General features: G+C 46.7%; 1 protein-coding gene across 3 annotated transcripts; it reads left to right on the forward strand.

The window, feature by feature from the left end:
• Nucleotides 1-6,843: 6,843 nt before the first annotated feature.
• On the forward strand, nucleotides 6,844-32,141 carry TRIB2 (tribbles pseudokinase 2). Of its 3 annotated transcripts, none has more exons than XM_066386112.1 (4): nucleotides 6,844-6,859; nucleotides 7,239-8,404; nucleotides 13,456-13,748; nucleotides 29,684-32,141. In XM_066386112.1, the coding sequence occupies exons 2-4, from the start codon at nucleotides 8,135-8,137 to the stop codon at nucleotides 30,150-30,152; spliced, it is 1,032 nt and encodes a 343-aa protein (XP_066242209.1). In that variant the 5' UTR covers nucleotides 6,844-6,859; nucleotides 7,239-8,134; the 3' UTR covers nucleotides 30,153-32,141. The 3 variants fall into 3 exon arrangements, with proteins under 3 accessions (XP_066242209.1, XP_066242208.1, XP_066242207.1); XM_066386111.1 differs by lacking the exon at nucleotides 6,844-6,859 and adding an exon at nucleotides 6,870-7,057; XM_066386110.1 differs by lacking the exon at nucleotides 6,844-6,859 and having other exon boundaries at nucleotides 6,870-8,404.
• Nucleotides 32,142-71,515: the final 39,374 nt, after the last annotated feature.

Genomic DNA, 71,515 nt, shown 5'->3' on the forward strand with positions numbered 1-71,515 from the left:
GCTCCTTGGCCTCTGCCCCAGGCGCTAGAGTGGCTCTGGTCGCGACAGAGGGATGCCCCCTGGTGGGCGTGCCCGGTGGATCCCGGTCGGGCGCATGCGGGAGTCTGTCTGACTGCGTCCCCGTTTCTAGCTTCAGAAAAATACAAAAAAAAAAAAAAGAGACAGAGAAAAAAAAATGTTGGTCTTTATTTAGTTTATATTTTATAGCTGTAGTTTCCACAGTTGACTTTATGGTACATCTTGTGTGCTTCAGCTCAATAATAAAATCTCAGGACAGAGGTACGGCCTTAGCATGCTCTATAATCTCTGTAGTAATAAAATTTAAGAACACAGACTATCACGGACTAAATTGGGTGACCCCAAATTCATATGCGGAAGCCTCACCTCTAATGTGACCATATTTGGAGATGGAGCCTTTGAGGATGCAGTTTAAGGTTAAATGAGGTCATAAGGGTGGGGCCCTAATCCAGTGGGACTGGTGCCCTTATAACAGGGGTTGGGAACCTTTTTGGCTGAGAGAGCCATAAACATCACATATTTTAAAATGTAATTCCATGAGAGCCATACAATGACCTGAGTACGTTAGGCATAATCCAGTAAAAATTTGGTGTTGTCCCAGAGGACAGCTGTGATCAGCTCCAGCCACCCGCAACCATGAACATGAGTGGTAGGAAATGAATGGATTGTAATACATGAGAATGTTTTATATTTTTAATGTTATTTTTATTTTTATTAAAGGTTTGTCTGCGAGCCAGATGCAGCCATCAAAAGAGCCACATCTGGCTCGCGAGCCATAGGTTCCCGACCCCTGCTTTCTAAGAAGAAGAGACACCAGGAGGGAGCACACACTGAGAAAAGACCACATGAGGATGCAGTGAGAAGGTCATTACTTGCAAGGCAAAGAGAGGGCCTCAGGAGACAGCAAACACCTCTCAGTTTCCAACACTGTAAGGAAATAAATTTTTGTCATTTGTACTACCAGTAAGTGGTCTTTTGTTCTGGCTATAAGAACTCAGTCCGGTGGTCTGAGTTGATTTATAGTGGTGTGAAAAAGTCAGAGGCAGAGGGTACAGACTCAACTGAGTGTGAATACTTCCCTTCTCTGTATTGGCTGACAGAGCGGCTCACTGGTGCAGCGACTCAGTTTTTCTTCCCTGTAAATGAGGTTAATCTTTTACTACATTTACTGTGACCATGAAGAAGATGAGGGAGGTAGTGTTTGTGAAGTGCTTGTCACAAACTAAATGAAGAAAAATAATTACTTTTTTTTTTTCTTTTATCTCTTCCACTGTGGATAGAAAGGGTCATCAACAAGGCCAGGCTGGAGCCTGAGGCAGAAGAAAAAATCCAAAACACTGAGCTAACAAGCCTCAACCCTTTTGTATTGGGACCCAACCTGAGTGTATAAAATTTCATATTGTCCTGAGTGATCACAATTATATTTATATTATTAATTGCCTCGCTGGAAAAAGAAATCTTACGAGTTATATTTTATTAATCACAAAAGTGCATATGCCTATTTGAAAGTGAATTGCAGGGATACAGGAAAGACATATGAATATGGATGAGATACATCCTTGATTCTGTCTGTGGAGTACTGAGTGGCTGCCCCATGCACAGCTGAGTCTCCATGCTATCTACACAGGCTAAGCTTTGAGCCCACTGGGGCATCCCAGGGCTCACAAGTTGCAAACTACTTGGAGTTTTCACCTTTGTGCTCACACGTGCTTTTCTCATTTGCAGCTGATTGTTGTGAGCAGATGAAATTCTACGCAAGGAGACTCAGTACTTGCCACCCTCCAAATTGTTTCAAATTTAGAATGATGTGTGGACACAGAAGAAATTAGGGAGGAAAGGAGACAAAGAAGTTGAAACAGGGCCAAGGGGAAGGCAGTGGAGGGTGGAGAGCTGTGTCATGAGATGAACGCGGGGTTGGCTGTCAGCAGCACCATGTGTGTGCTTCTGAGCCAGTCACCGGAATTCCTTGAGACACATTATCTTCTACTGAGGTTCTAATAACGGAACCTCCTTATGGAGCCCTTGTGAGGGTTAAAGGGGACAAAATACGTAAGAGGGCTTTGTAAATCGGCAAGCCTGGTGCACCTATTAGTTCTTACAAGCCCTAATCTGAGCAATCAGGGCTGTCCAAGGTTGTGTTCCTAACTGGATGAACTGCGGCCCCAATGGACTGAAAACTCAATGCACCATTGTTCAGACATGGGTCTACCGGTGACAAGCTCATTTTTCCCATCCTGAAAGTTGGATTTTATAAGCTGGAAGGAGATGTAAGTGATCATTCCATTTAGCCTATTCCCTTTGTAAGGAAGGTATTATTTCCATTCCACAAAGGGCAGGAGACTCAAGTGCCATTCGTAGCCCTAACATTTGTGAAACTGAGGGGTATGAGATCTGGACCCAGTGCTGCTTTTTTGCTCGAGGTCTTTCTGTGTGCCAGGTATGGAAAACACACACTAGATTCACTACCACGCCCTTCAAACGGAATCTATTTTTATAGTAATATGTAAATGTGTAACACTTCCTGGATTGGCTGGTTCATTTTACCTGCTTTCACTTCCTACTAGCCGCTGGGCAGCATGTAACGGGATGGCAGACAACTTACAATACCCAGAAAGTTTCCGAATGCTGGGGTTTCCACCTTCCTTTAGTTTAAGAGCACCAACAAAACCCTCCCTGTATTCACTTCACTTGTAATCAAGCACTCCATAACTATGTTTCTGTGTGAGAAGTAGCGATACCAAACCAAGGCATGCACAAAAAGAAAATGGTTCCAACATGGCAATTTCTTCTGTATTTATATACTGGATTCTTCCCAGTGCAGGATTGATCCAGAGAGAAAAGCACATCTCCTGCAAAGCCACCTTAAAACAAACAAACAAGAACCTTTTAATAGATGACACTAGGAGTCACCTTGTAAATAAACAATGCCTTTCGAACATAAGCTGTTTAAACAACGAGAAAAGAAATCACTGTTATGGGAGAAGGGCAACTGGGTGTAGTGGTGGGACACTGGATTCCACAGGGGGTTGATCTGCTGCTGGACCTGTGACCGAGGAGAATGAGAGAAAAACTTGTTGGGTCGTTCTCGAACTCCAGCTCAGGCTGTCCATGCTCAGGGTTCCACGTGTGGCTAAGAAGACCATTCCGCACAACTCCAGGGCTTCCGTTCATAGAGACCTCAGTGGGAATGAAATGTTCTGGAGCTGTGCAGCCCACAGCCTGAACATCAGCATGAGGTAGCCATCTCTACAATTTGTCCTGGACGTTTGAGCCTAGGTATGGCTTTCTGTAAGCGTTGCATAGGAAAAATGAATGTCTTCGCTTGCGATACGCAACAGCCTTAATGTGAATGATATAGTAGTCTTAGAAGTCTTTCTCAAAAACCATTTATTTGAGCAACAACCCGTGGGTGGCTTAGGGCTTCACACTTAGCAGGTGCTAATGAGCAGTGAGGTGAATGAAGGAGTGGCTAATACATTTCAAGATAGAGAATGATCTGGAAAGCATTCACAGCAGGCAGGAACTGGATTTGACTGCGCTACCAACTGGACTGGTTCACATGTTTCCCTGCAGCTCTATATTTCTGGTTTGAATTTACACATATTTTATCATAGCTACTTACTGTATTTAACCATTTTTTTCAACTGTAGGTATAATAATTCCCATACATTTTGTTGATACTGTAGTATTTTACCTATTATTCTCATTCCTATTGCATGTTGAATTGCTTTTTGTGGCCGTATTCTAATAACAATTATAAGTATTTATAATGTGTAGGATATTGAACTAGTTGCCATACACACACACACACACACACATACACACATTTATATATATATATATACATCTTGTATAGTTTTTATATTAGGTAAAATTCAGATTATAATTCCACATTATAATTAAGAGATTCTAAATTCATTTAAGGTTATATAGCTAAAAAGTAAATGAATGAAGATCACCATTCAAATCTTCCTACTGCATGCTTTTTTTTTTTCCAACCTAAGAATTACTGTCAATACACGTAAATATGGAGGCACTTGGTATAAAATATCTAATTTATCTTGCACTACAATAGGTTCCAAAGGTCAGGAATTTGGCCGTTGAGAATGGGCAGGTCAATGGCCACTGTATAATTTCATCAGGAATAATAAGTACACTATCAATCATGTATAGCATCAGTCACACATCACTATAAAGTTTATAATTTTCTTGATCTCTCTAGGCGACGGTGCTCACTCTTTTTCCTTGGAAGTTCACTGATATTTATTCCATTTGACCTCCTGGGTGACCTTTCTAAAAACTGAATCCAACCATGTCATTTTCTGATTTAACATCAACCTTGACTATTTCTCCTCTAGTATAGAGACGCTGGTCTCCAACTGATCTATCAAACTCTCACCATTCTAATCGCAATACACTTTGCTAGCCACATGCCTGGCCCCTGTTCCCAAGCTGCCAATACTGGAGCCAGGGTAAGTTACTAGAAATTTCAGAACGTCCCACTGCTTTCCTTCTCCACATTCTTTCTCTCTGCCTGAAATGCCGGCAACAACATCTTATTCATCTTATTTTATGACTCATAGAACTTTCTCAAGATCCACAAAGACAAATATATATTTTTTTAAATCATTGTATCTTTATACCCAATGTCTGGTACATAATAAGTTTCAACAGATATCTGGATTAATTCAAGATAAAAAAATAACCAAAACATTTTCTGGGTAAACTCCCTAAAGTCCAAAAAAACGTTTTTTCCTCTCTGCTCTCTTGATGCCTTTAAATTCTAATTGCCACATTGTTACACAATGCGATTAAGTATTTCTTGTTTTCATCTGGGGCTAGACTCTGAGCTCTTGGGTGGCAGAAACTAAATCTTACTCATACTTGGGTCCTTAACACATGCTTAGGGTAAGCCTTTGTAGATTTCCTGGAATTAAAAATAGAATTTTAAGGCAATTGCAGGAGCTGAGCTGGGTAAATGCTTTACTTCTTAATTTACAGTTGAAGACATTGAGACCCAAGAGGCGGGGGGGGGGGGGGGGGGGGGGGGATGTGTTGATTCAATTTTCATTTGAAATCAGGAACAACACAGTCAGGGCTAGAACCAGGTCTCCCAACCCGTTATATAGTAGCATTGGTGGCCACTGAAGACAGCAGGGCTGGACCTTTCTAACCCATCAGCAGACGCTGACTTAGGTCTGCTCATGAGACAGGCATGAGCACACAAGCGTCTTCATGGAACATGACAGGATTAAGGGATCCTGCTCAGCAGACACAGGAATAGCCTGGGAGACAGATGACTGAGTCCTAGGCAGGTATGTCAGGAAAAGGATGATAAGATGTGCCAGGAAGCAGGGCTACCCTTGACCTTCTCTTCAAACTCTGGTCCTGCTGTCTTCTCTCTGGCCAACTTCCCAGGAACCCCTTATCACCAGTATAACTTGATTGTACATAATTAAGTTATAATACGCAGGAGTGGGCATAATTATAAACAGCTCTCCTTTTTAGTCAAAAGTGTCCTACGATGGGCAATAAGCTACATGGTACCCTTTCCCTCCCCCACTAGAAAATATGCATACATTCATGGAAAAGCTCAGAAGACTGGAAAGTCTTCCAAAGTCCTCTTTCCCAGCCCCTTGGCTGTTTTTATTTTACTTTAGTTTGTCCTCTAACCAGATTGCTTCTGATTGGCCAGGATACATTAGATTAGGGCCTGGAGCGTCAAGCTTGCATCTGAGTCAAGCCCTTTACCTGGTGGTGTGCCCAAACGAGAGAACTGGAACCACCTGAGACAGTTGAGAACAATTAGGGGGAAGAGGGGACCAAAAACAGCAGCCTTACCAGACTCTTAATGTTGAATGCATTTGAGGTGGATGTTTGTGTAGGGGTTGGGTGCCTTAAGAGAGGACAGGAGGACCGTGCAGCCCAGCACTCTGGCTGGGAGCCAGGGGTTCCAGCAATGAGGTGTGGGTGTGGGGGTCTGTTTCACCGTGGGTACTGCTGTGTAAGGGGAAGGATTAAATCTGATTATTACATTTGGTCTGAGTCAAAAGGTGCTGTCAGCTGGTGGGACTAGTTTGGGATGGCAGGAGAAGGGTGACACTGGCTAAAAAGCAAGCAATTTCTTTTTAAACGGGGAGAAAGGAGTTGGAAAAAGATAATGAAACTAATTTTTGCAAGCCCATGCAGCACCCCATGTAAATACATTCTTCACCAATAAAGAAAAGCTCCTGGCTCGGTGCAACATCTGAGCACCGGTGGCCAGGTGCTCAGAGGATGCCTGGCTTTCTGGGGAAAAGCGCCGGAAAGACGAACCAGGTATGTAGTACACTGAACTCAGCCGGAGCTGCTGGGGGGCGGGGGGGGGGGGGGGATGCAGTGGGGCGGGCACCGGCGGGCAGTCGCGGCGCCGTCCGGACCTTCTGCACCGCGGGAGTGCTCACTCCCTAGCTCTGGGCCGCGGAAGGATATTGCACTTTGACGAGCTGGGGCCGAGTCCCGGAGCCGCGAGGCCAGCGCCCGCGCCCCGGGCCGTAGCTGCAAAGGCAGCGGCAAGCAGCCCGCGCCGCCGGCGGGCGCCGGGAGCAGACCGAGGACTGGCCTCCGCCAGACTGATTGATGGGCGCCCAGCTCAATGAAGGGGGCCCGAGCGGGAGAGGGGCGGGGCCGGCTTCAGGCTGAGCCAGTGGCGGGTGCCTCGGGGGGGGGGGGGGGGCGGAGGCTCCGTGGAAAAGTGTCGGTGACATTGAATGGGGAGACTGAGCGCGAGCGAGGCGCGCGCGGGCGCGCGCGCGCACACGCGCACAGCCGTCCCCACTAGCTTAGAGATTTCCCCGGCCACGTAAGTAACTATTAATACCGCCTCGCGGGGAGAAGCGGGCGTGCTGAGCTCGGGGATTGGCCTCGGGCACCGTCGGCCATCCCCTTCACTTTTAAATACACGTTCCTCGTACCTTCGAGGGAGAGAAAAACAAATAAAAGAGGAAGAAAAGCCGTCAGTTTCCTCCAAAGCCAACCCGTGCAGGCAATCGGGTTTAGGGTAGGAGTGGTTGCAAATTTTTCCAAAGATCCAGTTACCCAGCGGGAAAGGAACGCCGCGGGTTGGAGGGCTGGGGGCGCATCCCCTTCCAGCGTACGGAGGACTCCCGGAAGCTCGGGCTGGGGAAATCGAAGACCATTGATCTGACCTCGTCCCTGCCTGCGCTTCTCCCCCTTTTCAGAGGACGACCGGAGAACGGCGACAATATGAGCTTGTGCTGACCTCCGGCTCGCTGGCCAAGCCCTGGGCATTGTCGCGGTACCTGCGCCCGGCCCGCGCCTCAAGTCTGCGCCCAGCTTTTGCAATCTTTTGTTGGCAGCGCTGACCGCTCTAAGTTAAATGCTCCCTTGCTTTTTTTTTTTTTTTTTTTTTTTTTTGGTCTGTTTGTTTAATTTTGGGAGAGTTCTTGGGATCTTGGAAAAGCCTCAGACGCCACCTACAGTTAAATCGTAGATAACTACCCTCTCCAGCACCCCCCCCCCTTCCACGCCCCCAACCCTTTCCACCAAAAAAGGGGGTGCAGTGCGGATTCCGTCTGCCGAGCAGCGTGAGCCGGTAGACCTGGGCTGATTTCCTTTTTCTTTTTGTTGAGTTTCTGACGCGTGGAGAGCCAGCCGCCGCCGCGCGCTTCCAGAAGACTGCACAAACTAGAGCAGTAGGCTCCGCCGCGTCTGCAAGTCTGAAGCCTGCGTGGGGATCGCTCCGGGGGACCCGGCGCTGCAGCTCCCACTTTAGCAACCCGGCTCCTCGTCTAGATCCACGTTGGAAAGAGAGGGAGAGAGAGAAACTAAAAGTGCGGAGATTCTGCACGTCGCTGGCTGCTTTGGGGTAACAAAAGGACCCGAGTCGCTGCCGACTGAGTACCCCCCGGAGCCGGGCTCGGAACCGACCAGGTGCCCGGCGGCGCCCATCTGGGGCTTCTAACTCTTTCTCCGCGTAGCCCCTTCCCGTCCCCTCCCCTCGCGTCCCCTTTTTAAATCCGTGGCTCGGAGGCGCCTACAGCCGCACTCGCCAGCGACTCATCCTTCCAGCGGGTTTTTTTTGTTTGTTTGTTTGCCGTGTGCGATCCTCACACTCATGAACATACACAGGTCTACCCCCATCACAATAGCGAGATATGGGAGATCACGGAACAAAACCCAAGATTTCGAAGAGTTGTCGTCTATAAGGTCCGCCGAGCCCAGCCAGAGTTTCAGCCCGAACCTCGGCTCCCCGAGCCCGCCCGAGACTCCGAACTTGTCGCATTGCGTTTCTTGCATCGGGAAATACTTATTGTTGGAACCTCTGGAGGGAGACCACGTTTTTCGTGCTGTGCATCTGCACAGTGGAGAGGAGCTGGTATGCAAGGTAAAGAGCCTGGGGTTTGCTTTTGCTTTTAAAAAGATTCCCCGGCCGTTTGGAAGGCGCTGGAGGGGGCGGAGGTCGCCAAACCCTGGAGTCTGGGAGAGAGATTCGCCGGATTGTAATCCGTGGCCTTGTTAAAGGGGTTTATTTATTTATTTGTTCTTTTGCGACTAGTTGTTGCGAAGTTTTTAGAGCATTGCAGACAATGGGGCGGGCTGCGGCGGGGGCGTTTTTAGGAACAGTCCAGGACGGGGAGGGCGGCGGAATCGCGCGGGGGCCACGGACACGCGTGTTCCCAGAACCTGGTGGAGCTTCTCCGCGCGACGCCGGGTCCCACCGTCCAGGGGATTTCTGCCGGTTTCTAGCCCCCCTCCCCTTCCCAGCAGGAGCAGGGAATCCCCTGCTAATTTCAAGGCATTGATGACTTGGTTTCTTTTGCAGCCATTGTTCTTAGCAGCGTGCAGGTGTTAAACCTTTGTTCCGAAGGTGCCCTTTAAAAGAGACACACAAAGGTGTCTCCTCTGACCGAGCCCAGGGGCCCAGCGCGGGGAAGGAGCTTACAAAGAGCTTTCTTCTGCCTTGAGCCTTAAAAGGAGGGTTGTGGGTGGAAATCAAAGCTGCCTGCACACCTTTGGGTGTAGGAAATAGTGACTCCTTTGAGTCTTTCTCTCCTTTGTCGGTGTCTTCTCATCCTCAGACTTCCGTGTTGAAAGCCCTTTGGTTCCCCCTAACCTCCTGCCCCAAAGCACACCTTTGCCTGCAAGGTTTGGAACTTCAGGGATACCAGTGCTAATAGAGGTGGACACTGCGGTTTCCTTTTTGTCTTTGACCCTGAGCAGTGAGTGGTTTGTATCTGTGTGTGTCTTTGTAAGCGCCCACTGGGCTCCAGACACGGGGATGAGCAGCAGAAGAGTTGGGGGGGGGGGATAAAAAAAGAAAAAGACATTAGAGCATACCGCTATTCAGGAATTGGACATAGATCAAGAATTCATTGTCACTTCATGTTGTTCCCCACCCGCCCCGGGGGAGGGGTGAGTATAAGGGGGAGCCATCAAGAATGAGGAACCCTGCTGGCTTTGAAATGGTCACTCTGCATGTATGACACTTTTACCATTAACCACAGACTGCTTTGTGGACTTGATTTCATAGGGGACTGGAGTATTTCATTGTAAAACATGGGTTTTGTGGAGGTCTCCAGTCAGTTTTGCAATTGTTCAGATCAGACCTCAGAGGAAAGAAAATAAGAGGCTCTTTTTAAATATTGCTCTCTGCTTGTACTGAGCATTTGGTATTTTGCATCTTCTCCAAGTTATTGACACCCAGAGCAACCCTGCCTGGTTAACCAAAATGCAGTAGGCTATTCAGAGTGGGAGTGAATTCTCAGAAGACCTACAATGTTGCACAATAGGGTAGTCATCCTTTGAAATGAATGAGTTCCACAGAGCTGCCACTCTCCTATGAAATATGCACAATCACCCAGCAGTGTTTTCACTCCTTTTGCTCAACTTGGGAACATACAGCATTTTCAGATTTTTCCAAGGCTGGAGATGCTTTTAAGGAAGGGGACTCTGCCACCAAATTCTGCAGGAGCATCATGCCATTATTTCTTTGTTTAAAAGCAGAGGTGACTCTAGCCCCTGTTCTTTCTTTCTCCCTTCAGATTCTTCAAGACATACTTCATTTTGGGCTGACCTTACAGTGTCATTTGCAGACTTGCTCTCTGGCCTGAAACTGTACTTAATCTGCTGGTTTCCTTCTTGCAAAGATTGAATCAGCCCCTCACCAATTACTGTGTGGCTGCAAGTGGATTTAAGTGCAGTATCATTGTTCTGCTTGACAGAGGTCATCCCTTTAAGACACAGCAGTTTCTGTTTTCCTGTCTTTTTAACAGAGGTGATGTGGATGTCTCTTTATGCAAGCATGCTAGGAAACTACAAGTGGGATTTATAAGACTGCTTCTATGAACCACCCTATGATGTATACTGTGTGGGCTCTCAGTTTATCACAAGACACAGGGAAACCTGTACATGGATCAATTTCCTAGGATGTCTTAGAATATGGAGTTCTTGTCTCCTGGCTCTGTGTTGACCTAAGAAAAAAGTCTCTGCAAAAAGAGATCAAATTTGAAGAGACCACTTATAATTGAGGATTGTACAGGGAATTGTGTAGGACACTATTTAGGGAGGGAGAATTTTGGGGGTCATTTAATCAAAATAATTAAGCCTGTTTATTGTCTGCATGCGTACTTGTAAGCAAAGGGAAGAAGGGTGCTTTAGCGGGTCTTTATCAATGTTGGTAGCTACTGTGCAGATTGACATATTACTATCTTTGCAGAATGAATGCCCTTTCTTAAAAAATTATTATTTTTTTTAATTTCTTTGCAAATGCTATTAAATATGGCCCAATCTTACTACTTTATCTGAACTGTCACATTATATAACTAAAGCTCCAGATTAAACATTCAAAAGCAGCTGGCAACCAGGCTTATGGCTTGATTTTGCACTGGAAGTTGATGGTTTAAATACCAATCCAGCCCATAAATACCTGTTATAGCTACTAATAAAACTTTGGTTCCTACCCATTTGGGAAAACATTAGTACTGCCTGTATTTCTCATACTCTGTCCACCATCTTGGAATTTGGTCTCCTCTACAAAGGGTATGGCTACACAGATTGAAGCTGCCATGAATATGTTTGATTTTTTCTTTTTTAAAATTTTTATCCATTCGGCAGTGGGGCAGGATCATAGTCTAAAAGGGCTGAGTGAAAAGCATCTTTTATATTTTTTTGCAAATGTACTTGAAACAGGAAGTATGTTGTAAATGGTCATCCCTCCCTGAGCATGGGCCACAGAGCCTGCAGCCTGGCACTTGGTGCAGCTAAGATCTATAACAGCGTGGCGTGATTACGTTAACCTCTGCAGAGCATTGATTACTCTTTGAAATGTTTGAGGCTGTTCTGGGTCTCTGCTGCTTGCAGCCTGGGTGTTCAAGTTGACTCAAGCATTTCAGATCGTTAATGTAATGGACCTCAGAGGTTACTGCTCAGAGGTCATCATTTGACAGTATCAGGGTGTGATTTGTGGTCTCTGGAGATGCTGAAAGGACCCATTCTTAAATTTCTAGGGCTTTCCTGAGATGTCTCATTGTGGTTCATTCACCACGTTGCTTTGCTCCCTTGCCTAGGGCTGAGCGCAGGAACATCCAAGGTTCTTGCTCACCCTGTCTGATTCACAGATTCAAATTTTTAAACCAAGAGCGACTTAATGCATGGATTCTCAAATAGCAGCTTGTATCCCTGGACGGGTTTCGGAAGGCCTGTGCTTCCCCTTAGCACAAATCCATTATGGTGGGTGCATTTGGGAGTGGGCACTGTCAGCAAAGAGCTTTTATCAGATTCTGGTGTGGGATTCAACCGAAGAAAAGGTCAGCAAGGTTCTAAATCGACGTCGTTCAGTGTATGAAGAGAAGGAGGCCTCGTGACCTAAAGTGGTTTTTGCGACCTCGTCCAGATTAGCAGTGGTCCAGCCAGGATTAGAGCTTCTGATCTGGTGATTTCTAGGCCAGCATTTTCGCCGCCACCACACTGCAACATATACTGGTCAAGGAGAGTATGTTTTAACTGATAAGCTAAGTTATGGGGACCAGGGAGCAATCCCAGCCTTAGACACTTTCTAGCAAAGCTCCCCACGCTGGCCCTCACTCCCGCAGGAGCGCACGTGTGCAGACAGATAATAACACCGCAGCCTAAACCCAGGCACTTGTAGTCCTGATTTTGTGGAGGTTTGCAAATGAATAAAAGCTATTTTTTTTTTGTATTTTTCTGAAGTTGGAAACGGGAGGCAGTCAGACAGACTCCTGCATGCCCACCAGGGGGCGATGCTCCGCCCATCTGGGGCGTTTGCTCTGTTGCAACCAGAGCCATTCTAGTGCCTGAGGCAGAGGCCATCGAGCCATCCTAAGCGCCCAGGCCAACATAGCTCCAATGGAGCCTTGGCTGTGGGAGGGGAAGAGAGAAACAGAGAGGAAGGAGAGGGGGAGGGGTGGAGAAGCAGATGGGCGCTTCTCCTATGTGCTCTGGCCGGGAATCGAACCCAGGACTCCTGCACGCCAGGCCGATGATCTACCACTGAGCCAACCGGCCAGGGCCCTTTTTTTTTTTTTTTAACTTCAGAAATTCTCGGTAGATTCATTTCTCTGAGATATCTTTCAAAAGGGAACGGAGGACGGATTTTTCTTTTTCCATGACCCTGCCATGAGGTGGCATTTCACAGGCTTGTTTTGATTCATGGGAAATCATTGCATAAGTGATTCATTGAGCTAGAATCTGCTGCGGGGCGGGGGGCGGGGGGGGGGGAGTGTGAGCGGAAGCACTTCTGTCTTCCTAGTGACAGGGACTGCTTCCTATCCCCAGCTCTGCCACCGAGGGCCAGATTGGACTTGTTCTCTGAGCCTCACATGCCACCTCTGTGAAATGAAGGTTTTGAATTCGATCACCACTAGGCAAAGCCTAGATATTTAGTCCAATAATTGCTAAGATGTTGTGTAGTGCTATATGACACATTGTATAGCACAAAGCATATTGTCTATAACTGTCATAGTTGGAGGTTGTTCATGTACAGTTTCATCATTTTTTGAAGGAATATAAGATATCTGTAGACTGGTATGAGTCACTCCCAGGTTTTGCCTTAATTCTTCTATAAACAGAGGCAGTTGGGCTAGAGAAAAAAATAATAAAATTTACCACTTGTGGTAAGTTTTAATATTGCATCTTTCAAAACTTGTTTACCCTCCTTTTCTTATATTATCCTCCCAACACCGTGAGTCAAGTAGTGTTTGCCCATTTTACATGTGAGGATGTGGAGGCTCACAGAGGTCAAATGATTTCTTCAAGGCCCCACAGCTGGAAGGTCACAGGCCCACTATGTCTGGGTTCAAGATCAGCTCACCTTTTGTCATCTCAGATCCAGTCCCTGTGGGAAGTGTTGGCATTCTGTGACTTGGTCGTCTAAGAGGCACCTCTGACCGTCGGTCTTGCTGTACATCCTGCCCTTAGGTGTTTGATATCAGCTGCTACCAGGAGTCCCTGGCCCCGTGCTTTTGCCTGTCTGCCCACAGCAACATCAACCAAATCACCGAAATTATCCTGGGAGAGACCAAGGCCTACGTGTTCTTCGAGCGAAGCTATGGCGACATGCATTCCTTTGTCCGCACCTGCAAGAAGCTGAGGGAGGAGGAGGCGGCCAGACTGTTCTACCAGATCGCCTCAGCCGTGGCCCACTGCCATGGTGGGGGGCTGGTGCTGCGTGATCTCAAGCTGCGGAAGTTCATCTTTAAGGATGAAGAGCGGTGAGTCCCTTTCCCATGCAGGCGGTGTCCCACGCCAAGCTGCCCTGGGCAGCTTGCCCGATCGGTGGGCGTGGAGGCTGTTGGGCTGCCTGGTGTCCAGGTGTGGAGATGGAGGTGTGGAGGGACCAAAGGGGGGGGTACACAGTACAGGGTTTGATGTACCCTCAGAAAACAAGTTGCCCCTGCTCTGAAGGTGTGTTCGAACTTTCAAAGGACAGGTGCAGGATCCTCTGTGACCCAATAATTATCTTTGTTTTGCTGCTGTGAGCTCTGAAGACGGCTGCAGGCTTAGGTGGCATTTTCAATGTGAACAAGGCAGGATTTTCCAAATCCTACCTTCAGAACACTCAGAGCCCGGCGTCATCATTTAAAATGATTCATTCATCCATCCATCCATTCATTCATTCATTCTCTTACTCAATAGCTGGTTCCTAAAGATATATTATTAGTCATAGTTCTCGGTGCTATGAATAGCAAGATACATTAACCAGTCAACTCAGCTATAAAGACAGTGTTACAAGCCCTAAATAAAGGTATGTATTAGATGCAATGGGAGTTTGGGGCTGAGATGTCGGTTCTAACTAGGCAGAGAGTTGTTTTTATAAGAGAGGCAATTTGGGAGCCAAGTCTGAAAAGATGAATATATTATAGGCAATGTGGGGAGGGAGGCTCGCACTCCAGGTGAGGAGGCTGCCCTTGCAAGTCCACGGCCAGGGAGGGTCTCGGTTATTTCAGGAGACAGCTGGACAGGATGCTGGGCATCTGGGTCCCATTTATGGTTCTTCCATAACTCATTACATTCTCTTTAGCAGGCCCCCCGGGGCCCTGCTTTCTCCTCCAGCTGACTTTGATTGTAAAAACTCTTTCAAGTGACTTTTTTTTCATTAGTGACGTGCTTTTTTAGAGTGGTGGAGGCAACTGATTTAGATTCATTGCTGACAAGTCCAAAGAATTGTCCTAGTGGGTCTATGGACGTGATGTCATAGGGTTCCCATGATTGCTGTGGGCATGCTTGTCTCTTGTTAGGAAAGTGGTTGGTGGAGTGGCAGTCCATGATCCCACGGCCGTGGTGGGCCAGCTGAATACAGGTCTTGTGCACTCCATCCGTGCGCTCACTCTGCTCACGTTTTCGAAATGCCTTCTGTGGGTCAGCGCTCTTGCTGTCACACCTCTCTGCCTCCCCGTTTGTTTGCCATTGACCCCAGCGGCCTGTGGTATTTTTCAGGGATTGCTTGGAGGAGGCTGATGGCACCTAAACGAGAGAGGTCTGGTGGTGTGGGCTTTGGTTCTTCGATAGTTGTGGTTGGAGCTAATTGGGAAGTAAACGACTGGGGAAGCCTTTGGGGATTAACAAAGGCAAAGGGCCCGGATACACAACCCAAATAGAATAATTCCGTGAGCATGTATAATTCAGCAGAGCATGCAAAGTGCAGACAGCTTCTGGGTTTCCTGGACCCACAGAGGTAAGCCATTGTTCCATGTTTCACCCATAAAGGGGTATCCGAGGCATCGGGGCAGCTGACATCCTGGTTTTTGGTAGCAAATGACTTTTTGTCTTATTAGCACACTGAAGAAGAAGAAGGAGTTACTCTAAGATCTGGAGTGTGGGGCGATGCTTATCTTTTCTCTTCTTCAGCATTGATGCCTCTGCCCTTGGGGCCGGAAGATGCAGGCCCTTATCCTGGTTTTGCCTTTAATATCCTCTGTGACGGTAGATGGGACCCTTGCCCCAGCCATAAGTCCTTATTCTTTTATTGTCCTGGCTCAGTTATAGTGGTTCTAAGGTCTTTCTGAATTATCACATTCAGGTCTGTGCTTTTATTTTTGAATATTCTCATTGGGAAGGTAGATACGTATATCTGACCCCCCAATAGGATACTGACAAAGGTATCCTATTTGTCCTTCTGTGTCCCTCCTTTCCTGGAAATGTGTCCACTAACTTTAACTACAACAGAAGAGGTAATACCGAGGTAAATGCATATATATGTGCAGTGAGTCACAGTACAGTGGAGGGACATCCCCAAGTCACAAAACACGGGAGCAGGCATGGACTCGCAGTTCCTGAGTGTCCAGGGATCAGCGCCCCAGCAGTGAGTGTGCTTGCTTCGGTGCCCACAGCCAGCTGGAAGGAAGCAAATCAGGGCAAGGGCAGAGCTCGCACGTGCTGTCCTAGGGCTTTCCCAGGCCTGCCCTGTCCTTGATGACAGCATGTGTGACAGTGCCAAGGATAACGTCACAGCAAAGCCAAATCCAGGATGTCCTAGGGCCTTGGGAGGGCACACCAAGATGTAAGAAGCTTCCAACAGGAGGACTGTGGGTTGCTAGTTTTCACTTTGGAGTTATGTTTGACTTTGCAAAAGAGCATGACCCTTTCTTGAAAGAACGACAAAAGAAAGTACCCCATGTGAAGGCAACACTGGAATAGTTCACCGGACACCGGAGTGAACATGGCAAAGCTAAATGCTTTTTTAATTTTAAGAAGCATTTTCCTTTTGAAAAGGAAAACGCTCGTGACTGGTAGGAACCTGATTGTCATCTGTCCCCCCAGCACGTCTAAGAGCACCTGAGACTCTGTAGCCCTGCATTCCCAAGGGGCCACCAGTGAGGATAACTCTCCCATCTGATGGGTGAGGTGACAGCCACACAGGTGTCAAGTGACTTTGCTCAGGGTCACAAAAGCCAGTTTGCCCATGGAGCCAGCCTGGGAATTTTGTCATTTCATACCAGAGGGCTCCCCCCCCCCCCCCCATTGCTGTGGTCCCAGTGGATTTGTTCTTCTGAACTTGTCAAGTGCCTGTGTCTGGGCAGGGCTGAGAAGGTCGCTTCCATTTTCAAGGACACAAGAAACGTTCTTATAAGTAGCAGCTAAGACTTCTTTTTTAAACCTGCTTGTCAAGTCTTTGTTTGGGGCAATACTGTCCAGTAGCCTTTTTTCTTCTTATTCTGGGTTTTAACCTTCTGATTTCAGAGGGTGAGACTCTGATTTGTCACTCAGCCTATTTCTCTCGATGTTTCCCAGGAGACATTGAGTGTCACAGCAGAATTCTCACTGGCCCTGGGACCTCCTTGGGGCCTTGCTGCTGGCAGCCCTCACCTCCTATCCTAGGAAATAGGACCTAATCAGCAGGCATCTCAATAGGACTAAAGCTTCCTCCTCTCCTGATAGGAAATGTGGGGAAACAGTGGGTTGCATCTGAAAGACTTCCAAAGGTGAACTGATGTCATCTGCCTGTTTTCCGAACCTTGAAGCATTGGTCCTCAGTGGGGAATGCGTCGAAGAGATGTGGAAAGGCTGCTTTATTATTATTATTATTTTTTTGTATTTTTCTGAAGCTGGAAACGGGGAGAGACAGTCAGACAGACTCCCGCATGCGCCCGACCGGGATCCACCAGGCACGCCCACCAGGGGCGATGCTCTGCCCCTCCGGGGCGTCGCTCTGTCACGACCAGAGCCACTCTAGTGCCTGGGGCAGAGGCCAAGGAGCCATCCCCAGCGCCCGGGCCATCTTTGCTCCAGTGGAGCCTTGGCTGCGGGAGGGGAAGAGAGAGACAGAGAGGAAGAAGGAGGGGGGTGGAGAAGCAGATGGGCGCTTCTCCTATGTGCCCTGGCCGGGAATCGAACCCGGGTCCCCCGCACGCCAGGCCGACGCTCTACCACTGAGCCAACCAGCCAGGGCCGGCTGCTTTATTATTAATCTTCACATCAACAAGCACCTTCTGCACATCAGTCTTCTCAAAGATGCGCTTCCTGTTTCTTGAGAGTGATTGAGGGCTGAAGCATTACCTTGTGAAACAGGCTACGTCCCACCTGGTCCAGAGGGGGGCCGGCCTCTGGGTGGACCCCTATGCATAGTTTTTCTGTGCTGGATCCTCTGTAACTCTCAGTCCATGGTCACCTGTGAAAACATTCTGAGCAGCACTGTCGGCTCCATGAATCCAGTTCCCCGCAGGTGGCTTTGCTGATATTGTACACAGACGACACCCGGCGCTGTGGTCGACCCCATGCCTGTGTGCCGGCTGCTTCTCAGATTCATCAGCTTCTCTTTCTTTCTGTTTTATTTCGATGTGGGCCCTAGGTTCCGATTCTGGCTCTGCCACTTATTAGCTACCTGATCTTGGATAAACCATGTGATACTTCTAAGCTGCAAGCTTCCTCTGAGCTGAAATAATAATTGCATCCCTCTGGGGTGTTTGTGGAAGTTAAATGGTCCTATGACTCAGGGGGCAGGGCAGGCGCTCACTAATGGACAGCTGGTCCTCAAGTCATTGATAAAACCATTGCCATTAAGGCTGAGCTGCTCCTGGGGTCCTGTGGGTTCATGGAGAGTGTGGTCTATCTCCCTGGCAGCCATTTCCGTGAAGAGGGCTGCCCTTGTGATGTAAGGGTTCAGACGGAAGCCACATCCTCTTCTCTCTTTTGTTTAATTATAACGAGGGAGTCAGCCCTGGGAGGGCGACTAGGAGGTCAAGTGCCTGTGGTGTGGTAACTTCAGCTCGGAAAGGCCAGAAGGTCGGCAAGATGTACGCAAAGATGGTGGCCACGGGGCTCACTAGGCAGCACGGGGTCCCACCCACCTGGCCTGAGCCAGCCACTGTATTTCCTATCTCTGGATGTTTCTGTAGAGCAGGGCCCCTGATTGAGTTTGTCCTGGGCACTACCTTTGCATCGACAGTTCCTGTAGTGAAATCTGAGTGGGAGGGGCTTCCTGTGGGTGGGGCCCCGAATCTGATAGAGGCGGTGCCCAGATCCCCAAAGGGTGTGCCGTGTCCTGCAGTGCGCCTCCCCTTGCTGGGGCATTAGAGTGACCTGCTTGGGCCCCGTGTTTCAGTCTGAGCCTCGAAGTGGAGACCTGCACTTAGGAGAGAGCTGTTTACTCCCATGTGGAGGCAGAGTTGCTGTCTGGACACCGATCTCTGCTCCTGCACTTAACCTTGCCAATTTACCCAAACTCTGCTGCTCAGATTGCCTCATCTGTAAAGCAGAGATAACACGACTCACCCCACGGGATTCAATGAATTAGAGCCGTGAACCCCGCACTTAGTTTGTAATCAGCGCCTGCTACCCTGCGCCCTCCCTGCAGGGCCAGCTTGCTGACTCAGGACCTGAAGAGTCCTTTAAGCTGGTGTGACCTCGGGCTGCAGACAGGGCCGTGGAAAGCAGGTCCCTGTTTGGTTTCTCTTCTCCCTGGGGACAGGGCCCCGTGCCGCCCCTCTCTTCCCCCCTCCCCCTGATCGAGGTTCAGTGTTGACATTTCTTGGCACAGAAATACCCCGTGTGAACTCAGAAACATGCCTCTGTACATGTTTCTTCTTTGATTAGAAGATCTTTATCAGTTGACGTCACAGGTTTCATTTCCTCTGCTTTGTGGAAGCTGATTGGGGCCACCTCTGCAAGAGGCAGCTGGGACCCTTTGTAGAAGCCCAGAGACTCTCTGCGCAGACCCCAGCCCTGTTCCTCATGCTGGGGGTGGGGGCGAGGATGTTTCCTCCCTCGCCAACCTGGGTCAGTGCTCTCTTTCTCCGTGGTTAGTGTCCCTCCTAACCTCTTCCTTTAGATCTGCAGGTTGCTGCCGCTTCTGTTGAAGCTGTAAGATCCCGCAAAGTCCAGAAGGCAGGCATGGGAGCCCTGGAGCCCAGACTCCGCTGTCTTTCATTAAGAGTGAGTTACATTATTTTATGTTGTAGGCTCACTTTATTTTAGGAAAACACCTTTCCATTCTTCTATGAAGGAGACAGAGCTCCTGGGATTCCCTTCTTTAAATTGACCACTTTTCTGTCCTTTAGGGAAGGCTTGCTTCCCCACCCTTCTTCCTAGGATGGTCAGGGACCCCTCTCACAGCACGTGCCACGTCCTGTACGGCCACGCCTCCTCCCGGGGCTTTCCTCCTTGCCTGCTGGACCCAGAGCTTCCTGGACACAGGGGCTGTCCAGTGCTCACTGGTCCTGGAACATGGTGAGCAGTGAATCCATAAAAACATCCTTACTGGAGTTGGAGCAGCTCAGATTGGAGTCCAGTAAGAGAACGAGAGGGGCAGGGAGGAGTTCAGATCATCGGTGTCCAGGTCGTTGCCCAGAAAGTGAGACCGGAAGTTGAAAAGTCACAAATCTGGCACATAGGCACCTTTTCAAAAAGAACGGCTTTCACAATTCCGTGTCAAGTGAGAAACTAATCCAGCATTTCATTTGGATTTAACGATTTATACAGACGTGGCATTTGCTGAAGACACTGGTATCCATGTCTGGCTTCTCTGATCACAGTTAGAGAGAGCTTCCTCAGGGTTCTGTGCTTAGCAAGAGACTAAATAGTATTCTTCAGCAGGATTTCTGGTGGGGCTGATTACTATTTGTACTTAATAAATTAGCTGATGGGCTAGACAGGACGGGGGTCCTGGGCAAACATAGCTGAGGGCACAGCCATGAGACTTTTGATTTCTGTACGCTTAGCCTGCCAACTCCAGCCTACCTTCCCTGACGTGAGTTGGGGATGAGGAACTTGCAGTCTCCAGCCCTGCAGGGACTGAGCATAGTTGCTGTTGTGACTGTTCTCAGTCACTGTCTGATGGCTCTGGGCCTCCTAATCCAACAACCTGGAGATTTGTTTATTCTTCCACAGATATTCATTGAGCACCTGTTATGTGCCAGGCTCTGTGGCAGGTGCTGGAGATACTGCAGTGACCAATGAGGCAGATAGATACCCTACCTTCAGGGGGCTGAACATTTCAGTGAAATAATGTCTGGGGCCCACCATGAACCTGACTCCGAGTTAACCACAGCACTTAAATGAACTCGTTTAATCCTAACTAACGACGATAGTCACATTCATGTAAAACCAATACGTAAGGCAGTGTCACTGTCACCATTGTATGGATGAGGAAACGGGCTCAGGGCCTCACAGCTCCTCAGTGCCCAACCCGAGGTCTATGCCCAGGACACCTGACTCTGAGTCTGGCTCTCAGATACCACGTTGGCTTCAGGAAATAGATGCCAGCTAAAAAGCCAACTCCTGTGCCCAACCCATAGGGAGAATTTTTTCAAGCAGTTAAGCAGCAAGGGTACACCAGGAGGACCTCTCCTGCTGGATTCTAAAGAAAGCTCGGTACCGGATTCTCTTGGGGCAGTCATAGGCTGTTCCACCATCCGCCAACCTCAAGTGCAGTCCTGTCATGGCCCGTGGCTCCATTTAATGTGGTGGGTTTTGTTTCCTCTACAGATCTGTGAGATGGGGCCCATTTATCTCTATCCACCGCGCCTAGGACAGGACTTAGCGTCGTCTGTACTTGGTGAATGTGTGACCGTTGACTGCAGGGGTGTGCAATAGCCCTGTATGCTCTGGAGGCATAAGGACTATGAATCAACCCCCTAGATGTACTGATGATGATACAGGGCATGGAAACGCATTTTAAATGTTCTTTACCTGGCACTCTTGAGAGCTTCTCTAAACCACGGGATAGAGCCCAGCCTGTTTGAAATGTCTTTGGACTCTAGACATTGCAGTTCTTAAGCAGAATCCTGCCTGCATGTCCTGAAATCTAGGCACCTGTGGGCCTCTTAGAAATGACACTATCTTAGACACTTTTATTAAAGCATCTACTATGCACTTCTTACATTGCTAGCTTTGGGGTGTGCCAGATTCAGTACCGGGGACCCTTGCCTCGTGGGAGGCACAGTATAGTGGTTATTTTTAATACCATTTGCAGAGGATTGGGGGGACATCAGAAAGCTAACTAGATGGTAGGGGAGAACGTTGCCACGGTGGAGCAGGGAGAGAAAATGGCTGCATCAGGGGGGGCTCAGCTCGTGCACAGGCTGGTCCCATTGACACAGGAGGGAAAGGAAGGGGGCCCAGAAAGTCCGGGCCAAGGTCACGAGGCCCAGATCTGCTGTGTGTAGGGAGACCTGTGCTGGGGAGGACACTGCAGAGAGAGGACACTGCATGGGGCAGGTGAGGCTGAAGCCCTGCCCACCAGTGCGGCGTGGAAGGAAAGTTCTGGACTCTATGCAGGTAGGCAGGTAGGCAGGGGCAGCCCCTCGAGGTGCGCCCAGCAGCCAGGTGTGCCCTTAGCTGCCGGCACAGGGCTGACTATGTGCAGAAGCTTTTCTGAAAGCCCATCCACTCGTGATTGATTTGGGGTCGGGGATCCTTCAGGAGCCGGGTCTAAATGCAGGGGAGCGAGGGGCCATGGGCGTATTGATGAGGCGGCCAGAGCCGCTTTGTCTTTCTCGGGATTCCCTGTCTGTTCCTATGGAGACAGCAGGCTGCGCGGGTGGTGGCTTCCTGAAGGGAAGGCGTTGGAGGTGGATGGATTCCCCGCTCTCTCCGGTGTGGCCATGATGACTTGGCGACTGAGCCTGCAGGCAGACAGCCCTGGCTGCGCCGCCGGTGTGCTGAGAGCACCTGCTGCTTGAGTTGGGTTGAGTTTCTCATCCCAATTGTGTGACTTCTTAGTAAGTGACTTCATCTGAGTGCCCACATTTTCACCCGTCCTCCCCCCCCAGCTCCCAGACTGTGTGCAAGGTGCCGAGCGGCATTCCCTCTGCACACTTAACCAGCCCCTCTCAGGGGACCCCTCCCTGTAGACTCTTCTGTCCCTATTTCCCTTACTGGTGGCTCCTCTGTTAGCAGCTTGGCCTTGGAGTTGACCAAGGCCAAGGTCTGTCCACTGAATCTGTAGGACCTGGTGCATTAGTGGCTCTCAGAGGTGCCTTTTAGAAAAATGGATGCACATAGGAAACAATGAAAGGAATGAAGATAGATTGGGCAGAGCTTAGCAGCTCGTAGTGTCCCAGCAGTGGCTGCAAGGTTGGTGTGGTGCGGGGACAGTCCTTCCCGGGCCCCCCAGCAGTCACCCCAGGTGCTCATACTAGGACCGGCAGTGCCGGCAGAGCAGGGCCAGACCTCCTCGCTGCAGCTGATCTCTCTTACTTGACCCTTCACCAGCTTGGACCCGGCCCGTGGAGTGGCCTTCTGTGACTTCTCCGGATTGCACTGACCTCAGGCCACCGGACTTCCCATCCTGGCCAGGCCCACTTTGGCTGGGTGCCCAGCCCGGCCCCAACCTGGCCCGCTCTGTCCTGGCCTCTTCCTGCCCAGAGCCCAAGGTGAGGTGTCGAGGTTTAAAAGCCAAGCCTGATTTGCTCATGCAGGCCATTTGTGACAGTTTTGGAAGGGGCACTCAGTGTGGAGGATGTAAACTTGGGTTTGAATCTAAGCTCTGCCGCTCACTTGAGAGGTGGCCTCAGCAAGTCACATCTATGCTCGGTCCCTCAGTTTCTTCATCTGGTGAAGGGCAGGTCCAGCTTCCTCTATCCACCCCATGAGCTACAGCAGCTAGATCGTGTTTGTGATGGTTTAGTGTGTGACCTCGTGTTGAATACACCTGGGGCCATATTTGTCTCCATATCCCCAAGGTTTTTCCTTAAAACTTTCTGTTTTGGACTCAGTACATCTGTGAGTCGGTGCCGGGGTATATTTTGGAGAAGGCACCAACATTAGAATCCTGACAACAAGTCAGACCTAAAATTTTTCTGTTACCCTATAAAGGACATTTCACTCACTCTCTGTGCCTCAGTTTATTTTTCTAGGAAGTTTGCACATATAGTATGTGCCTTTCAGTTTTGTCATGAGAAGCAGAGATGTAGACTGAATAAATTCCAGCATTGGGATGTTTAATTGATGGTTGTCACTGTTACTATAATTATTATCATTATTTTAAGGATGTCATATAGGAAGTGTTGTTACCCTTACAGCTTAAAAATTAAATTAAACTTATAATCAGGAATTTTAAAGCTAGAGGAGCCCCTTTCAGTCCAGGGAGCTGTATGTTCCCATTTTACAGAAGGGAAACTGAGGCTGCAAGAGCATGTGGTCCCAATGCTGGGTTGAGCCCTAATGCCCCTAGGCAGCCATACCAACCTCTGCTGAGCGTGGGCGGGGCACTGGGCCCTCCAGGCCAATGCTGCCACTCCTCTCCCCAGAGGCGGGGAGTGGAACCATATCCTGCTGGTTCTGGCTTCCCATCCAGTAACACAAGGCCAGGTACTGGGCTGCCTCTGGGAGCCTTGCTCATTCAAAGTCCGAAGCAAGGCCGGCTGCTCCCTGCCCAGGCCAAGACCAGGCTGCGAGATGCACGCAGGGATGCAGAGAGGCAGCCACACCCCTCCTGCGTGGGCTCATGGCTCTTCCCTCCTAGAAGCTGCACAGTGTAACCACTGCTGTGTACAGCCTTACCTCCCTCGTCACTTTTGGGAATACCTGTTCTTTCTGTACCGCCCCCTCCACGAAGCCCATCCTGAAGATCTTCATCAGGACTGAGTAAAATGAGCCTATGGGAGTGAGCTGGGCCCATGTCTGGGGGAAGACCATTCGAGGATGGGGGGTGGGGACAAGTGCAAAGAGCCCCATTAGGAATCTGGGCACAGAATTCACATCCACTGCCATTGGCCTGGGGCTTGTTCACCTGCCTTCCCCTCCAGGCTCCAGGGTTGAAGGTGGGACCTGACCTTAGCACTGAACTCGGCCAGGGTGGCCTCCACTGCTGGGCTCTTTGGCAGGCCCCGCACAAGTACCGGGCAAGCATTGTTCATGTAGTCCTTACAGCCGAGAAGATGGGTACTACCTGTCACATCTATACCCCCGGCGCCTAGTTTAAATGCCCTGATAATGGTTGGGACGTTTGAATTCCTAGGGCCACCAGTGCTTATGTTTGTGGTCCTGACTCTGCGGGGCACATCAGAAATGGAAAGCAGACTTACTCATTTCCTCCATGTGGACACGTGGAGGTGCTCCACCAGGCCCTCCTCACACCCCTCTTATAGCGGAGAGGGCAGTGGCCCCCATTCCCAGGGCGGGCATCCAGCCCCAGAAACCTTCCTTGCTTAACAAGTCGGTGGGGACTGGACCGGAACTCCTCCTCCGGGACGCCTCCCCCCTCCCCCAAGGTCCTTGTTTGAAGACATAATCCAGAGTGCCGGCCTTGACCCTTGCCTAGCAGTGATGTAAACAAGTTCAGGATGTTCCAAGAAGCAGGCGAGGTCAGGACGCAGCTTCCTCCAAGGCCTTTCCATGCCCCTCTTTCCCTTCTCCCTCCCCTGCTGGGATGCGTGTGCTCTGTCATCCACCAGGCAGGCTCCTGGCCTCTGGGCTGCCCATGCCCTGACCCTGGGCTGCCCACGCCCTGACCCTGAGCTGCCCACGCCCTGACCCTGGGCTGCCCACGCCCTGACCCTGGGTTGCCCACGTTGGAGGAGCCTTCCTGACTGAACCACCTGAGCCATCACCGGTGATTTCCTCTCTCAGGTGCTCTGTGGTGGGAGCAGGCGCTCAGGGCCAGAGAGAGGTGACCTTTCAATCCCCAGCCAGCCTGGGTGCACATGGAGGAAAGCTCACTTCTGCTTTGGAAGTGGATTTTATGAACTTGAAAAGGAAAACTGATGTAGATATCCAGCGCACATCCAGGTCCATAGATGATGTTTGATCTCGGGTGCTTGGTGGTTTTCAAATCAAACTGGCCTGGTTGTGTGTCTGCAGGATCCCAGCTCACAGGGCACAGATGGGGCATGGGATGTCACAGTCTGCTGGGGACTGGAAACCCAGTGTCTGAAGGGAAGGGGATGGTGTGGCCGATGGGTGAGCTCAGGGGCAGCACAGGGAGGTGTCTTACTTCACTCTCAAACCCTTAGGTATTTGCATAGCTGCTGAGTCCTGCCTTGGGGTGGGGGAGGAGGGAGGTGAGCTCCAGTGAGGGGGTTCATTGATAGGACAGACCCCTTACCATTGGCTAGGGCTCTTTTCTGGAGAATTCTGGGAGAGGGTGTAGGATGCAAGTGTGGTCACTGCGGCCTGAGGCAGATGGTGTGGAGAGAATGAGAGCCTGGGGCCATGATCTGGGTGGGATAAGGAGGAAAGGGTTTTAGATGTGGCTTAGTGTAAAGAGCTGAGGGGCTGATGTCTGTCCCTGGAAAGGCCTGAGTCACATCTCTCGCCACCCCACTGGAAAGTGCCTGAGGTGGAACTTATAGCACCCACCCTGCCTGGACCCTTCCCTTGACCTCTGCTTAATCCTGACCAGGTAGGCAGAAACGGGCTCTTGTTTCTTTAAATCTGAGCGCACTGAATTCCAAGGGCTCCACTGTGTGTCTGTCCCTTTCACTTTCCAGATGTGTGTCTGCCATGTGCCAGCGGTTTGTTGAGGTGCTAAAGGTGTGGCAGTAAACACAAGTGGTGTCCTCTACACACTGGATGACTGAGGGGAGGGGAGGAGTGAGGCCGTCACCAGAGAGGACCACCAGAGTACATAATACAAAGAGCAAACACCTGTAAGTGTAGAAAAATAGGCGCGAAGTGTTCCGGTGAGGGGGAGGGAGCAGTGGGGTGCTGCTTTATATAGGATGGTCAGGCAAGGCCTCTTGCATGAAATTCCTCTGAGCAGAGACCTGAAAAAACGTTCGTGGGGGTGAGCTGCACAGGGCAGAGGAAGAGTATTTGGGGTTGGGGTCCAGGGGAGGACTTATGCAAAGGCCCCAGGAAGGCCCCAGGTCAGTGGGCGTGTTTGAGGAACACTGAAGAGGCGGGGCGGAGAGAGGGGATGTGGCCGAGGGTGTGGGGGAGCAGCCTTGGCCAAGATGCTAATAGCCCCACCTGCTTGGGCTCTGGACTTGATCCTCTGATTCCAATGTTGTGCTCCTGCCATTGGATGGCTCCCTGTCTCACAGATAGGTGGGCTTAGTTTAGGTTGGCTATTACTATGGATTTCACTGCAAGAATGATTCCCGTAGCCCCTCCGCTGTGGAGACAGCAAACAGGTTGGTGAGAGTGGGCGGAGGAAGCTGGGGAGGGAGCCCGCATGCACCTGTGGTTTGTGCTGCCCTCTCCTCTGCCCCTAGGGTTTCACTGACTCACTTCTGCTCTCCAATCTTAGGACATGTGGTGCGGCCCGGGGTGGGCCAGTGCCACCTGCCACGTGCAATGAGAAAAAGCAGAAGGAAGAGAGGGTTCTGGGTTGAGTCGCTGCAATTTCAGAGTAGTATGTCTTCTAGACCCGTCCTGGTTTTTATGGACCGTTAGCTCTTGGAAGAGGAGACAATAAGTGTACTGTGGGTTACAATAGAGCACGGGTGAGCAAATACAAAAGATACATTGCTCTGGATGACAGAATCCCAGAATGTTCACTCTGGCAGAGACGTTAAAACTACTTTGCCTAGATAGGTGTATAACAGTAAGAATGTATTTAACACTAATAAACTTGTACACTTAAAAATGATCAAAATGAGAAATTTTATCTTAGGTGTATTTTACCACAATAAAAAAAACAAACAAACTAAAATTGAAAACAAAGGAAGATGATCCAGTCCAATGTTCCTTTTTAAGTCTGAGAAACAGGCTGAGTGACTCACCCACAGCCACACAGCGGGTAAGCGATGTCTGGTTTCAGTCCGCTCTCTTAGCCCCAATCCGGCGCCTTTTCCATTGACCAGTGATGGAAATAAGTCCGGGGAAGTTGTCACTTCGTGGTCTTTGAAACTCTTGTGCAACTCTGCAATCTTAGAACCAACCAGGATTTTATCAGACCTTCTCTCTAGAAAGCCCCCAGCACCTCTCCCTGGATTAATTTGAGCCTCGCCTCCCTTCTGGGGCCCTCTGAGGAGTTGTGATGATTGCCCTTAGAGGCTGAGACCCCGGGGGAGGAGGAAGGGAGAGAAGTAGTGGATGGGGCCGAGTCACAAGCTCCAACTTAGGACTAAAGCCTCACTGTGGCTTTCCCCAGCACTTTCTTATCCTCTGCTCATCTGAGCCTCGTGACTTCTGGGACCACAGCATAGTTGCTTGGAAGTGTACTTTTGAGATGAAAGAACCGACTGATGCGACAGACATGAACCTTGTAGGAGCTTCTTGGTGCTATTTAGGAAGCTCTAAGCCAGGAGTCGGGAACCTATGGCTCGCGAGCCAGATGTGGCTCTTTTGATGGCTGCATCTGGCTCACAGACAAATCTTTAATAAAAAAAAATAATAACATTAAAAATATAAAACATTCTCATGTATTACAATCCATTCATTTCCTACCACTCATGTTCATGATTGCGGGTGGCTGGAGCCAATCACAGCTGTCTTCCAGAATAACACCAAATTTTTATTGGATAATGCCTAACGCATACAGGTTGTTGTATGTCTCTCACAGAATTACATTTTAAAATATGTGGCATTCATGGCTCTCTCAGCCAAAAATGTTCCCGACCCCTGTTCTAAGCCCTAACTGCAGTCCCTCTTCCCTGCTCTGTGTCCCCTTTTGCCGCGAGCCTTCACCAGTGGGATGGGATGGGACTGTCTGAGCTTCTGGGGCTTGGAAACTGCTGGCACTGGGCTGTGGGGGCAGTACTCTGGCCAGGAGATTAGGAGGAGGGTTTCAGTTCTAGGCACTGAAAGGCAGTAGTTCCTAATTTGCCCCTTAGAGAATGGCAAGGCAGAGGAACAAATTTTCTGAGCCGTTTCCTGGGCTAAGCAGAGAACGCTGGGCCCTGGGTCAGGGACAGCCCTCAGTCTTAACAAGTCCCTTCACTTACGTCCTGGTCCTCAACTCTATTCACAGGAAATTAGGTATAGTTAATACGGTGACCGATTGTCCTCCTTTAGGGAGGACAGTCCTTCTTTTGTAAGTTCCGTCCTCCTTCGAAAAGTGTCCTCCTACATGTCCTCCTTTTTGATATTGAAGACTAATCTGTAAATGCAGAGTCGATCATTGCATGTGATGTGATGTATTTGTATTTGACATGATGATTCGTCAAGGATCAGTATTTAAATGAGAACTTTTTTCTTATAATTATTATTAAAAATTAATAGGCATGTAAGCATAATTACAATATAAAATATTATAAATGTTTTATTATGTACTTATCATAGTATATTATTGTTGCAATGAATAAAATGTTTCTTTTATTTACAATATTGTTTTCAATTTATTTTTGTCCTCATTTTCATTGTAAAAATGTTGATCACCTTAATAGTTAATGATAAGAACTCATTTCCAAAAGTATTTACTGAGCACTTACTTTCTTTTATACCCAATGGTGATATCAAGACCTGCTGTATATAGATATGGACTTGGTTCCAGGGACTCAAGAGTTTAATGAGATTTATCCACCTCTGTTCTTAACCCAGAGCACCCAGGAGCGCCTTACATTTTCATCAGCTAGCACTAATGGTCCTCAAATGGCAGGGGGAACATTGGGGACCGGGTGACAACTTTGAAGAGCATCTTGGGCTCATACGCTTCCTCATACACTCACCCATGCACACTTATACGCATGCATACCTGGTTGACTTAGGAAGACATGAGGTCAAGTCTTCTCTGTTACCCAGCTAAAATTGCTTTGGGCAATTTACACAGACTCTGAGCCTTGATGTCCTTTTCTGTGAAATAGGGTAGAAAAACCTTCCATATCCAACAAAAGCATTGTTGTTAAGGCCAAATGCAGCTGAGTAATGTGAAAGGCTCTTTAGACTAGTCTATCCTGGAAGCCAGAAGTGGTGGTCAGAGCTTCTGTCAATGTCCCAGTTGGTTGGATCTGAGTTAAAATCTTGTGAATCCCAGTCATTATTCAGATGTGATTTTGAGAAAATTACTTAATCTCTTGTTCCCGTAGCACTAAGACAGGGCAATAATATGTGGTTTGTTTACTCATTGAAGGCTTGAGTCCCCTAAAAGATAATAAGCTTCATGTATAGTCCTTCTCAGTCTTGTTCACTCCTGTGTCCCCAGCCCTGGAAGAGTGTCTGGCACCGGGAAGGTGCTCAGTAAGTAATGTTTGGCTGGTTGAATGAACAAAGGAATAAATGAGTGAATGAGGGAAGAGTCACCGGAAACCTATGGGAGCTGTTACCATGATGGATTCTGGTGTTTCAGGGCACCCTTAGCAGCTCATGTTTCCTCTCTTTCTGGCAGGACTCGGGTCAAGCTGGAAAGCCTGGAAGATGCCTACATTCTGCGGGGAGACGATGACTCCCTCTCTGACAAGCATGGCTGCCCAGCTTATGTGAGCCCGGAGATCTTGAACACCAGTGGCAGCTACTCGGGCAAAGCCGCGGACGTGTGGAGCTTGGGAGTGATGCTGTACACCATGTTGGTAGGGCGGTACCCATTCCATGACATTGAGCCCAGTTCTCTTTTCAGCAAGATCCGGCGCGGCCAGTTCAACATCCCAGAGACCCTGTCGCCCAAGGCCAAGTGCCTCATCCGAAGCATCCTGCGGCGGGAGCCCTCCGAGCGGCTGACCTCGCGGGAGATTCTGGACCATCCTTGGTTTTCCACAGATTTTAGCGTCTCAAATTCAGGATATGGTGCTAAGGAGGTGTCTGACCAGCTGGTGCCAGATGTCAACATGGAGGAGAACTTGGACCCTTTCTTTAACTGAGCTTACACCCCACAGAGACTGAGCTGGTACCCGAGTAACAGAGGGCAGTGGAAAGGAATTCTTCCAGGGAGCGCACGTCACTTGGCTTGGTAGCAAGGCAGACACTGACACTCACAGGTTTCTCGGTTCAAAGAAGGAAAACCTTCAAGGAGTGGACTGGACATGTGGCATGGGGACAAGAGGTGTGGGATTAGGGGTCGGGTCTGGAGTCGGTCAGGGGGGTGGGAGCCACCTGGAGTTTCTCCTGCCCGAAGGAGTCCAGAGGCCACCCCCAGTCAGTGGGCCAATTCCGCCTACCCCACTTTTTATTTTGTTGAGAAACAGTTGCAGATCCTGACAGAACCGAAACACTCTGCCTCAACTGTTCATCCTGGCATCGCACTGTTAGCATTTAATTCTCACCACGATTCAGGGAAGGTACAATTGGCCAAGGGGTCTTTTTATTTTTAAAGCAAGCCAACCACCTATCTGATAATTAATGTTCACTTCAAAGAAATTTGGTGCACACAGACCAACATGCAACCTGGGTGCTAAACCAAAAAAAAAAAAAAAAGAAAAAGATCCAGTTTGTGTCTCTTAATCTCTTTCTTCAACTCATTTCTTCTAAATATACGATTTAATAGCCCGGTCAGGAAATGACATGTTAATTCTTTGCTCCCTGAAGGGGGAAAAAAATCTGTCCTTTAATAAGCTATTCTGTTTTGTGTCAATTGGTTAGTGGCAGGAAGCTATTAGAAGACAAACTTGCAGATGCATTACTGCTGTCATAGTTTAAAGGAAGGGAAGAAAAAAAACAAAAGGAAGAAAGGAAAGAGACATTCAAGTCCTTCAGTTTTCTCTTGTGAGTGAGGAGGGTCGCATGGCGGCGTCCTTCCGGCTGGGACTGTGGCAGCGATGTGAGGTCACGGGAAGCCCCGGGAGTCGGAAGCTCTTGCCACCCTTGGCTCTCAAAGAAACATGTTTTGTCTTTGTTTTATTGAAGACTAGCAAAGCAAAGCAGGTTGTCCCACGTATATAAAATACAGGGCAGCTATTTCATTTTCTTTATGGAGAATGATTCTTTTGGCTTGGAAGGCCCTCTGGTTTGGACAAAAACCCTCAATAGAGACAAGCGGGAAAGTGAATCAGCTGAAAGCTAGGACGATATAAATAAGATAAAACATCCCTCTGTCCCAATATGCACCTTCGTATATTCAAGAACTCTTCTATTTATTAAGGAAAATGTCACATTGTGATGTATTAAGCCAGTACTTCAATTACGGGTTGACTTGGGATGACATGTTACATGCTGTCGTGAACATTTATATATATATATATATTTTTTTTTTTTTCTCTTGTTTGAGTATTTCTGTTTCTGAAATAACCCTTTCTTTGGCTTTTCTAGATAGCTTTATTTGATTTTGAGTGGCCAATGTTGTTTTTTTATTATTATTTTATTAACGGCTTTTCTATTGCTGTATGATACAGAACTCTTGGCATAAATATTTGTGTTTCTAGTACCTCAGTTGTTTGGATTTTACTGCCTGTATACGTTTTGTGAAATGGTCATGTTTTTTTGGGTGGGTAACACGTGGACGCTAGTGTGTAAATGTTACTTGAACCTGTGCTCCATTCTAGTATGTGGCATGTGTGTGCACAACGTGGATGCTCCCTTTCTGCGCAGCAGGGGCCCGGCCTTCACCACCCCCGGGGGTGGGCGGCCTACCCAGTCCATGTCAGGAGACAGGCGGCCATGGATTTGCTCTGGATTCGATGTTGACAACGGAAGATACAAAGAAGAGAGGTCTCTTAATGTTCTGAAGGCGATTCTGAGTCGAGAAGAACCTGTTTTCCTTCCCTCTTCCCCTATTTTTTTCAGAACCCTGGAGGAGGAAAGATTGGTGACATGCATGGTGGGAATCTATGGCCTCTGGTGCTTTGTCCTGTATTTGGTTTAATGTTTTCGTCCTAATCTCTTCAATCAATAAAATTGTGTGTATTTAACTAAAATTCTCGGGTGCTTTCTGCATTCTGGGGTTTGTGGCCACTGCACCCCAACCAGGAACTCATATGTTCTCTTAGGTCTTCCCTGTTTTCGGGTAAACCACTGCTGCTGTTCATAGGAGGTGATAATTACTTTTTATCACGATTGGGCATATGCTGGCCAATTTGGATGGAGTTGCTTACTGATATGTAGTAGTTCACTGAATTAATCATCACCACCACCTTCGGAGGTGCGAATTATGTTCCTGTTACAGATACATAACTTTTCTGAACTTAAACCACCTGTAAGTGATAGAGTTGAGAATAGAGTCCAAGTCTGATGCATCCAAAGCCAAGTTGTCCAGGCTTCCGCATGATCCCCCAGGAAAAGCAACATCTACTTCCCACCGGATGGGAAACCTCCAAAGAGGAGATCACCCAACACCCAGAAGCAAACGGCTGCCCAGGAGCCTTCCTGTGTGTCAGACCCACAGGATGCCAGTGGGGCGGGCAGTTTCTAGGGGCAATCCCATGCACTGTGCTCCCCATTCCATAGAAGTAACACCAGCCCGGTAGGGCCACCGACTCAATCCTGACATGTCAGTATGTGCCTCCTGTGTCTTTCAGTGCAGGTTAGGGAAATGGACATGGACACAGGCAGAATGAAGTGGTTGGGCAGGCACACAGGTTTACCGAAGCTGTAGGATGGGCTCCCACCTGTCTTAAGTCAGGTGCCTTGGAGGAGGTGACTGCTGAATCTGAGTCCAAAAGGAACTGGCTTTGGGAACAAAGGAAGAGAAACAGTACTGCCACTCTAAGCAGAGAGAACAGTGTGTGAGAAGTGTCCAGAGTTGCCCAGGTGAGCATCATGGGTGCCAAGCCGTGGATTGGCTCAACTCCCACAGTCCTTGCAAAGATGGGTTTGTGGTGTGCGAGCACTTGGCTGACACGGAGCCTTCCTAGCCTCCGGGGCCAGTCCTCTAAATCCATGAAATGCTTATCACCCAGTGATGTCGCCTCGACATCCCCAACACCACACCTCCCCGTGCCTGGCATGTGGGCCGTTTGCAGTAAACACTGTTAATTAAGGTTTAATTTCTACCCCCGGGGGCAGGGCTCTATGCTGCTAAATTTCCTTTCAGCCCCAGGTTTTCTAGGAGGAGCAGCATTGGAAAACAGCCTTTGCAAGTTTCGGAGCCTAGCAGTGGCATTAGTTAGGGCACGGATAGGCTGATCCAATTTCTCTGCTCTTTCACTGCCTGTGATTGATTCAGCAGAAACAGGCCTGCTGCCTAATGAGGGCCTGTCTGAATGGTGTTCTGTCAAAGCTTCACATGTGTGGCTGCTGGGAAAAGGGAGTAGTTGTGGGCACACACACTCCCAGCCTCTAGATAATGAGCTTCCACCTTGGTGGGGACCCAGAGCCAGCACGCTTCCTCCCCCGTTATGTCACAAGCCTTAGCCAGCCAGAAACCTTTTATTCTCAGATCCTTTTGGGGATCGGTACCTCACCCCCTTGTTACTTAATCTGGACTTGGGGCAGAGCAAGGGGCCTGGGCCACAGGAATCAGGCAGGAATTGGGGAAGTAGCTGCTGGCCTGGGCTCTGACACCTTATTCTCATGTTAGCTGGAACTGAGCAAATCATGTAACTTTTATAAGGACTGAGGCTGTTGAGAGGATTAACTGAGTGAGGGTATGCCAAGGGCTTAGACCTGTGCCAGGCTGAAATAGCGACTGTTACTCTGGTCTGCCAAGGGCACAATAAGGTGGTGTTCTTTTGACTGGGGAATGGCACTGGAGTTGCAAACTGATCAAGTGCATTCAAGGGGAGGTGACAGCCCCACTGAGCCCCGTCACCTGTGCCGTGCTAATGTAGGGTTATAGAGAGGAAGACAAAGGCTCCTTTGCTAGATATGTTTAAAAACCATTGGTCAAGTCTGACTTTGATAAAGAGCAGACAGAGCACCTTTGACAAAGGAACCAAAGTCCAGAGGAATCAAGGGCATCAAGGACCACAGCTCCTGTGCAGGAGCTTTGTGAGTGAGGGCCCTCCACACACACAGGGATTTAGTTATCCACCCAGCTCTTCTCACTGTAGTCGTTGGTCCTTTCCACGGTGGCCAGTCCATTCTCTTAGAAAGCTAGCTTGGTGACCAATCTTTAATGGGTGTCAGACAATAATCTGACACTGTCATAATATTAAATGTCTAAACCAAAGTGCTTTTAGTCATTGTGCCTTTTAAATGCTCCCACAAGTTGGACATGTGTCCAGTGTTCCAACAGTAAACAAGGGCCTTGTAACTCACCGTTGGGGACTGAGTCCCTCTCTGAGCCCATGGGTGACCCTGTTGGGTCTGTGTCATTTTTGCGTACTTTCATACTCAGGGTGTATATATAAGTTGTCACTGTGGGAAATCTAACTTTGAAAAAAAGTCCTGACCTAAGAGATGAAGGAAAGGGGAGAATGGGGACCACCTCTTACATAATCCATCAATCATCATCATCATCATCATCATCATCATCATCATCATCATTGTTGTCGTCGTCGTCGTCTTCATCCAGCATTTCCAAACAGGTAGCAAATTTTACAAGTCAGTCAAGTGAGCTTCCAAGAGACTAGATTAATTGGAGGGTGCCATCCAGTTAATGTCAAATCCTCTGCTTGAACCCTGGTTGCACAACCTTAAAGCCATTCTGTGCGGGCACGGGGTGACACTGTGCCTCAGCACAGAGACCTAAACACTAAAACTTGGGAGCTGTGTCTAGGCCCTCTCTCTTCTCCCACTCATTCTGTAAGTGTTCTCTGCAGTTCCCAGAGGAGTCGTCTAGCGAATCATCATAGTACTACAGCTGTGGGTCACAGAGTGGGGCTGTGTAGCTACTTAATGCTAGGTATCGACTTGGCATGCAAAGGGGAGCCCTGTGACCTTGCAGAGTCCGCACAGTGTGCCAGCTCTTCAGAGGACAGGAGGGCCACTTCTTCAGGCTTTCCAGAACCAGGATTCTGGGGATCTGAAATAAACCTTTGTATGAGCCCACTGAGAAGCACCAGAGACCCAGGTTTTCCCAACCAGGACCCTGACTTCTTTATTAGACCTGCCTTCGTGGCCCCTTCACTTGTCTTTGGAGCTCTACACTGAGAATTAAATCCCAAGTTGGAACTTCAGCATTTTGTGTTCTGCCATTAAACCAGGTAAGAGCGTCTTCGTGAGCTATGGCAGAGGCCCTCTGGTCTTCACACTTGGTTCCCAGTGGTTTGCTAACTGCCCTCAACTTCTCTCCTCTCCCCTCTGTACTGCACTGCAGTCTCATTGTCCATGTGTGCACGGATCGCCCACGCTTTCCAAAGCCTTGAATCCGCATATCGGCCAGGGTTTATCTCTTGACCATTTTCCGTCAGTGGCCCCCACTGAAAGGCTTAGCTGTTGGGCCCCCCTTGCATATGCGCTGATGTGGGGACCTCAGTGCAACCCCGCAGCGTACGATCCAGCCCCCGCCGCCTCTGACCACCTGCTTTCTCAGACTCCTCCGTTTCTGGTGTTCCTACGTCAGCTGGGTCTGCACGAAGCAGAAGCTACTTTGGGATCACAAATGTAGGAGATGTCTTGGGGAGAAATCCCTGGGATAAGAAGCCGGAGAAAGCAGGACTGGGCAGCCCATGGACAGCAACGGTCACCATTAGAGGCCGGGCCCCTGTCCCACCATCTTGCTTGGGCCAATGCTGAGCTACCCTGGGGAGGAGTGGGGCCTTAGCTGACCTGGGCTTGATGGAGAGAGCATCTGTGAGTGGCCATCCACCACACCCAGAGGGTCCTTCCTGACCAGACACCTGTGGGGCCCCTCCCTAGGGGCCCTGCCTGGACGCACACCGCCTGTGAGGCACAGCAGGCCGATGTCTCCCAAGAAAACATAGAAATTCCACCCCAAGGATTGGTCTCCCCATTTCAACCTGCCCTGCTCCCTTGTGTGTGAGGTCCGGCCCAGCAGCACAGGAGCTCGGCCGCATGTGAGGAGACACAGGTGAGGACGTTCCGTTTTCAGAGCCAGTAGGGTCCCCGGTTCTGATCGTTCCTCAGGAAAGAGAAATAAATCCCGACTTCAAAGGGAAGTACACATCCTTCCTGGAACAGCCCGGCCCATAGGAAAGAGAAACAATGGGTGACATCTTTAGGCCTGCTTTTCTTTCCTGGGGAGGAAGTAGAGATCTTGGGGCCGGCAGGAAAACGGAGCTGCAGCTGCCCTCCAGCCCGGCTGTGGGGGCCACGGCCTGGGCCCGCCCGCCTGAAGGAAGCTGGAAAGGTGTCCAGGGAGCGCTGCCCAGGGCAGGGCCGGAGGAGGGCCCGCCCACCTCCTGAGTGTGCTGGGGGCCTGCTGCCAGCACTGCTGTCCCCAGGGCACCCCGGGAGGTGGGGACAGGGAGGTGAAGATCGTCACCTGCCCAGCAAGGCCGGCTCTCTGACACCAATTAGCATCTTTTCCCAGAAATCCCGAGCCAGCTCCAGGACCCAGCCTTCTGACGTCCAGTAAAATGCTCGCCTCATTGAGCCAGACGTAGGGCATGCAAAGGAATTTTAAAATATAAGCTCCTTATAAAAAAATATAAAAAGCAAACATATCTTAAGTCTTCTCTGTGCCTTACAGGTCACAGGTACTGTTTTTAAAGACTTGCTACTTGGATGAGAAGGAAACTTAAGAACTCAGCTAGTGTGGTCCTCATTCAGGTGCATGAGACACTGAAGGAGGGAGGGAGAGAAACTTAGTAGCTGTTCTTACAAGACACAGCCCTGGATGGAATCACCTCTTCCAGAGAGCCGTGCGTGGACAGCCACTCGTTCTGGACTGCAGTTCCCTGAGGACAGAGCCCAGCCTAAGTCCTCTCTCTGCTCCAGGGTCCAGCACAGGTCCTGGAGCAGAGTCAGGATGCATTCAGCATGTGTTGAATGAGTGAAAACGGACCAGAGGCCTCTGCAGGGGCAGGCCAGAGAGCCGCACCTTGCAGGGTTTTGGGAACACGGTCGTCTGGTGTGAATCTCGCCATTGAGACGCTTCCACCACGGTGCAGAGAGGCAGGGAGAAGAAGCAAGGCACAGCGGGTGTGCTGGAGAGATCATCCTTTCTAAAACTCACTCCAATTTTCCTCAGGACAAGAGGAATTGGCATTTTGAACATCAGGAATGCAGCTGACAGCTGGGTGTAAAAACTTAGAACAGCTATGATCTGATCTTCTCAACCCTTTCTTCCACTGCAGGGACTGAAACCTGAGCTATCCGGGCCCCCTGCCAACAGCAGGATAGGTTTATTCTGGAGCCTTCATCCAGGCTCTGGGAAGTGAGTGGCCATCAGCAGGTAGTTGCAGATAGAATGAACACTAGGTTCAATACGCTGTTGTTTCTCTGAAAAGAATGCAGCTTGAAGTTTTTTTTTTGCCAGAGATGTCATTCTGGAGAGAAATGCAGAGTTTGGCTCAATGTGAAGAGATTTTTTTTTTAATATATGTATGATTTTACAATGTTCACCGGGGTCACTATGATGAAATAGACCGAGGTATGTAGAGCGGTGTCCCCAGACTGTCCGGCCCAGGGTATTCTGAGGCTACTGCTGGTGGATAACCTCCCGGAAGGACAGTCAGGGCTACCTGGGGTGAGCTTGGCCATCTTCGCACCCTACCTCTCAAGCTGGGTTTTCTGATTTTATCCCCCAAGAGGTTATCTTTAGCTTCTTTTCATAATGGGGGGGGGGTTGTTAAACTTTATTTTCTGTAGTATTTTTTTAAGAATGCTGATGTCTCGTTTTCTAAGTATAATCTTGCTGTGTTATTAACCACACGCACTAAAGCCCACACATAACACCCACCCCGAGTGAGATGCTGGCAGTCTTCAGTGGGGAACACCACAGTGGGTCTTAACCCATAGTCACCAGAACAGACCCCTGGACTCCCGAATAGGCACGGAGTCCCTTGGTGACGTTAAAAGGCAGTGTGTGTGATGCATGAGAGATGAGAAAAGCGCAGGTCAAATTCAGAAGCTGCTGCCCTTTCAGTAGGTGAATTTGGCCCACGTGTGAGCCCAAGTGTGATCTACAAAATCAGAATACTGACCACTGTCTTGCTAATTTCTGTAATGCTCTGCCCTGAGACCCAGCTGGGGGGGGGGGTAGGAGATGCAGACCGCTCTCACAGAGATGGGGCAGTCTGACAAGGGGCTGGCACTGCTGCTGGTCCTGCTTAGTAGTCAGTTGTCCCACAGGAGGGCCTCAAAGGCACCAACCTTCCCGATAGCTTACAAATGTCTTTCCCAGGGAGAAGGGCCTGGAAATTGCACCTTTTTATTTTTTTAATTTATTGATTTTAGAGAGAGGAGAGGAGAAAGAGAAAGAGAGAGAGAGAAATATTGAATTGTCCCTGTATGTGCCCTAATTGGGGATCAAACCCACAATCTTGGCATCTGGATGATGCTCTAAGCAACTAAGCTATTTATTGGCCAGGGCTTTTCATATATATATATATATATATATATATATATATATATATATATATACACATTTTTGGTGACAGAGACAGAGAGAGAGACAGAGAGAAGGACAGATAGGGACAGACAGGAAGGAAGAGAGATGAGAAGCATCAATTCTTTTTTTTTTTTTTGTAAGAGAGACAGAGAGGGTCAGAGAGAGGGACTGATAGGGACAGACAGACAGGAAGGGAGAGAGATGAGAAACATCAATTCTTCGCTGCGGTTCCTTAGTTATTCATTGATTGATTTCTCATATGTGCCTTGACCGGGGAGCTACAGCAGTCCAACTGACCCCTTGGTTCAAGCCAGAGACCTTGGGCTCAAGCTGTTGAGCCTTGCTCAAACCAGATGAGCTCGCATTCAAGCTGGTGATCTCGAGGTCTCGAACCGGGGTCCTCCACATCTCAGTCCTACGCTCTATCCACTGTGCCACCACCTGGTCAGGCAGGGCATTGCATCTTTGATGTAAGATAACAGTTTGCAGTTCTGACTGGTAAAGCCTATGAACTCAGTTTCTCTGTGACCTATTTACTTCCCATGTCACAGATGTGACAACAACTCTCTTCCATGTGCTCCTGCTGCTGTTGGGAGACCTGGGTCAGCACCACTGTCACTCGTATCAGTATTATTAAGGCCAAGTCATCCCACAGAGATTTTTTATATATTTACAAGCTGTTGTAGGCCACTTTAGTTCTTTCTTGCTAAAAATAATCACAACTTTAGGGATAGAAATCAAAAGACCAAAAAGGTAATGGAGGAAAAAGGTAAACAGCTTAAAAATCTCGGGCAATGATCTTTAGGACTGAACATAAATTCAGTTCCGACCTCCCTCCATCTTTATTTCCTCCATCCCTCTTTCCCTTTCTCCTTCCTTCTTTCCTTCAGGAATTTACTCAACAGATGTTAAGTCAGAAAATATTCCTGGTAACATCTTCTGCATCACACGCTGCTCGGAAGTACAGACAGAAAGGACACATTTGTTTCCTGCCCATCAGGAATTCAGGATACACTGGGGCAAACTGACCAGAAACTAGACCGCCACCATGTTCTGTGAGGATTTCTGGGATGTATGAAAGCTTCAGGAGTTCGGGGGCTGCTCGAGCCAGTCTTGGAGGCACTCAAGAAGGGCTCATTGAAAACCAGGACAGCCACGTCGAGTCCTGAACAGGGAGCGAGAATTTGTGGGGCGAGGTGGCGGCTGCATATTCTCAGGTGGAGTCATCAGCAGGGGCACCAGTCCGAATGGATGGTGTGTTCCTAGCCGCCAGTGCCTAAAGTCAAACACAACTAGTTATGAAAGGCAATGCATCTGACTAAATAAAATGTATTAACTCATCAGCAAAAACACACCTCTGTTGTCATCAAACTCTGAACATATTTTTTTTCCTCTGTTATTGGACCTTGCATACAGAGAAATGACAAGCCATGTTTTCAAGATCAAGTTTTTTCATAGATATAAATACAAATTGTTTCTGAGTACACTGTCCAGTCCCTCTGATGTCCCCAAAAGCATGCGTTTGATATTGAAATGGGTAGGACAGCCTTCCAGAGAACATAAAGCTTAATGAAGAGAGGTACTGTAGGTCACGGGCTCCGCGGCCGCCAGGAAGACTCTGGAAAAGTTGCCTTGAGAGTTGAGTCTTGACTGATTTCCTAAGACTCAAGTTTCTGCCGACAGGATAATGAATGACTCTTGTTACTGGTTTTGCTGAGAGCTGGCCTCCGGCTCTAGTTGTGGGGATGCTCGTGTTGTAGGACAGCCGGAGGCAGGGCAGCCCGGCTTGGGCTGAATCTGGACAGGAACGTTTGGGGCACATTCCAGCCCACACCATCAGCTCAGTTAGTTAGGCAGAGCTTTGTCCACTTGGGCTGTTTGTCCTTCTGGATCCTTAATTTAACACGATGATCTGCTTTCTCCGAGACACAGACTTTACATTGCCAGTACTGTATCAGTTACATCCTGTATTACAAAAAGCTTATTTTCTCATATTCACTGAAGGAAAACATAGCCTCTCATGCTAGAGACATAATAGAGGTTAAAAACATAAGAACAGAGTATGATGCTCTCGGTTTAACTTCTGGGTCTGCCTCTTTGAAGTGGTATGATAAGATGGGTAACACTAAGTTACCCAGCATCTCTGTGATTCAGTTTCTTCATCTGTAATTTGGGGATGATATTACTTTACCTCATATGCCTATAGTGATATTTACACAGAACAGTAGATTTTAGTGATGCATTAGTGCCTTCCTAAGTGGCCAGTTTCAGTCTCTCTATATTCATTTCCTTCCTATGAATCCTAGGAACCTTTGGAACAAACATCTGCTTAGAGAAGAAAGGAATCATATCTACCAACTGATGGCAGATAAGTCCATGGTCTCCCTGGGAGGTGTTTGAAAGGATGTCCGTATGTTCTATGTCCCAACAGGCCTTCCTGCAGCACTGTGCAAAGGGTGTTCTGGCCTAGATGGGACCAGGGCCAGGACTGGAGGTGACCTCAGGTGTCCCCACGCATAGCAATAAAAACACTCAGGAGAGATCCTATGGAAACAAGGATAGGACGCCAGGAGGTGTTGCAATATTATTTTAGAGGATTCATCTGCTTAGTATTATGGTTCTCCTCACTTAACCCTCAGAGGTTTTGGACTCTGCTTGGTGTGAAAATTTTTTTCTGTTTAGAAAGAGTTCCGCTCATTGCTCATTACTTTAGCAGACTGCACATTGGGATAACTTGTTTATCCTGCTCAGTGAGTCATCAATATCCTGCTCTATACTAAGCCATGGAATGGTAGACTTGGACGGCTCTCAGAGCTCCTACAGCTCAGCCTGTTCATTTTACCAGCAGGGAAACAGGGGCCCAAAGAAGAGAAGGGCCTGCATAAAGTCACACCACAGTGGGCATGAGCTTAAAAAGAAAATAGGTCTCCTGATCACATGTCTTATATGTAGTTGTGTAAATGCAACATACGTCTACGAAGTTTTGAAGGAACTAGATAGAAAGGAAACCACATTAGGAAGGATACACATCATATTCCAATTCAACCTCTCAGCAGCTATGGAAGATATTTATACTGAACAAGGGTAATATGACACTTAGTTAATGAGACACAAATAGAAAATAACTCCATCGTCCATCCTGCATAAAAATTATTGTGCGCTTACACCCCAGCCACTCTGCTGGGCACTAGGATACGAAAGAGAACAAGACAGATAGGGTCCCTGCCCTCACTGAGTTCATCATCTAGGGAGCCAGCATCTCAGGGAGTTCTAGAACTGGTTACCTGAAGCCTCAGGGTCCCACAGAGATGCCTCAAAGTCTACTGTGAAGCTGCAGGGAGATCAAGCTGGTTTCCACCTCTCTCCCCACCCATCCCCACATCAACTGTAGGGGTGCCATTTTGTCTCTTCCTCTACTAGGACTTCATAAAAGATTTCATGTGAGGACAAGAATCCTTTGATTAATCCACTGAGTTGATTCAAGCTGCCTACTTCTATTATTAAAAAAAAATCTTCATCTGTAAGTATAAAAAGTCAACTCAAATTATCTGGACAACAGAAACAATAGAATTTACTGAATACCTTTGGATATATCAAGCTGTAGGATCAGCCAAGTCTGGAAACTCAAGCACTGACAGAACTATCTCCCTCTGTTTGGCCCCAAATAAGTTTAGATCCAAGAACTTAAGTAAGAACATCAGGATTTTCTCTCTCCTTGTCTCTCTTTCTCTCCCTACTCTGTTTGGCTTCATTAGTCATAATCTACCTCCAAATGGAAAGGCTATTGCTGTTGGCAGTCCCAGGTTTATAACTTCCAGATGAGAGAAGCATTTCCTCTCCCTATATGCAAATAGTCATCCAGGGAATAATATGATCGATCCTGCTTGAGCCTCTCAATTATCTCCGAAAAAAATCAGCTGAGCCAGGGGTGTAGTGGTACTTTCACTGGTCAACCAATGATCAGGTACCAACCCTTGGAGGGAACTGGGCACTATGATTAACAGTCCCACCAGCATTAAAGAGAATGGCAGACTAGTTTTATTGAAATAAAAAATGAAAATGTGCAGGTGGGAAGACCATAGCTATGGTATCTGTCTATTATATTCTTGCTTTCTCTTTACGTTGATATAATACATTCCTTGATAACCTAGCACCTTATTTTACTTATTTTTTTAAAAAATTGACTAATTTCAATAATTTTTAATTATTCAATACTACTAATAAACATAGGAAAGATAAAATTCAAACCCTTGATCTCAAGTTAAAAGGCAAAATGGAATGATCATCACATTATTCTTAGATGCACAAGCTGGGAGAAGACATGTACATTGAGGACAAAATTTTAGCCTTGAGTTTGTAGCACTTCAGTCAAAAAAGGGAAGAGTGGGTGCATGACTCTCACTGTCTAATATTAGGATGTCGTTGCCAAAGGGGAACAGGCTTTTTTCCTAACGCAGATCTGAATCTAATTTGTCACAAAAACTTTTGTCTATGAGGTATTTGTGCAGTGTTTTGTTTTTTGATTTTTTTTTAAACCAGCAGATAATTCTACCCAATCTTTGCAACCCCACATGATTCTTTTCTAAGCCTTTGGTGAAAAATATAGCCAGCATCTTTGAAATTGATGTCATTCAAAAACCGCACCGTGTTCCTAAGAGAGTTGGAGACTGTTGAGGAAGGATGGCGATGCTGAGGATTAAGTGATCAATGCAGGTGTTTCAGAGCCTCAGGAAGAGCTGGCCTCAGCCATCTTCTCTCTTTTTTTTTCTGAAGTGAGAAGCCGGGAGGCAGAGAGACCGACTCCTGCATTAGCCCAATTGAGATCCACCTGGCATGCCCACCAGGGGGCGATGCTCTGCCCATCTGAGGCATTGCTCTGTTGCAGCTGGAACCATTCTAGCGCCTGAGGCGGAGGCCATGGAGCCATCCTCAGCACCCGGGCCAACTTTTCTCCAATGGAGTCTTGACTGCAGGAGGGGAAGAGAGAGACAGAAAGGAAAGGGGAGGGGTGGAGAAGCAGATGGGTGCTTCTCCTGTGTGCTCTGGCCGGGAATCCAACCTGGGACTTCCACATGCCGGGTCGATGTTCTACCACTGAACCAACCGGTCAGGGCCTCAGCCATCTTCTCTTCAGAGGAAACTGTTTTCTGTTCCAATAAAGAATATAGAAACCATAAAGACTCATTGTAAATAAGGTCAGTTTTCCCAGAGAATGTTACTGCATAGGAATCACTGCTATCGTTCGTGATGCTGCATGCATGGGTCTGTCTTACCATTCTGTGGACCAGAAAGGCAAGAAAAAAGCAGTCTGCTCATGCTGTAGGAAGGAGAATGCATGTGCATTCTACGAAAGGCAGACAGAGCCTGGCACCCCTGGAAAGTCAGAGTGCCGACAGCCAGGCATTCTGGGTTCCGTTCTGGCCCTGACCTCATTGGCTATGTGGCCCTGTCAAAAGCCCTTCTTATTTGGACTTTGTTTTCAAAATCAGAAAACTACAAGTCCTGGCTTTATGTGATTACTAAGGTTTCTTCTGTCTTTAAATGTCTAAGTTATATATTTTTTAATAATACAGTTAATAGAGAACTATGCCTACCTATTTGATTGTTTAGCAGCAATGTTGTTTTCTACATGGAGCTTTTAGATATTGGCCTTGTGAATTGGCAGTAGATCTCTCATTTCCAAAATACTCCTGTTTTTCTTACCAAAACTGACATTTTGCTGAGAAAGATTTTGAATGTTTCTCGCTCTTAATAGTTTGCTCTTTATGAACAGCCCTCTTCTTCAAGATGCCAAGAAAAAAGAAAGGAAAAGAAAGATTCAGTTCTCTAAAAGATCTTTTTTTTCCACTGTAATGTCTTCTTAAGACAAGCGCGTAGATCTGTGCATCACCAGAGAACCGTTCCACATTGCTCTGCCTTGGAAGTGGGCATCCCAAAGTCCAGGTTCGCTCTCCCTGATGGACGAGAGGGGCTGGAGACCCTAGCAGAAGAACAAGACTTACCCTGGGAAAGTTGGCTCTCTTACCTATACCAGATGCATGTGTTGAAAATGAAAAAGAAAGGCTTCATCTAAAAAGGTTGAGATTCCTCTCCCAGTTCTGCCAATAAACTAACTAACTACCGTATTTCCCCATGTATAAGATACTCCCATGTATAAGACGCACCTTAATTTTGGGGCCTGAAATTTGGGGGAAAAATGTATTACATAAAGTTATTGAACTAAAGTTTTATTCATCTTAAAATTCATACAACTCCTCATCACTGTCAAAACTCCCATCCATTTGCTTGTCCTCATCTATGTCTGATGACGAATCACTGTCTTCATATATTGCCTCATCCTCAGTTCCATCTATGCCATTTGAAATGCTACACTTCTTAAATGACTTGACAACGATCTCAATCTTGATATTATCCCAGGATCTTTTCGCCCAGGTACAAACTTCTCCTATAGTTGGTTTCTTCACTCTTCCTGCTGGTGTCAAATTGTCTACAACAATGAGCACAAAAACAAGCCTGAAAAAGTGGGAAATGCAAGTGTAAAAATAATCTACAACCACTATATAAGACGCACCCATTTTTAGGCCCCAGATTTTTTGAAAACGGGTGCATCTTATACATGGGAAAATACAGTATACAAGAATTGCTAATCCTGATGTGCCCCTTGGCAGTTTACAGTACCCTTCCTACCTATGACTTCACACGACCTTCACAAATAGCCCTGCACATTGGCAACACTCCTCCTGCTACCTAGAGGAGGCCATGGGGCCCAGGTGGTTTAACTGATGTACCAAGGTAGCTCTCAAGGATGGAAGGAAGCCAGGACCAAAGTCCAGCTCTCGCAGGAGCGTGGGCTAGCACTTTCCATCCCTGGGACTCAGTCTCCTCACTGGTCAACCGGGAGCCATAACCCTGGTTTCCCTAATTCACAGGAATGAGAGCTTTCTGAGGACACAAATGCCATTCATTTTCTACTCACCAGAATCCAAGTCTATTTCAATAGCTCAGAAACATGGTCAAATATCAAAGACCTGAATTTAGCAACTCCTAAAGCCCAAACAAGCCGAGCGCCACACAAGCTCTGCCTCTTCCTCGGAACAAGGTTGTAGTAAGTATGAAACTCAGCACTGACCTAGGACTCGATCCAGTGGGTCCTGAGAGGAGAGGAATGAACTTTACATCTGCAATTTTAGTGTGGCTTTTGACTTCACTTGCAAAAAAAAAAAAAGAAGTTACTTACGATGTAGGAGAAATATGTTTGTGGATGCAAAAAGTGGAGATGAAATAGGGGAAAAAATCATACATTTGAAAATCTTACAAAACTAACAAATGAATAAGTTACAGCTTTCCTTTCATTTACCGAAAAACATTGGAACATGTTCTTTCTCAGTGTAACTCTTGAGTTCTCTTCCTGCAGCTATTACTCTTAGTCATCCTCATTGTTTTTTTAAAGGCATTTTTTTTGGAGTCTGTTGTTGCTTGATTTTCATAACACAGCATCTGAGCACTGCCTGCCACCCAAGCCCTGGGCCTCAGAAGCAGCATCAGGGCCTGTGCTGTCTCCCAGACACCCCGCCTGGCCATCCCAGCCCCCCACGGGGAGCCGTGAGACCCGCCAGCCTCAGATCCGCCTTCTTTCACCTTCCAGCCTGCCTGCTGCGATCCCCAGGACCCAGTCCTCTGCCCCAGCACGCTGGACAGCTGACACTGGTCCATCCCTGTGGTTTACAGAGGGTCGCCAGATTTAGCAAATAAAAATACGAATGCCCAGGGAGGTTGGAGTTCCAGTGAAATAAGACATTTTTTAGTCTCACCACGTCCTGCACAGGCTTGTGCTATTACACTTGCGAGGAAAGCAGGGTAGGTGTCGCTCCTCCAGGTATAGAGTGGGAAGCGGAGTCCCCTGAGGGTAGAGGCTAGTGTCTGTGATCACACAGCGGGGTGGTGGGTGGCCGGCCAGTGACCCAGGGTGGGTGGGCTCACAGCCTGGCCTGTCCCACAGACCCCTGCTGCCTCTGTTAACTATAACCACATATCTGCAGTACCTGACGGTTTTCAAAACACTTTCAGATGCAAGATCTTAATTCATCTTCAAAGGAATCTGTTGAGATTGTTTCCACATTTTATTGGTTCGAAGACACTTTTTTTTTAACACTTTACCTTTCTGATTTCACTTTCTTTTCTTTTTGAACGCATTAACCTCTCTACCGTCCACCGCATGTCGGTCTAATTGGTAGCATCCTTTTTTTTCTTTCCCAGAAGAGCACAGAATAAGGGCATCTCGGATTCCCTTCAGTGTGGCGTTACTATGCATCTTCCGCAGCTGAAGAAACGGTCTAGAATAAGGTGGCAGACACTAGAATTAAACCTGTCTTCCTGACCTTTCCACGTTGGAAGGAAATGACAGACTTTGTCCCCGAGACACACAACGGAGCCAGGTTGGATGCAGGGAGCTCTGCCAGATCTCAGTCTTGGGGAGGTGGGTGGGAGCTGTGTGCTCCCTGTCCCTAAGTTTCTGTGTCAGCCTAGAACTTAAAGACTGGACAAGTAGAATGAAGAACCCGGCAGGGAATGGCTTCCATGCTCTTGTCTGAATTTTTTTGAGGTACGACACAGGAAATAAACCCCCACAGCTAGCCACAGTGGAAGACAGGGGAAAGCTTGGAGGAAACAGGAGACAGAAACTCGCCTGGGCAAAGCCGGTCCTGTGCGTGTGCGTGGCCGGCCTGCTGGAAGGCGCCCGGCCACGCAAAGCCACTGCCCCGAGCCTGGGTCCGGGCCACACGCTCGGTGACTCAAGAGGCGTTCTGTCGCCACTTCCCTTGGATCCTCACTCTGCAGTCTAGACTGGGCTGCAGGCAATCATTCTTGATCGCGGGCCCACTTTTCCCCAGCTTGTGTTCACAGGACCTCGTTCCAAGTGTTGTATTCCTGGGCTCAACAACAGCTAATATCAGGAGCAAATCTTCATTGGAAAAGAGAAAAACATTTTGCAGGAAAATATAAAAGGAGGAGGGAGGAGGAGAAAAATTATGCACCGATTGCGAGCAGACAGGTCTGAGATGGATTTGATTTATACTTCCACAGCTCAGGAAGAAAAAGACATCTGCCAGGAAGATGATCATTTTTGAAGAGATGATTTTGAAGGTTCTAGAATTGAAGGCATTTAACATGGCCTTGCTGTTAAAGAGAAAGATCTTAAAACTAGAAGTTTGTAGGGATCTGATGCACAATGTGGTACCTGTAGTTCACAGTTCTGTATTGTATACCTGAGAGTTGCAAAGAGTCTAGATCTTAAAATTCTTAACACACACACACACACACACACACACACACACACACACACACACACAAAGGTAACTATGCAAGCCATGGATGTGTTGATAACTCACTTTCCTGTGGTAGCCATTTCCCAATTTATACCCTATCAAATCATCCTGTGGTAGGCCTTAAACTCACATACTGCTGTATGTCAGTAATATCTCAATAAAGTGGGGTAAGAGAAGAGCTTAGTCCAGATCAGAAGGCTGTCTACACTTCCCTCTGTATAGATAGAAATCAGACTCATTACACTGCCCTAGGCTCTCGGTAATAAATCATATCACTTCAGACTCACATTAAGCCTACTGGTCAATGTTAATGTTCTCATTGTAGACAAAAAGGGACAGAGGCTCAAAGACCTCACTCAGTGACCTTGCTCAAGTTGACAGACTGTTCATGGCACATTTGACAGTTAAGCCCAGATTTTGTGACTCCAAGCACTATGTTCTGTTGATTCCTCGCACACATAGCTGCTGGCACGTCGAGAATGAGGAACAGAGACCCAGTGTGGCTGGGTGAACTGGGGGGAAAATTAGGCAGGTTAGCTGGAGGGAAAAGAGAGTGACAGAACCCAGAAAGACTCAAGGATTTGCCCTGTGTCCTGCTGAAACGGTCTGATGAACTGTTAGAACGCCTGTGGACAAGAAAGAGGACAAGTTAGCCTCCGGGAAGCCTTCTCGGTGACAGTGGAGTCTTTCTGCAAGAACACAGAGGCTTAGATGAGGGAGGGGGTTCTGAGATAAAAGACCTGTCATAAGAAAATAGAGGATTATAAAGAGGATTATTACCTCTCTGAGGAGGTTTCAGATTTTTCCAGAATCTTGATGCAGAAAAGGTGTTTTGTTTGTTTGTTTGTTTGTTTAATAGCATCATACTTCCTCCAACCATAGCCCAAGTTGCACAGAATGGTATAATGGAAGGAGAATGGTTTTGGGGACCATACACACCTGGGTTGTGTCCTGGCGACCCCACTTACTGATGTTTGACCTGACTCCCAGGCTTTCTGACTAGCCATTTCCTCACCTGTAAAACAAGTGAGGTGACCCATCTCAAAAAATGCCTGGGTTCACCCACGCAGAGCTGACCAGCTCACTCTCGACCTGGGCTCCCCAGCCTGGTCCTTGCTTTGCTCCAGCCTCTCACACCATAATGCAATTTCTTCCTCCACCTGTCTCCTCATTTCTGTCTTAGCTCCTTGGTGATGTCACATCACTGCACTGCTTAGCGTCAGTGTCTGACAATGAACAGACTCTCAAGGAGGAGAAATGTTAAGGACAGAGGAAATAGAAAAAAAATGAAAAAGAAGAGCTTTCGTTTAATAAACTGCAGGAATCTAGAATGTGCCCATTCACTCTAAGACCGTCAACCCTCTCTCTCCTGCCCGCCTCTCAAGCCCCAGTGACAACTCCTCCTCTGCCCCACGTGCAGGCGAAGTCTAAAGGGAACCAGTTCGGGGTAAGTCAGAAAGTATCTTTTCATAGGGGTGCGGTGCATGGACAAGATCAACGTTGCTCTGGTTCAGTTGAGGATGGCCTTCCACTTTTGTTGTCTCATCTCTGGAATCAGGCAACCCCCCTTTATGATGAGATGAGAGGACAGCCCATTGTCACTGTACAGATTGGGAATCTGAGTCCCAGCGAGGCAAACAAAAGCATCCAAGGCCAAGCGGTCCCTCCTGACAATATTGGAACCGGAAGCCACGCTGACTCCGTCTCCCTGAGTCTCCCTGGGCTTCATCTCTCTGAGATAATGCAAAGCTCATATGGCTAAAAATAAAGACAGTGGAGCAGTGTCCCCGACACCTCGGATGTGAGTAGGTTCCCCCCGCCCGGATGGCAGCGCCGCGCAGCCCACACTTCCTGCTCACTCCTCCGACAGCTCAGGGAGGTGGTCCCGCTGCGGCGCCTGGGGGGCTGAGTCACCGCAAGCCCGGCTGTCTGTTGGAGGGAAGGGAATGGCGTGGGTGGTCGCGTCCCAGACAGAAGACACTCAGCCAGATGGAGATGTGCCTGTAAACTTGGATGGGCCTCCGGTTGTTGCCGGCTCCCTGGTGCTGCTCTCTTTGGGTTAAATAGATGGTTGAGGAGGCAGCAGGCAGGAGCTGCCCCTCACTCGTGGAGTCCCGGGGTCTCTCAAGTGGGTGACCAGGGACCGGAGCAGCCCGCGGGAGAGGCTGGGTCATGGAGAGGTGCAGACACAGTTAGTGTCATGGTAAGGAAATCTGGGCAGTAACCGCCCAGAGTGATAGAAATGCTATTTATACAACACCCATCTGGTGAGCATTCTGGGTGCTTCCCTCCAGACACACAACTCGGATCCAGCGAGTTCTTGTGGGGGAGCTAGGGACCTGCTCTGTCGTGGCTACGTGGCCCATCATGTCTTATCCCAAACAATCCCGCTTAAATGGAGGACTATTGGAAATGACCTGCTCTTTCTCCTGGATAGCACACCTAACCATAATCAGGACAGCCGCAGTTATTCTGTATTCTGTGCTTGCTGCTTCTAATTGCTGTATTAATCCTACTAAGTAGGCGTCATCAGACTCACATACAGGAGGAAATGGAGAGTCTCCAAGGCAAGTAACTTACCCAAGGTCACACAATGGGGAGTAGTGGACCTGGGCCACCAGGGCCAGTGAATGCCCTGACTGCTTCTCCTGGGGACGCCCAGCCAGGGAGTGACTGAGTGGGGTTGGAATCGGCCCCACACCCAGCCACGTTCTGTTTCACACCCTGCACCCCACCCCCCACTTGCCATGCCCTTCCTGCTTCTCCCCCCAAGTCCCCAGAGGAAGAGAGCCATGGGGAGGCAGGGAGACTGTCCCTGGCTGGCCCAGCACTGAGGTTTGATAGCTTCAGCATTCTGGGATTCATAGGCAAATGCGTCCCTCTCATCTTTGGTGAATCCAGCTACCCGTTTCATCTTCGCAAAGCCTGAGTGGAACACGGAGAATGGGGGGGAGGGGGACGGAGAACAAGGGTGCTCCTCCTCCTGCCGCCTGCACTTCCTCTGCCTGTCTAGTTCTTCCTCCTGAGCCACCAGGCAATGCCAGCAGCACAGGGGTCTGCTTGCTGCCCCCCCCCCCCCACGGGGACTCCATCGGGAGTCGCACGGTTAGAAAATCCAGGAAGCCGTTGTTTCCATTTGCCCCCAACCCTGTCTCGGATGAGAAAAAAGAGAACCAGAGACAGGCTCTCAGAACCCCTTTGAGTCCATTTATAGACATGAATGAAAAGAGAAAATTATAGATCTATAAATCAAACCAAATTTGGAAAACATCCCAGGAAAATAAGCACTAAGTACTTATAAATTACTTTAATCTGATGAGGAGGAAGGAAAGGAGGGACTAGGGAAGGGAGGAGAGAAGAATACATAAAAGAAACCACCAGCCTTGACTACATATCCCGTGTGGTTCGCACAATGCTGGGTGCTCCAGAGACCAGAATGAGAAATGGACTTTGTTTTTAGTCCAGAGCCATCATTAGATGATGTGTGACTTTTGGCAAGTCATTTCCTTCTCTGGGCTTTGCTTTTCTATTACAAAGAGTGTTGGAGAGAGAAACCCTGAACTCCCCTCCAAGCCTATGTGTTTGGAAATGTAGAGTCCCATGGGTCCGTGAGTGCTCCCTTCTGTAATGACAGTGAGTCAGTAGCAGCCGGGGCCACACCTCATCATCTTGCATGAGGGCGGCTGGAGTCCTGGAATGCATGTTGGCTCCAGAGTTCGGTGCTGGTGCTGGTGCTGGTGCTGGTGCTGGCAGGGGTGCCTCTTGTCTTTCCATGCTAGCACGGCATTCTTCTCCCCCAGGACAAGGATCTGGCCCCGAGGCTGGGAAGGCTACTGTATCATCAGTAGATTTGAGCTGTCAATAAGGACGTGGAGACCTAAGTAGGTGAGAGGAAATTGGTTAAGGGAACACGTATAGAGAAGGAAGCCAGGGTAGATAGGACATGCGAGGTGACAGAAGCAGAGAGTCTCCAACATGTGTCTGCATGACAGGTCTCATAGGCCAAACCTCTCACTGATACCAGTTTGCTTTCTTTAGGGAAATAGCTAAGGGCAACGGAATAAATTAGTTGAGGACATGTTCCCAGGCTGAGACCCTGTCCCCCTCCCCATGGGCCAGCATGTGCTTCACGAGGACTTCCTCTGAGAATGTCTGGGACTGTGGAGCTGAGCAGGCTGCCCTGGCTGGTGGTCAGCACACACACACTGCTGTTCTAGAGGGTACTGGAGAGGGAATACTGAGCACGGGTCCCCTGCCAGTATTAGTAAATTAGTAAACACAGATGCTCCTCAACTTACAGTGGGGTTTACCTCCTGAAGTTGGAATGCACTGAAGACAGCTGACCTCCTGAACACCATAGCTTAGCCTCGCTGGCCTTCCACATGCTGGAACACTCACCTTAGCCTACAGTTGGGCAGAACCAGCTTGCTGCAGCCCGCCAGCCTGAAAGAGTATCCTCCTAATGACCACGAGGAAAAGTGCGAGATTTGAAGTATGGTTTCTACTGAATGTGTGTTGCGTTCCCACCATCATAAAATGGAAAAAAAATTATAAATCAAAGCATCCTCAGTCAGGGATCATGTGTGTTGCCAAGGGACTTGGGTTCCAGTCCCGGGTCTGTAACACACAGACCTCCCCCCTCTCCCTTCCTCTATAAAACGGGGCCACACAAGGCCTTTACAACAACCTTCTCCCACAGCAGTGTCTTGTTTAATTACCATGGGCTCTGCAGAATACCAGAACCAGCTCACCTTTCCAGGATGGCTTTCCTACTTCTCAGCTCTCTCTAAGCATCTGAGTCTTCTTTCCTTCTTTCTTTCTTTCTTTCTTTCTTTCTTTCTTTCTTTCTTTCTTTCTTTCTTTCTTTCTTTCTTCCTTCCTTCCTTCCTTCCTTCCTTCCTTCCTTCCTTCCTTCCTTCCTTCCTTCCTTCCTTCCTTCCTTCCTTCCTTCCTTCCTTCCTTCCTTCCTTCCTTCCTTCCTTCTTTCTTTCCTTCCTTCCTTCCTTTCTTTTTTTCTTTCTTTCCTTCCTTCTATTTTTCTTTCTTTCTTTCCTTCTCTTTTCTTTCTTTCTTTCTTTCTTTCTTTCTTTCTTTCTTTCTTTCTTTCTTCATTTTAGAGAGGGGAGAGAGAGAGAGAGAGAGAGAGAGAGAGAGAGAGAGAGAAAGGGGAGGAGCAGGAAGCATCAACTCCCATATTTGCATTGATGGGGCAAGCCCAGGGTTTCAAACTGGTGACCTCAGCGTTCCAGGTCAATGCTTTATCCACTGTGCCCCCACAGGTCGGGCCACCTGAGTCCTTTTCAAGAAAGAGTGCCCTTCTTAGAGCTGGCCAGTCTCAGTAGAGTGACCTCTCTTTCCAAGTGACAGGTGCTGCACTAAGCTTCCCCCTCACGCATGCCCCCCTGACTCACCACCTCTTTGCCAGCAGAGCTGAGCCCTTGGACCACTGTTTGGAGTCTGTCTGTGGGGTGTGTTGCCAAGGAGACTTCTGCATCAACTAAGAATTGTTCTGTGAGCATCCCTCGAATTCAGAGCTGGAGAGATTTGAGTCTCCTCCAGAATTGGAAGAAAGAGCAAGCATGGCTTCTAGGAGAACAAGGGCTTTAGAATGTTGAAAAACACACACGTGGCTAGGCCTTATTTTATTTTATTGTTTCTTTAAACTAGATAATATGTTGTGAAGAACACTAATTGGGGAGCCTCAGAAAGCAAGACAACAAGCAAAAGGAAAAAGAAAAAGAAAAAGAGGGAAAGAAGGGAGGGAGGGAGGGAGAAAAAAAACGAAGAAAGCAGTTGAAGGTAGGAGAAAATGAGAGAAGGAAAGAAGGAATGAAATGAGGTAGGAAGAAGAAGAGTGGCTTGTAAAGAAGAATACATGGAGATTATAAATAAAAGATGTGAAGAGGAGAAAGGGGTAAGAGAAAAGAGAAAACAAAGAGAAGAAGGAGGAGAGGAGAGAAGAGAGGACAAGAGGAGAAGAGAGGACAGGAGAGAAGGGGAAGGAAGGGGAGGAGAGGGGAGGGGAGGGGGAGGAAAGGGAGGGGAGGGAGAAAGGAGGAAGCCAGATCCCAGCATGCTATTTGAGGACATGTTCCTAGGCTGAGACCCTGTCCCCCTCCCCATGGGCCAGCATGTGTCCCACGAGGACTTCCTCTGAGAACGTCTGGGACTGTGGAGCTGAGCAGGCTGCCCTGGCTGGTGGTCAGCACACACGCACTGCTGTTCTAGAGGGTACTGGAGGGGGAATACTGAGCACGGGTCCCCTGCCAGGGCTGTACCAGGAGAGGCAGGCTGCTGGCGCACACTGTTCGGCCAATGTCTCGCTGATCTGGTGCTGAGGGCTTGCCGTGCACGAGCACTTCTCAGCAGAGGTGGCGAGAACGTGGGAGCAGGGTGCGGGAGTAGGCCCTCTAGGCACGGAATCTGATCACTGTCCGGAGCCTGAGCAAAGGGCTGGCACAGCACAGAAGAGCTAGTTTTGAGAAGGGACATAGCAGAGCCCTCAGCAACGTCCCTTCAGCATCAGTTCTATTGAATCAACCTCTTTTGACATAAATGCATCCTGAACTTTGACGTCAGACAAGCTCGGGTGGAAACCCTGCTTTGTTTCTTCATCTCGAACAAGAAATTTAACCTTTCAGATCCTCAGTCTTCTCACCTGGTCAAGGGGCCTAAAGACTTGTAGGACTTACGAGAGTGAGAGGTGTGCCACCTGCTCCCCTCATGCTGTGCGCCCTCAGCGGAGGCTCAGCGGAGGCTGGTCCGCGAGCCCTTCAGCCTCGATTCCACGCCTTTCTTCCTGTCTCCTCCTGATTAGATGCACAAAAGCATATGAATTACGAGGAAACAGTTATTTATTTTAAGAAGCAGAAGAAGATTTTATGTGGCCAGTATACTCAAGGGGAAGTCACAACGGTCAGCAACCGAGGCGGCCCCGCCATGTGCATTCCCTGGCTGAGAAGCTGAGGGTCTCAGAGTCCTGGGTTTCTTCCTGGCCGTCTGGTTTCCCAGCTGTGGGGACAGGTCTCCTGTGTGGCTTTCCCCGCAGTGCTGCGTGTCACTCACTCTGGTACTTCGGGTAGGGTCCCTGACAGCCTTCTCACACTGCTTTTCCTTCTCACCTTGAACTTGAATGACTTGGTTTCTTAAGGCACAGTTTTTACTCTCTTCGGCACAATTTTGGTTTCCTCTCCTGAAAGTTGGAAAATTATTTTTGTGTTCTTCCATTTCCTGCCTTTTCTTACCAACTTTTCTGAAAAGATTCAGCTGTTCGTGCCATCTGGTCAGAGTCTCAAGAGCTAGAAAAGCGTTTTTGGTGATAAGAAATTTCATCTTTACATGCTCCAGGTGTGCGGGTGGGAATTGAGAGACAGGGGACATGACTGTCACACTTCCTCCCGTTGTGTGAAGCTGCTGTGTAACATAAGAGGGTTGTTTGGTGGTGGCGTCACACCACACACACACAGGTGTAGAGAGTATACACATGGGCGTGGGAGCTCAGACGGCTCAGACTGCCTCTGCCCCTCTTTACAGTGCGACCTTAGGCTACCCACACGGCCTTAGAGAGTACATCATATTATTTGGATTTTATAGGTGACACTACTAAGGTTTGGAGTTGTTATTTTTTTCTCAGTGTCTCATTTCTATTGAATAGACCAGAAAGTGTTCAAAGTTAGCCTTTTTGGTCTGCAAACAAAGAGCTCAAAGTTTAGATCTCAAGGACTATTTATGCACCTGTCTTTAACCGGGCGTCTACACAGGTCTGACTCCCTCGGGCCGTTCTGCCTGCTCCTCCTGACATGTACCTAGCTCTCAAAAGAGAGAAATCTTCTGTAACTATTCTACTTATGGACTTCCTTCTTAGGTGCTCATCTCACTTTTCTTGTATTTTATTCAATCAAATTTATCGAGGAGCAGCCTGGTGCCAGAAAGAATTCAGACACTTAGGATAAAGGATATGAAAATGAAAAAATTCCCTCACATCATGAATTCACTGTAGTGAAAGTTTAGGAGAGAGAGACTATAAACAAACCACTAAATGGAGAATTTCAAATAAATAAGACGACATTCGGAAGATTACGGAGCCTGGGAAGTGAATCATCTGACTTTTTGTTTTTGGAGACAGCACTTTGGCTCGTGTGGGGAGAACAATGTGCAAGGGCAAGGGAGGAACTGGAAAGGCTGCTTCTTGTTACTACAATAGCACAGGCACAAGATGGCGGCAGCTTGGTCTGGGTGGCAGCAGTAGAGATACAGAGACCTGGAAGGCTTCAGGTTGCATTTCCGACAGACAGTGCATCCTGATGACTGGAAATGCTTGATGACTGGGCCTTTCTGTAGCAATCCCAATGGATAATTCATACAAGGGAAATAGAATGCATAACCAGGAGGTGGTCCAGGAGCAGAAAGGTGTGAGGGATTTGCAAAGGGGGACAAGGGACCACAGATACAGAGCAGAGGGGGACCCGGGGAGGCCTGATTGTAAAGAACAGGGAGAGAAGTGAACCCTCAACAGTGTCAAATGACACTGGTGATTCAGCAAAGAAGTCAAAATGGAAAAGAATAAGTGCAATGAAGCAGGAAGTGTGAAGATTAAGTGATTGTGTCTTGATTAAATAGGAAGTGTAAAGATTAAGTGATTGTGTCTTGATTAAATGTGTGGTCAAGAAGGGGAGTGAGAAAGTGAGCTCACAGGAGAGAAGGGTGACTATGAGGAGGAAGAGTTGTAGGGGAATGAGAGGAGAGCACAAAGCCATGGCTCCATGCTCAGCGGGATGTGAGAGCCAGGTTCCCAAGGAGGAGATAGAGACAGAGCCATCACAGAGGGTTACCTTCTGACCCACAACAAACATGTGCCTTCTGAGTCAGTTTGACCCCTTTCTCAGAAGCGTTCTCTTCTCTTTCTGAATTCTTAGCTTCTCTGCCTCTGCCTCTCCACAGCCCTCTTCTTTATCAAACTCTATTGTTTGAACTGACTGCTCAGAACTACAGGTTAGAAAGCAAGCTAACAGGTTAAATAATGTGCACTGAAGTGTCAGTGAAGAAAGTTCTTCACACATTTTTTGGGATGTATGTACTTTTTTTTAAAAAAGGAGCATAAGTACACCCAGCTGACATTCTAATAAGTTCTGCGTTCTTCAGACCATGTGAAGGGCGCTGTGATAGGTCTGGACATGGCAGATGAGTCTGGGTGATCTATGCCCAGAGACCATGTTGATATCTGGCTCACCCTCCCCTCGACATCCACTTTGCACAACCACTCCTGAGCTTAGCCTTTTCATCTAGAACGGTGTTTCCCAACGTGGGGCCCACGCCCCACAGGGGGGCAATTCAATAGTTAAGGGGGGAAATTTGAAAATGGACTCGACACGACTTTAACTCTTTCGCCCTGGGCCATTTAAATGCAATGCTAGATATTGGTGCCAAATTAAACAAAAAATGCAATTCTTAAATAATTGCAGTAAATAATTATTAAATATAATTTCATTTGACGAGACCAAAATATCAACTGGGTGATTGGCGTCGTCAAGTAAACTTCATCCTGGGTTCACCGCGGAGCATGCCATCTGCCGCGGGGAACCCCGGACGTTTTAAAAACTCGCTAAACAATGCAGTTATTCTCACCTAATTGGCCCATCGCAACTTCTGTAGTGTTTCACATCATTCAGTTGGTGTTAATTTGAAATAAGTGTCAGTCAAAACTGTTGTAAAAGCTCATTGATTTAATAAATATACATATATATATTGTATAGATATAATTGGTAAGTATTTGATTTTATTTTTATCAATATTAAACTCTTTATTAAGTACTTCTTGCATCGGGGCTAGAAAGCACTAATATTTTATAAATATTATTGGGGCTATAATAGTGCATGCACGACAATTTTAATTTTAGAAGCATAACTTTCCAGAAAATTTTGTCAAGTGGAAAAAATATAGATACCTTTTGATTTGCGGTGGTAGTGTAGTAAATGTGTTATATACATTTAAATAAATATGAATTTTTAGTATACGTTTACTCTATGTCACATTGAATATATTTTAACACATATTTTAATATTAGTTTTTAATTGATCTTATTTTTATTTCTTATAGCCCATAGTAAAATGAATGATGCAAGCAAGAAAAAAACTCATCAATATTCAGAGGAATATTTAAAATTTGGGTTCATACCCGCTGTTCACGATGAGCGGATTCCTTTTTGTCTTTTATGCCAGCAATGCTTGACCAACAAATCAATGAAATGAGGTCGTCTTGGGCGCATTTGAAGGCGAAACATAGTGCTCATATTAATTCAGATTTGAGTTACTTTAAAACTTTAAAGAAAAATTTTGAAAAAAGAACATTAAAGTCTCTATTTACTGCTCATACTTCAACTAATAATTGTGTTCTTGAGGCTAGTTATCAAATTTCTTTATTCATCGCTAAAACTGGAGAAAATCACACTATAGGAGAGAATTTAATAAAACCGTCAATATCAGCATTTCTTAAAATGGTTCTTGAAAAAGATGACAAAGATGTAAAAGCTATGCCACTCAGTGACAATACTGTTAGCAGAAGAATAGACAAAATGAGTGAGGATATTGAAAAACAACTTATTGAAAAGCTGAAAACAAAAAAATTCTCCTTGCAAATGGATGAATCAACTTTGAGAGACAGTGAGGCAGTATTGATAACTTACGTAAGATATATTGATAAAGGACATTTTGCTGAAGAAATGTTGTTCTGTAAAAGATTAGAAAGCACCACTACCTCCAAAGATATATATAATAAACTAAAAAACTACTTAGATGTCAATGATATACCAATGAAAAATATAACATCTTGTGCTGCAGATGGTGCTCCCAATATGATGGGCAAGAAAAATGGCTGCTTAAAATTGATGAAAGATGTGAATCCAGAAATGATTCTTGTGCATTGTGTTATTCATAGGGAAAACTTGGTAGCTAAAAACATCTCGCCTGTTCTGAATGAAGTATTACATACAGTAATAAAGTGTGTTAATGCTATTAAAGCTAATGCCAAATGTGAGCGTCTTTTCAAGCTATTTTGTGAAGAACAAAATGAAGACCATGTGAGACTTACTTCATACTGAAGTAAGATGGCTATCTCAAGGAAACTGTTTGAAAAGATTTATGGAACTGTTTGATACTCTTAGTGATTTTTTAAGCGACAAACCTGAAATGAAGTATCTGTTAATAGATGGTAAAGCATTTGTGAGTTATTTATCCGATATCTTTGAAAAACTAAATATATTAAATAAGCAACTTCAAGGAACAAATAAAACTCTTGTCGATGCAAAAGCAAAGATATTTGGTTTCATTACCAATATTGAGTATGTCAGAAACATATTAACAACAAAAACTTTAAACAGTTTCATTGGCTCCAAAAATGTGAAGTAACTGATACCGCTTTACTTGTTATTGTCAATCATTTGAATATTCTATCGGCTGATTTAAAAGAAAGATTTTCTGATTTAAAACAAATTGATTTCCCAACATGGATGATGCAGCCAATGTTAGTGGATTTGTCTGATATATCAAATATGCAGTATCAAGAAGAACTCGCAGAATTGCAAAATGATGAGTCAGTTAAAGCTTTATTTAATATCAAAGGAGCGATGGCATGGCTTTGTGAGGAAACAGAAATCAAATACCTAAATTCAACCAAATGTGCAAGAAAACTATTGCTACCATTTCCATCTTCATTTTAGCTGAATGTAGATTTAGTGCTGTAAATGATTTACTGGTAAAAAAAAGAAAACGGCTGGATATGACACAACGTGGAGACTTGAGACTAAAGCTAACCAAATTAGAACCTAATATAAAATCTCTGTGCAGCAAGCATCAAGCGCAAGGATCACACTAAATTAAAATAATAAATTAATATAGAAAAATCTGTATTAAAATTATTTGGAATTTAAATTTCTGTTTTTCATTATATGTTTTGAAATTTTACTTACTGTGTTTTGTTAACAATTTCATAGTGATTTCTTCCTAGAACCTATCATTTATGTTTATTAAATGAACAAATCAATTTTTTAATTTTAAAAATTATGTATGTTACATAGGGGGGGACATAAAAATTTTAGAAAGGTTAAGGTGGGGCATGGCACAAAAAAAGGTTGGGAAACACTGATCTAGAATCTGCTTCTTGAGAGTCTTTAGTCTTAAAATGTGTCTTTGACACTAGAAGACTTCCATTCAATATGTATTTTATCAAGTGCTCTAGATGTTTTTAGAGGGGGTTGTTTTTGCATTCTTGGGGAAGGGGGGTTGAAAGATCCAAAAGTAATGCTCTGAGACCGAACAAGGGGAACAGGAGGATTCAATTAGAAAGAAAGCCCCAGCATCATCTCCGGGGACCACCCTGCCTCATTCCTGCACGAGATTCCATCTTTGAAATGTCTTCTCTACAGAACGTCCGCCCCCGCCCCCCTCCTGAAATTTTGCAGCTGTGATACAGAGAGACTTTGAAGAGCGGAAAGATAGAGGGATTGTTCCTTCCTCCATGGTCCTACTTAACAGTCAGTTCCCAAATGGTATTCATAAACATTAAAACTTCAAAAACCGAACTTGACATTTCTACATCCTTCCCATTGTGGCCACGTTTTTATTTTTGTCATTCATTGCACAAGTGATTTCTCGCGGCCCATGTGGGACTAGAATGGGTTCGCACGCTTCTGGGTTCAGAAGTAAGTCTGTTTGTTACGCTTCTGTGGGTGCCTGAGAAGTATTGAACAGTCAGTGTTATTCCAGGGATAGATATCCAGTGGTCTGAGTCTGAAGACTGGAGACTCCAAGATGGGTACACAGGATGCAGGAAGTAAAGAGCCAAATGGGACAGGACATTGATAGAGTGGGCGCTACCTGAAAATCTTTCATTTGAATCCCTGATGTGCCACAGACTACCCGAGTGATTTCAAGCAAGTCATTCAATCATTCTGATTTAGTTTTCTCTTCTGGAAAATGAGTGTTGCATTGGAAATCGTGTGTGTGTGTGTGTGTGTGTGTGTGTGTGTGTGTGTGTGTGTGTAGTCACGTGTTAAAGACAAAAAAGGGAGATTGTAATAGAAGGTCTGTGTTTGGTTAACGTGGGAGGCTATTGCAGTTGTCCAGTGTAGATCCATAAGCTCACGGGCTGGACTGTACTTCTACTGGCACCGATGCTCTGGTTCTATATTCGTAGGGGGTTCAGAGTTCCAGGACCCAGAGCCAAGCAAAGGAGCTTGAGGAGCCTGACACACTTCATTTTTCTAAAACTGAGCTTTAATCATGCCATTACTCTGAGGAAGGCCTTTCACTTGCTCCTGAACACCTTCAGAATAAAATCCCAGAACCCACAGCAATCGTCAGAACCGGTTCTTGTTCAGTTCTGGCCGAGTGTCCTCCCGCACTCCCTCACATCCTGTTCCCTGCACGTCCGACAGTCCTAGGTTCCCTCTCGGCTCTGACATGGCACTGTACTCTCTCTGCCTATCCTGACCCACCTGCTCCAGGGACAGAAAGTTACCCTTTAAACTTGAGCCTGTGCCACGGTGAAGCCAATGTTGATGGGTTTAGAGCCATTTCAAGTGCACACTTCTTACTGTCTGTGGTCCCACATTGATAGTTGTTCTAGGGTCATGAGCTCACTAGACTGTGGACCTTTTACCATAGACAGGTCTGTGTGCATCAGCTCCACGTGGCCTGACCCCACTACCTAGCCTGGGAAATACTTGTTGAATAGATAAGTGATTGAGTCACTTGGATTTTAGCCCACAGTATAATATTTCTCACAGTGTGGTCCTCAGACCACCTGCATCAGCCTGTCCTTGGGGAGCCTGTTAGATCTGGAAGGTTCTGAGCCTCCCTCCAGACCTCCAGCATCTTTTGAATGGGATCCTGATATCTGCTCTGCTATTAAACTTCCCAGGTGATTGCAGTCACCCTGATGTCGAGAACCAGTGCTGCAGCAGAGGGAAGGGAGAAAGGCCATGAGAGACAAACATGGGCAAGCGTTGAGCAACTGATGGATGAATGGGGGAGTGGGCCATCAGAACCATCCTCATGGAGAGGTTTCTAATTGATGGTCGTAATAGTGCAATAGATGGTTGTAATAATGACACCAGGTCATCTAGAAAAGTTTATGGCCAGTCACTCTCTTAAGAAGTATATACATCATTTCAGGGAGATTTCCATCTAAACTGGAAAAGCTGAACATTTTAATAAGCTGAAGAATAAAGAAATGAATTATTTGGAATATTAACTCATATGAAAAAATTATGGGTAAACTTTGTAGGGACTAAATCATAGACTGATGTGGGCAAAAGTAGGTTAAATCACCAGCCCTCACTGCCTAAAAGATAAATCATAAGTAAGAATACAAAATAATGACAATAAGAAGATAAATAATACAATAATTAATTAATAAATAATAATACAATAATAAACTCTGTTTAGTGTACTCACAACTATAAACAACCTTTTGCCCACTCCATTAAAATTTGGATATAGCCTGACCAGGCAGTGGCACAGTGGATAGAGGGTTGGACTGGGAGGCAGTGGACTCAAGTTCAAAACCCCAAGGGCCAGCTTGAGTGCAGGCTCATTGGCTTGAGCTGGGCTCACTAGCTTGAGCACAGGGTCAATAGCTTGAGCGTGGGATCATAGATATGACCCCACAGTCACTAGCTTGAACCCAGAAGTTGCTGGCTTAAAGCCCAAGGTTGCTGGCTTGAAGCCCAAGGTCTCTGACTTGAGCCCAAGGTCACTGGCTTGAACAAGGGGTCACTGGCTCTGCTGTAGCCCCTGCTCAAGGCACATATGAGAAAGCAATCAATGAACAATGAAGGTGCCATGACAAAGAATTGATGCTTCTCATTTCTCTCCCTTCCTGTCTGTCTGTCCCTCTCTCTGACTCTCTCTCTCTGTCTCTGTCCAAAAATAAAAATTTTGGATACAAAATTCCCTTTAAGCAGTTCATTTTGCCCTTGCCAATTTCTCCAATTGGCCTCACCGACTGAATTAAACAGAGGAGACATCCAGGAGAACCAAACAACCCACAAACAACTGGTTAGCCCGCAGCAGGGAGTGCTACAGAATGGAAACCATAGGGTTTGGGAAGCTGGCAGACCTGAGTTCAAATATCACCTCCAGTTCTTATTCACCTTGTCTCCATGAATACCTGTTTCTTACCCTCTAAAAAGGCAGGGGATATCTTAATTATGTGATGGGTATGATAATTATATTTAAATATAAGGCACTTTACATATATTGCTATTTAAAAAATATATTGTTATTCCCTAGATAGGAAAACTGATACTTGAAGAATGTATGGACTTTCCCATAGTTGCTTAGATAGCAAGGGTTGGAGTTCAACTTTGATTTCAAGCTGTTTGTGACAATGGATATAACACTTCCCAGTGCCTGGCTGGAGCTCAGTGAATGTAAGTCTTCCTTTCCCATGGCCACCAGGGTTCTAAAGAGTAAGACAACGTGTTTTGAGCTTCTCGGATCTCTTCCAAACCAAAGTCTTGGGCTTTACCGCAGAGGCAACCAGCATCTCTCAGTTTCTCTCCATCTGGAAATACTACACAAGTCTGTGTCAGGGCACAGGTGACTGACACGGTAGGACGGGCCAGCTGCCGAAAGGCTGACCTCAAAGGTGAGCAGGATCAAAGTGGACGTGGGCTTTGTAGATCAAAGGCGTTGCCTCCCGGTGGAGTGACCCCGAGAGGCAGAGCCTGGGCAGCTGCAAGCCCAGGCTGCGGGAACATCGTGCTCCCATCAGTTCATGTTCTAATTAGGCAATTAGGCAGCCAAGTGCCTCGACCAAGGCTTCTGGGTGGTCTGAGCAGGACTCCCCAGTTGCTAGCTGAGGCTGAGCTCCGATGGGAGGTCACCAGGCGTGCAGAATGGTGATCAGGGCCAGCCAGGGCGACAGAGCTCCCAACACTCAGATGAGGCAGTTGACTCCCAGCCTTGTGGTCATTCTGGGTGTGGAGGCTTCTGCTGTCTTCAGGAGCCCATTTGAAAAGAGGGGGTGGTTTCGTGTGTAGGGCTGAAAAACGAGGTGCTCAGAGCCCCCCAACTGCCCCCACTTCCCAGCGCCAGTTTGCTGGCCCTGCCAAGGAATGTGTGTTGTGAAGGTCTGTCCTGTTAGAACCATTGGCTAAGGACTCCCACATTGGTGCAGAAAAAAGCCCAGCTCCTGAATGATTTCCCTGTTCCTCAGACCTCACAATGTTGGGTACAATGTTCCCCATTTTATAGAAAATGACACTGAGGTTCAGAAAGATAAAAAGGTTTTCACCAGAAGTTGAGGTACTTGGGCTTAGTTTGATCATTTAAATTTCGAGCCCACAATAATTATCTGGTGTCATAACGGCAATGTATGATGACCAATCACAAGCCCTCAAGGACAATAATCAGCATTTATTTTTGCCTATTCTTGTACAGGCAAGGTGTGAAGTTATACTGATCTGATCCAGGCTCTGCCAATCGGGGCTGAGTGTGTTCTTGGGTCTTTGATCAGCAGCTGGTGGGCTGGCACTGGCTGGTTTTGAAGCACGTGGGCGAGCAGATCCGGCCCTGCCCCATGTGGCCCCCTCAGATTCCACCATGCCCACCTGGCCTTGTTCCCCAGGAATAGTAGGGTCCATGGGCAAGAGTGTAAGTGCACAGGCCTGAGTCCCTAACTGTCACGCTGTCCCATCCATCTCATCCTGTTGGCCAACACAGGTGCAATATTGTGTTGTATTTGTGTTGAATCTTTTTGGTAGCATATTTGGGCATAGAAACATAGATTTCATCTGTAGACAGAGGAGCTCGGAAGTCACACTCGCAAAGATGTGGTCTGGATACCGACAGGCCATCCCCTGGGGCAAACCTCAACACAATCATTTCACCAAAAAGCGGCCATCTGTCCACTACACCGGTGTGCCACTCATGTAGAATATCGTGGAGTTTTGTACATTTATTTTCAGTAAAGGAGCTAACCCTTCAATATTGCCATTCTCTCGGGTTAAGTTGCCATTCTCATAAGCTAAATTGAGAGATGCTTCATCAGTTAAAGTCAAATGTATTCTTGCTGTGATCGACACCTAATGAGAAACATTGGAAAATGAGGACGTGTACAGAGCTTCATAGTCACTGTGATCGAGGACTGGAGGCTGAGGCTCCTAAGCACAGAGAAACTCTGCCACGGCACCTGACTGACTGTGAGCACAAAGTCTTCTGTTGGGGACTTCGGAATGTTACACGTCTGGTCTGGTCTTCTCTTCAGTCCTATCTCCTAATAAGTCCGCCATTCTCCCCGGCTTCCTTCTCAGACAGAAGTGATTGGTTTTCCCCCAGAATTGCCTGGCTCTCACTGTCTCTGCCTTTCTGCACCTGCTGTTCCTTCTGCATGGGGCATCCTGCCTGTTTTCTTTCCTGGCAAGCACCTGCTCAGCCTTCACGTCTCCAGGGGACCCTTCTCTGAGCATGTACACTTGAGCATGCACCCTCCCCTGGGCCTTGTTCGAACCCCTTTCTCCGCTGTGACTTCCCTGGGGACAGCTTTCCTCTCTGGATTTCCAGTGACTGGCACTGTCACAGGAAGTGCAAAGTAGCTGCTTCTCAAATAAATGGATATGTAAATAAACCATCCACCTGCTTTGGATGTTGCTTATCCTTTGGAGAAATGACTTTTATAAACAGTGTTAAATTTCATTAGGCCTCATGCCATTGTTGCGGTTAAAATGATACTTTCTTTAATTGTTTCTGCAAATCATGGGTTAAAGGGGCCTTTTCTTTTCTAGCAGCCACTCCTGTTGGATTGGCTGGAGAGCCACGCAGATTGGATAGAAACATCTCATTGAGGAAACAAAGCTTCTAGCCTGTCCCGCAGCTCCAGGACTACCAGCCTCATCGAAGCTCAAGGGGGTAACTTTTATGAGCTGATTCTCCCGTCCCAGCCTCATCCTGTTTGTCTCAGCTCCTGGGTGGATCTGAACACTGGGGTTCCTGGCCTTGCACTCCGGAACACAGCCAGCGCCCAACCAGGGTGTGCAGTAGGAAGAATGAGGGTGTGGGCAGGCACGTCAGTAAGCAGTCCGATTCAGAGGTTTACTGGTGCAGGAGGGTGGCGAGAAGAGCATCAAGGATACAAGGGAGGGAAACCAAATGAACAAGTTCTGAATTTGAAAATAATTCATGCAGATTTATATCATGTGGATTTATGCACGCATATTATTGTCCAAGTATAGAATATGTGTATGTATGTACACAGTTTGTATTTATCATAGAACTCTATATTTAAATGTATCCATTTATCTCTCTGCTTTGTGTACCTGTATGTATGCATGGATGCACATCTCTGTATGGACACATGCATCTGAACAAGTGCATAGATGTATACCTATGTGTATATTTGACATGCCTGTCACATACGTATCTCTAAGCATGCACAAATTTTATAGCTTTCTACATAGATGTGAAGCAAGACTGATTCATATGCATGCATATATAAATAACATGCATAAATGCATACTGATGTATGTCATTGTTTGTGGGCATATATTTGTGTGATGTAGCTATCTCTGATTATTCTGATGAGCAAATACACATAAACATTTTTCTACTTATGCAGCTATATAGACACATATTAAGATTGTGTTTAATAATTTTGTTTTTTATTTCCAAGAGCGTCTGGCAAAGTACTTTGCATAGTAGTTACTTATAAGTATGCCTGTGATTACATCTTTTAAAAGAAACGGCATCTGTGAAGGTAATGTTAATTATTGGAACAAATAAACCTGAAGTCTCAGTGAGACCCTGGAGACCTCAGTCCTTTCCTGCTCCTTGGCCTCGCTCATTTTCTCCTCCTGGATTCCGTTTCTTCCACTTTAAAATGAAGATGTTTTATGAAACGGCTCCAGAGTCTTTGTTAGTGATTACAGGCTTTGTCTTTTTATTTTGGGCAGTCCTTAACTGGGCACCCAGGCTCAGTCTTGCAACGTTTTTGGAAATAGAGGCACACGGACAATGAGAAAAGCACTCCGAACCTCAATTTCTTTTGCAGATGCCTACGTGAGCTCAGTGATTTCCTGAATAACCCCATGGAAGGGAGCGATCTGTTCAACTGAAGTTCATGAGGTTTACTAGGAAGAGAAGTCTTAAAAAGACCAGCCGCAGACGTTCAACCTGCTGTCGCTGCCAAACTCTGTGCAACAGGAGGGAGGCAGACGTGCAGAAAGAGGCAGGAGAAAGGGGATTGCACTTCTGGATGGTCCTTTACTTGTTCCTTCTTTGAGAGAGCCACCTGGCTGTTCCTCAGAGGTAAGATAAAGGTAATGGCGTTGCTGCACCTGCCCACAGAGACTCGTGCCAAGATTCAAATGCGATTGCTTATGAGCTTTGTGGAATGTGGTGATTTGGTTGAGATGATCATGCCTCACTGACATCTGATGCTCAGGTTCAGAGAATGTGGGAGCGAGTCAGGGCAAACACTTTGGAGCATGGGCTAGAACAACAATGAGTTAATGACTAATTAGATCGATAAGAACAAGAGCATGACCACTTCATTTCACCTTCTGCTGGATGTTCTACACATTAAAGAAAAATGTGGGAAATCCGTTACATTCCGAGATACACTGATCCCGATAAGATTTGCAAAGCCAAATATATGGATAGCTAGAGAATGTAACTGCCAGCAAAGGCAGAGTGATTAGAGTCTGTTGTTTTCTGTCTCCGGGCAAGCCAGGTGATTCATCACATGGGTCGGCAGAGGATTCTTGAGGTAGAAATCTGAGGGGATGTCAGGGTCAGAGAGAGGATGCGGAAGTTGAACCATGGTTCACACAAGAACTGGGAACCACTCCAAAGGAAAAGGAATTCCAAAGGGAAAGAATTTACTTCTGTCTCCTTTGAATTCCATTCCATTGTATGACACTGTTTGGAGAGAGGGCAGAGGAGAGATGGACAGGGGAAGACTGCTTTCCCAAGTTCCTTTTTAGGAAACTGCAACTGGACACAAAGGCAGAGAGGCTGGGATTCAAACCCTGTGTTCTGACATTTACTAGCCGTGGGAAAATCACTGAACATAGTTAATGCTTCACTTGTCACCTGCAAAATACGGTTAATGATATCCAACTTAAAAATTGTAAAAAAAAAAATTTAAATGAGATAATCGTGAAAATGTCTAGCATAGTGTCAGCCACGTATTAATATTTCAAATGTGTTTACAGAGATGTTGAAGGAAAGCCCTAGTCCTCCTAAATATTTTCCAGGGAGGCCATCATTCTGAAAACTGTTGGACAGGCCAGTTCCTGAATAGCAAAAAGCATGTGACCTTCTGTGTTCCCACTGATCGTAGAGTTGAGCAGCCTCAGTGAGCCACTAATTTGAAACAAATGTAGACTATAAATATATTTTCTAGGCAAACTCTCTTCTTGAGGGAGAGCAGAGGGGTTCTTTAAATCTCTTTCTACCTACCCTCAACACAGATAAGGGTGTTGGTTATGGGCTAGGTACTGTACTAGACTCTATCAGGCAAAGATGAAAAGGACAGTGCCCAGTTCTCCAGGAAACTGTGGTCTGGTGAGTCATAAGAATATTAGGTGGGTGTTTTTATATGTCTGGGAGGGGGTTGTGCTGACTCAATCATATATTCAGATAAAAAGGTTGGCTGTTGAGTTCCTCCTGCCTCATAGGTACTTTCACATACACTGTCTGATTTCATTCCCACAGAAACACCACATGCTGCAGCAACTATCTATATATTTAGATGACAAAATGGAAACTCAGAGATTAGATAATGCTTTCAAGTTATCAAATTAGAGAGAAATATGCCACTTAACTTTGAAACTACTTTTTCTGTGTAAAGTATAATGGTGAATAATAGTTACACACAATCTAGAAAAATATTATTAGAATTCTTCAATTTATTTAAGGAAGTAAGTAAATGTTTCATAACTGTCTTATTGGTTATCTAAAAATAAGAAGAAAGAAAGAAAGAAAGAAAGAAAGAAAGAAAGAAAGAAAGAAAGAAAGAAAGAAAGAAAAAAGAGTATAACTACTTATATTAAACTGAAACTAGGGAATGACTGTGAGCCTCAATAATAATACTTCAGTAACTATTATTTTATATTAAGTATTTTTTCTTTTGAAAATATCTATTGACGTAATAGCATATTTAAATTGATTCCATATTCACTGCCTCTCTTTATATACCATAAATTCCTCACTTATGACATCTATATTTTGATTCTTATTTTAAGCATGTTTTCAAGATCACAGATGTTCTGGTTTTTAAGAGTTTTTATCATGAGAATTTCATTTTGCTTTATTGTTGTTTGTATGCACAGTGACTTTGTTGATGATAGAGAAATACTGGGTCATACAACTTTCCTTCCAAATCTCTGTAGAGTTTCACAAAAAATTTGCCACTTTCTAATATTTCTGGAGCAGTGTCTGAATGGGAGAAATTCAGTTTTCTTTTTTCAGTAGTTTCAACCTAGAAACTGATTTCTGATATGCTTCTTTATTCTCAAAGCTTGCCAGCTTCACTGAAGTAGGCGCTGACCTGTTTTCTTGGATCCCCCCCTTGCAATAACATGTATACTTGTTCTTACTATGATTTTATACTAAAATCCAATAATATCTCACAAAAATGAAAGTATTTATTTCCCACTTTCTGATTAGCCTACAGGTTTGCATTACTTTCTATGGGGCAGCTGAACTTGGCTGGCTCAGGTTCATGTCTTTGCCCTGGGCTGGGACATGTGGTCCGTATGTCTTCACTCTGGAGCCCAGGTAAAAGAGCCTTGATACCTGGAGCATGTGTTTCTTAAGAAAAAATTCACAGGCAAAATAGTCATTTAAAACATGTGATGCCTCTTCAGACCTTGGCTTGGAAGAGCACCCATATTCCATTGGCCAAAGCAAGTCTTATGGTCAGCCTCAAAATCGACAGGATGAAGAAATATTCTTAGACTATGGGCATGGGGCTAAATGGGGAGGGATTCAGGTCCTCCTTTATTTTAGGAAATGTATTTTTATATCTTTAGACTATTTTTAAAATTTTGATCTGTGATCTCTTTCCGGTCTCAGCTACCAAAGTGTTGGATTTACAATGACTAGTCTTCATATCCACCTTTTGCCCTTGATTATCCTTATTTATTTAACATTCCATCTTTTTTCTCTGTCATTTTCAAGACTGAAGCAAGAAAAAAATAAATTTCAGACAGATGGTCCATTTAGAAATTTAACAAGAACAACTGAAATTGCAAGATCAACTGAAAGTGCTTTATGAAGTTTTGTTAAGTTTGCTGGCTACAAAATATTTATGAATTAATAACTTTGATGAAGAGCAATAATAATTACATAGAAAATATGATAGAAAAATGATCACAATCACAACATTAAAAATATGACATCAGGCCCTGGCTGGTTGGCTCAGTGGTAGAGCATTGGCCTGGCATGCCAGAGTCCCAGGTTCGATTCCCAGCCAGCGCACACAGGAGAAGCGCCCATCTGCTTCTCCACCCCTCCCCCTCCCCTCTCCTTCCTCTCTGTCTCTCTCTTCCCCTCCCACAGCCAAGGCTCCATTGGAGCAAAGTTGGCCCGGGTGCTGAGGATGGCTCTGTGGCCTCTGCCTAGGGCGCTAGAATGGCTCTGGTTGCAACAGAGCAACCCCCCAGATGGGCAGAGAATCGTCCCCTGGTGGGCGTGCTGGGTGGATCCTGGTCGGGCGCATGCGGGAGTCTGTCTGACTGCCTCCCTGTTTCCAACTTCAGAAAAAAATACAAAAAAAAAATATGACATCACTAGTTGTTAGCTTAAATATAAATACAGCCTTTGTGAACAACATTATAAAACACTTTAGATTGATATAAACAAGATCAGAATACATTGTCACATTGTCCTTCAATCAAAAATCTCAACATTGTAAAGGTGCTAATTATTGTTAACTTAATCTATATATTCAACCTAATGGAAATAAGAATTGTCATGAAATGGGATATTTTTTTCAATTACCTTGAAAGAATAAGCTTATCAAAATGTTTAACTGAGTTTTGGAAAAGTAAGAATAATGAGAAAAGATTTACCTCATAAATATTTAAACCTACTATAATGCTATTTAATGAACAGAACTTGGAGTTGGAACAAGAGTTTATCAACAACTTTATAAACAAAGTAGAATCCGAAAAACCTATGCATGTATGAGATGGAATTGAATATGCCTTAAAAGTGGTCCTGTAATTTGCTCATGAGTACACTAACTAGCCTTGGGGGAAGTGGAGAAGGAATAGACCTTTGTCTTCGACTCACTTGTAATATACACAATAAATTAAAATTTTAATTAAGTTTATTTTTAAAAAATCATACTACAAATGCACTAGAAAAAAATTCTGGTGAATATTTATAATCAGAGTTTGAAAGACATTTCTAAATTGTACCTCAAACCCTGAAAGTATAAAAACTAGTTTAATAGATTTAAGTATATTAAAATGTCAAAGCTCTGAATTGCAACACCATAATTGAGTTTAAAGTAAAAGAAATTTGAAAACATAGTTGCAATGTATATGACATCATGTGCAAAATCT

This window comes from Saccopteryx leptura, chromosome 5 (assembly GCF_036850995.1).
Source record: "Saccopteryx leptura isolate mSacLep1 chromosome 5, mSacLep1_pri_phased_curated, whole genome shotgun sequence".
NCBI lineage: Eukaryota > Metazoa > Chordata > Mammalia > Chiroptera > Emballonuridae > Saccopteryx > Saccopteryx leptura.

Bases quoted from the DNA above. Each gene is read 5' to 3' on its own strand.
- TRIB2 (XM_066386112.1), top strand. From the start codon at position 8,135: ATGAACATACACAGGTCTACCCCCATCACAATAGCGAGATATGGGAGA. The intron at 8,405-13,455 runs GTAAAGAGCCTG...TCCTGCCCTTAG, and splicing joins GAGAGGAGCTGGTATGCAAG to GTGTTTGATATCAGCTGCTA. The intron at 13,749-29,683 runs GTGAGTCCCTTT...TCTTTCTGGCAG, and splicing joins ATCTTTAAGGATGAAGAGCG to GACTCGGGTCAAGCTGGAAA.